General features: G+C 32.4%; 5 protein-coding genes and 1 long non-coding RNA gene across 12 annotated transcripts; 5 read left to right on the top strand and 1 right to left on the bottom strand.

Annotated features, from left to right (window-relative positions):
- The first annotated feature begins 1639 nt into the window (after window positions 1-1639).
- Window positions 1640-6671, top strand: LOC107927031 (uncharacterized). 4 transcript variants are annotated; one of them, XR_005911513.1, is made up of 12 exons: window positions 1640-2938; window positions 3050-3162; window positions 3265-3384; window positions 3466-3553; window positions 4050-4141; window positions 4226-4330; window positions 4760-4869; window positions 5712-5799; window positions 5891-5926; window positions 6016-6109; window positions 6247-6317; window positions 6401-6671. XR_005911513.1 is itself a non-coding variant. In XM_016857998.2 (11 exons), exons 1-10 carry the CDS (start codon window positions 2371-2373, stop codon window positions 6097-6099), a joined length of 1404 nt encoding a protein of 467 aa, XP_016713487.2. In that variant the 5' UTR covers window positions 1640-2370; the 3' UTR covers window positions 6100-6109; window positions 6401-6671. The 4 variants fall into 4 exon arrangements, 2 of the variants coding, with proteins under 2 accessions (XP_016713487.2, XP_016713486.2); XR_005911514.1 differs by having other exon boundaries at window positions 6390-6671; XM_016857998.2 differs by lacking the exon at window positions 6247-6317.
- Window positions 6672-20202: 13531 nt separating this feature from the next.
- Window positions 20203-22873, top strand: LOC107927110 (uncharacterized). 3 transcript variants are annotated; one of them, XM_041090447.1, is made up of 3 exons: window positions 20203-20473; window positions 20556-20684; window positions 22066-22873. In XM_041090447.1, the coding sequence occupies exons 1-2, from the start codon at window positions 20327-20329 to the stop codon at window positions 20658-20660; spliced, it is 252 nt and encodes an 83-aa protein (XP_040946381.1). In that variant the 5' UTR covers window positions 20203-20326; the 3' UTR covers window positions 20661-20684; window positions 22066-22873. The 3 variants fall into 3 exon arrangements, with proteins under 3 accessions (XP_040946381.1, XP_016713576.1, XP_040946380.1); XM_016858087.2 differs by having other exon boundaries at window positions 22057-22873; XM_041090446.1 differs by lacking the exon at window positions 22066-22873 and adding an exon at window positions 21569-21961 and having other exon boundaries at window positions 20204-20473.
- A 584-nt stretch (window positions 22874-23457) lies between these two features.
- LOC107927109 (CBL-interacting serine/threonine-protein kinase 10) lies at window positions 23458-26039 on the bottom strand. The gene is made up of 2 exons (XM_016858086.2): window positions 25892-26039; window positions 23458-25552 (listed from the first exon to the last, which is right to left on the bottom strand). The coding sequence occupies exon 2, from the start codon at window positions 25119-25121 to the stop codon at window positions 23691-23693; it is 1431 nt and encodes a 476-aa protein (XP_016713575.1). The 5' UTR covers window positions 25122-25552; window positions 25892-26039; the 3' UTR covers window positions 23458-23690.
- A 17459-nt stretch (window positions 26040-43498) lies between these two features.
- Window positions 43499-44599, top strand: LOC107927080 (uncharacterized). Its single transcript, XM_016858049.2, has one exon. The coding sequence runs from the start codon at window positions 43702-43704 to the stop codon at window positions 44281-44283; it is 582 nt and encodes a 193-aa protein (XP_016713538.1). The 5' UTR covers window positions 43499-43701; the 3' UTR covers window positions 44284-44599.
- Window positions 44600-46404: 1805 nt separating this feature from the next.
- LOC121215585 (uncharacterized) lies at window positions 46405-53189 on the top strand. Of its 2 annotated transcripts, XR_005911511.1 has the most exons (3): window positions 46460-47367; window positions 47450-49031; window positions 52285-53189. It is a non-coding gene; the product is annotated as an uncharacterized lncRNA (long non-coding RNA). The 2 variants fall into 2 exon arrangements; XR_005911512.1 differs by lacking the exon at window positions 52285-53189 and having other exon boundaries at window positions 46405-47367; window positions 47450-50336.
- A 4412-nt stretch (window positions 53190-57601) lies between these two features.
- Window positions 57602-59585, top strand: LOC107927059 (LOB domain-containing protein 15). Its single transcript, XM_016858026.2, has 3 exons — window positions 57602-57778; window positions 57956-58199; window positions 58279-59585. The coding sequence occupies exons 1-3, from the start codon at window positions 57765-57767 to the stop codon at window positions 58690-58692; spliced, it is 672 nt and encodes a 223-aa protein (XP_016713515.2). The 5' UTR covers window positions 57602-57764; the 3' UTR covers window positions 58693-59585.
- The last annotated feature ends 12504 nt before the right edge of the window (window positions 59586-72089 follow it).

Genomic DNA, 72089 nt, shown 5'->3' with positions numbered 1-72089 from the left:
AACCTAAATAAAAGTAAGCCTATTCCAAAATAAAAATTAACATAAAAATAATAATGTTAATAAGACTTTAATATTAATAAAAAATAAACAATAATCAATAGAAAAGATAAAAGTAAAACCTAAATTCCCAAATTATATAAAAAAAAACTACAACTAAAACCTAAATTTTCAAATCATTAAAATTAAATTTATTAATAATATTATTAATATTGCACAATAAACCATGTTTAATCATTTATGTCAAGTATAACACTAGCTATTGTATTATTATATTAATATATTGCGTCATTATATATTTTATATTATTATTAAATTTTAATATTAATATTATAATAATTATTAATTTTAATAAATATTATATACATACAGAATTATAGAATTAAAATATTTTATACTTAATTAATATTTTTAAACATTTATTTCATTTTGTAGTTTAACGTAAAAAATTATTATCAATTACTTACGCTATTAATGAAAATTTAATGTAAATATATATGCTTATGAACACATTTTTATAAAATAAATTTTTATTTTTATTTTAATATAAAATTATATTAATTATTAGGATAAATTATATAATTAGTCACCCAACTATTAGCGTATTTCTATTTTGGTCACTCAATTAAGAAAATTTTCAATTTAGTTATTAACGTTTTAGATTATTTCTATTTTGGTAACTTACGTTTTAGATTGTTTCTATTTTAGTCATTCTTCATTAAATGGTTAACGGAAATGATGATGTGACATTTTTCTACCTAGTATAATAACACATTTAGTCCTCAATACTTACACATTCTATCAATTCAATCCTAATTCTAAATAATTCAATAAATTTAACCCTCCACATTTATAAATTCTATCAATTTGTTCTTCAACCACATAACATTAAATATAAATTATATATTATGAAAAGTACAAAATATAATATTATTTATATGTGTTTGTATTTAATTATAATTATGAGGCTCAAATATGCATTTAGCCTCCCAAACTTGACACATTCTTTCAAATTGGTACCTGAATTTTCATTCCGTTAAGGGTTCTGGTACTTTTTTTATAACAATGTTAAATATAGGACACATGACACTTTTTAAGTTGGGACACCTGACATGGCATTGATGATGCCTTGGTCTATTTTTCATAAAATTATTTAAAATTTTTAAAGAAAAATGTATAAAAAAATATATTTTAAAATATGAAAGGCATTATAAATTATAGAAATATTGTATCTAAAAAATTAAAAATATTACAAAAATTTTAAATTCAAGATAAAAATTTATATATTTTTCAAAAATTTTCATAATTGGAAGATCAAAACAAAAATATGCTAATAGTTGGGTGATTAATTATATACTTTATACTAGTTATTAATGTCTATTATGGTTGTTCAATTATAAATTCGGACATTTTAGGACTTTAAATTAAATTTATTTCGAGCTCGAATTAGATTGATATTGGATTTAGATTCTTACAGACTCGAACTTTTTTGGGCTTAAATTTTTTCAAACTTGAACTTTCTCGAACTTAGATTGTTACGAGTTTTTATCGAAACGGACCGGCTTGGGCCTGCTTCGCAAGCTCTATCTCTACTTGCAGACCAGATATATCATAGCAATCCAAGCACCACGAATAATGGTTTTCTAGAGTCTTCCCTTAGGAGTTGTTTTGTGATCCGTTGCAGCTCCCTAGCTCAACTTCCTGCTTGTCTTTGAATCTGTGTGCCATATCAGTTTTTTGGAACTACAATCTGCAAATAGATGGTCTTCAGTCTCCCCTTCTTGCTTGCATAGAGGGCATGCATGTGGCATGAGTGTTTAGGGATAAAAACCTTGGACCATGCCACTGGCGAGGTCGTAAGTATATTCCAAACTGCTGCAGCCTGATACTTATTGCTAGCAAAAGGCCATATAAACCCCGGAATCCCTTGAGTTACTACTTGCAAAGCACCAGGCCTTAGTTGCGTAAGCTTCCTCCACTTCCAGTTTCACCTTATTCTTTAGAGTTAAGAAATCTATTTCCTTTCCTGCGGAGACTGGAGAAGCCAGAAGATAAAAGAGAGTTTATATGTCTGGCCCAAAAGAAAAGCTCACTGGTAAAATTTATTTATGGGTCAATCAATCCATTTATTCAGTAACAATGTCTGGCCCAAGTACTTTCAACTCTTCCAACTTCAAATTAGGGTGAACCACCACCATTAACTAAAAACAAAACCAATAAAAACATACATAGAGCGGCAAAGGTGAGCCTAGCCGTTCGTTCATGGAGGCTTAAGAAAATTTGTTCACAAGGTACGATATCGTTGTCCGTGTCTTCCAGCTTTTCCAGTTTTGTTCCTAAATTTGTGTGTTCCACTGAAGTGGGAAGTTGAGAATGTCTAAAGAGGCAGGCTTAAATCTTAAGCTCAACAAAAAACTAAAGGTTTCTTTGGGGAAACCTAAGAATTACATTAACAGGGATGCAACTAAACCTAGTGTTGAAAAGGACGGTGTTATTGGTGGGAAGACCAACTCTGAAAGTAGAAGACTTAAGGATGATGGGAGAAGAATGAGAGTTGATTCTCATAAGAATTTAGAGGCAACCCATAAGAAGGTTTCATCTGGAAAACACTCAAAGACGGTCAAGGGTGCCTTAAACAAAGAGAGAAAAAGCTATGGCAAAGCTTCTCCTCCCTTAGAGAGAGCTACTTCTCGTAACCCTAAGAATGGCGGCAATAGAGCAAAAGAAATAGAAATAGAAATAGATAGTACTCCAAATGATTCATCAAAGAAACAAGCCAATGCCAGAGCCAACTCAACTAAAAAAGTAGTTCGGGTTAGAAAAAGCTTAAAAACTGATTCAGAAGTTGTAGATGATAAGCCGAAGAAAAAAAAGCGGGTAATCCGTTTAGATCCTTATGATATCTCAAACAAGCGGCTTGATGATGGCATTGCAACTGATGGTCAGAATTTTTTCCAATTTGTCTGCTGTTCTTATATTTGCACCTTGTTTGGAGTGGATTTTTTCTTAAAACTTTTTTTTTTCTTGTTGCTGTTTGTTTGTTCCTGTCTAGAAAGTAAAAAGGACAAGAAAAAGGATTTGGAGGAAAATGCTGCCATGTCAAAGAATGCGCAATTCCGTGGAATACAGCCCAGTCCCTCCATCCTTTCCTTTGTGGAAGATAATGTAATTTGTATGCGCAGTGCCTTGAGATGTTTGAACTGTACATTCGCATCATTTCTTGCTACCATTTTCCTGCATTATGACTTTTGGTAATACCATTTACAGTTGTTAGGGCGTAGACGCTCTATTGAGATCCAGAGAGCAGGCTATAACACTGAGCTTTCTGCCCCATTAGATAATATCCCTTTTTCTACCAATCCGGAAAGGGAACGCATTGAGGAAAATGTATGTTTTTGATTAATGCGATAATTAGCTAAAAGTTCTTCATTTTGCTGCTGTGTTCATTTATAGGCCATGTCTTTGCAGATATTTAGGAACAAGTTGCAGTTTTTCGCTGCTGCAAAGGTTTCATCTTCATTTCCTGCTCCTGATAGTCCTGAGATCGCATTTGCAGGTAGACACTTGATATTTTTCATTTTTTCCTTCCAGATTTGTTCGTTTTATTTTATGTTTTGCTGTTTTCTGGTTACCATACGCTCTTTATCTTGATGGCTTCAAAAGTTTTCTTTTCCTTGGTATTACATGTTAAGGTCTCATTTACCAATTGCAAGAGTCTATAATTTTCACAGTGTCTATTATACGTCTCAAATGGGAAAGGTGTGCACAGGAGCTATGACAACCATGCTCTCTGTATCTGTACTCTTTTCAAGATTGCCTGTAGGGCCTTATGATAAAGCTGCTGGAATGACTATTTTTCTTCAGTGTGTGCTTTCTTTCATAATTCAATGTAATGAGTTTTCTGAGAGATGGGATTATAATGTTAAGCTGGTTTCACACTCTGCTGATTATCAGGGTGTTTTTTTTATGACCCATATGACTACTTGTAGTCTCAGAAAGCTTATACATGTTTATTCATGTTAAGAATGATACATCTTTATTGCCCTTGTCAGGGAGGTCAAATGTTGGGAAGTCATCTCTGCTTAACGCACTTACCAGACAATGGGGTGTTGTACGGACATCAGACAAACCAGGCCTCACTCAAGTGCTCTCAATTTTCTTAAACTGTGTTTTAGTTTCCTGGGAATTTATCTTTTTTGTTGAAGTTACAAAAGCTATTTTGTTGCAGAGTATTAATTTCTTCCAGTTGGGATCGAAGCTCTGCCTGGTTGATTTGCCTGGCTATGGCTTTGCTTATGCAAAGGAAGAAGTTAAGGAGGCGTGGGAAGAGCTTGTGAGTACATGATATCTGGATCCAGCCTTTTCCTGCAACTGCTTCAGATATATACGCATTAGTCTTTGCATTTTTAACACCTTATTGGTGGTGAACACCATAATTAAATCTGTGAGAGTTATTAGTTATTAGGTTGCTAATGAGTAGTGAGCATGATTCATTTTGTCAGTTGTTGGACGAGGTAGACATTTGTTTTTGCTGAACCAATCAAGTGTTAGGCAAGTTTTGTGTGTACTGATAGTCGACTGTGGGAGGCTGAAATTATTGGCTTGGGATGTTTCCTGAGTTGAAAATTTGAGAACTGACTTAGTTAAAGAATCTGAGTCTAGGCTTTAACTTTTTCCATCTTGCTAATTTCTTGTCAAAACCAATTAGTTAGGACTTAACCTCTTGCAATTAAGATACTTTGTTAACTGTTACAACTTGCAGGTGAAGGAGTATGTTTCAACAAGAGTTGGTCTAAAACGAGTGTGCCTGCTCATTGATACAAAGTGGGGTATGAAGCCTAGAGATAATGAACTCATTGATCTCATGGAAAGGTAATATTTTTTCCATATCAAATTGGTAACTTTTAAGCCTGCAATGCTATTTTCTTTGCTTAAAAAGTAAAAGGTATGGAATGTAGTGGAAACTTAATTTGGTATAATAGTTTCATCAGGATTTTGTGTGATAAGATTTAGTGTGCTTTTTGGGTGCCTTTGTTGCAAAGCCAGGTGCAAAAAAAGTGCGCCTCACTAAAGAGCTGTTCCATTCCCCTGTTTATCTTCTTTTTTTTTTTTTTTCATTTTGACTTTTAAAAGAAAAATATAATAAGTTACTCTTTTAATTAATTGTTGACCTAATTTTATTATATAAAAACCTAGTTAACTCTTAAAAGTTAAAAAACTTTTCAAGAGAAGATGAAGGAAATTTAGAGCTAGTTTGTGATAATATATTTAATTTCGTTCTTATGGTGTTCTATTTTACAATACATTAAGTAAATTATTAAAACTTAAACTATTGAACAATGTTTTGAATCTATAAATTGAACTATATTAAAATTTATCTTTCTTTTACTAATTAATTAATACTTATTAATTATATGTATTAGTTACATATGTTTATATACATTTTACATATATATTTATATTTATACGTATATGCTTGTGCCTCAGGCTATATAGGGGTCTTAGTGCCTTGAGTGCGCCTGGCACCCTTGACAACATTGCTACCTGGGGGGGGGGGGTTAAGATCATTATTTGCCAGTCTGGTGGCAGTATGGTATGACCATGCAGCAGTCTTGCATGTTTGTTCATGTTTATGCATAGAAGGAACATTAACCACACTAGTAGTATTACATGTATTTGTTTGTTTTGTTGATTTTTCGATTATTAATATACAGATCTCAAACAAAGTACCAGATTGTCTTAACCAAGACTGATACAGTGTTCCCAATTGATGTGGCACGTCGTGCAATGCAAATTGAAGAGGTGCTTTGATGCATTGATGTTTACGTTTTGATTGAAATTAGCAACTTGCATTTGAGACTGACCAGTTTCTAAAATCCTTTTGTTTTTGCAGGGCCTCAAGGCAAATAGATCTGTAGTTCAACCTGTGGTATGAAGAAACAAATTTGTTTACATATTTGATGTACAGTGAATTATTGAGTAGGAGGCCTATGTACATGAATTTTGGTTTTATTTCAGATGATGGTGAGCTCAAAATCCGGAGCTGGAATCCGAAGTTTAAGAACTGTCCTCTCTAAGATCGCTAGGTTTGCCAAGATCTAATTGTGGCCAGGTGGTTATTTTGCATCTTTTCCATTAATTGTCTCCTGTAGTTCTTGAACTGTTAACTTGATGAAATTAAAAGCATTTTGGATTCTTTAGATGAGAACTGATGAAATTTCCCCCAAACCTGTAAACTGTGATTGCCAGGTATCATCTACTAATCAATGGCATCAGGAATGACTTCCAACTTGATAGATTTACCTTTTGACTAGTTTTATGTATGTCTTAAAATTTAACCTCAAACTCATTGTTTCTGGTAGTACTTTGGTGCTGCTTTAATTGGAATAAAGTTTCCTTGCAGGATGTGTCCTAGTGCAGATGCAACTACTTCACTGTTGGCAGGTGACCTGCCCTTGTCGTTGTTGTCAGCTTGAAGTTATTTAATCAAACAGGAATTGATATTATTATGTAGAGGTGTTGGTGGGTTGTCTCTCTTTCTGTAGCATCAGATGAAACTGTTTGAGGGATTTTTATGATTGTTTTTCTTTTTTTGTAAGATTTCCCAAAAGAAAAGCAAAATGAAGAAGTGTTGAAAACTTGTTACGTGATAAATTAGAACTGGTATTTGACAAGTGAAAGGTGATAGGACTAGGAGGGGGCCATTTTTGTGGAGGTGAATAATTTGTGTGCAGGCACCATGACCAAAAATGTCAGAGAAAAAAGAAATGGGTGCGTTTGTAAAGTATATTTTGCCAGCAAACTTATCCAAATTTTTCTACAAGTGTTTTGGGCCTTTTTCTTATAATATAGATGAGAAATTCACCAAAATAGTTCAAGTCAGAACTTGGAGATCCGACTTTCATAAAATTTTTCCCAGTCAAAGTCGTTTCCGTTGGACTTCCATTGCTCAAATAAAAAATGGAATAATATTACAAATGATACTCATAGTTTATCAAAGTTTCAAGATAATTTCTTAAAAGAGAAATTAATAAAATCAAAGCAATAATTATTTGTAGCTCTCATCATGTGTTTTTTTAAAAAAATATTTTACTGTATCTTTATAAGATATCTATCAACCCTTTGACCTTAATTAGTCTATTATTTCTTTCTAGACTTAATACATAATTTGATATTTGAGTTTGACACTTTTTATTAATGTAGTATTTGTATTTTTTTCTCATGTGGTACCTATATCTGACAAAAGTTACACATTTTGATATTTGAAGCTACTAGTGTTAATGTTTTAGTATTTAATTCGAGTTCTAGAGTTGATTTGTTGAAAAATCATAATTAGTTAATAATATTAGCAATTAACTTTTATCAAATTAACCTTAAAACTCAAATTAAATCACATCCTTTTGGTTGTATTCAACAAATTAAACAATTTTGCAATTAACGCTAAGCTTATTCTATTAACAAAATTATGAAATATTTAAACCTAATAATATTAACAATTAACTTTCATCAAATTAAGCACTAAAAAGTTAACATCGTTATCTTTGGATACCAAAATATAATTTTTTGTCAAATACAATTGCTAAATTAGACCAAAAAATAACATAAGTATCACATTAGAAAAAAGAGTGTTAAACTCAAGTACCAATTATATATTAAGCCATTTTTGTATGATAACCTAACTGATTAAAATGAAGGCTTAATTATACAATTGGCCCTTGAACTTGTCACCTTCTCCCACATTGGCCCTTAAACTTTTTTTAATCCCATATTGACCTCTAAACTTGTTAGATTTTTTTGTAATGACGTGACTTGCTTAGCCTATCAATGGTCGTCATATGTCATTGTTTTTTTTTTCTTATTTTTCATAAAGTAATATAAATTAACATCATTATTATTTGTTTATCATTCTATTAAATTCATTAAAAGTGATTAATAATTTCACTCACCTCTCTTAAATCATCAACTTCCTTTCCTAAAAACCATATGAAGGATTAAATGATTGTAATGACATTCCTTCAAAAAAGAACTTTTTGGCTCATCCCAAACAGAGCTATGGCAATATCCAATCGGTCCATTGCTAAAGTTCCACTTTTAGATGACACAATTAAAGGCTGCCTTGATCTCAAAGGCCGCCTTGCGCGCCGTTCAAACTCCGGTGGTAAGGGATCAACTTCTTTCACCATTGCCCTTGAAGTTTTTGAAAGGTTTGCTTATTAAGAATTACTTCAAACCTCACAACATACTTGATGGTGCTTCTGGGCTTGTCCACTGTTGTCACTGTCACACAAGTTAACTGTAACATTCTTCATCCATTCTAGACAACCGGTACAGATGAAAGATACCACCGAAACATGTATGAGTAAAAAAATTTAGATTTATTTAAGAATTTAAAATTTAAAATATTTTTAAAAAGTAATTAAAATATGTTTTAGACTAATTGAAAGTTTTAAAAATAATTTAAAATCATTTAGAGTTTATTTGGAGTTGATCGGAATCCAAAACTGGCTTTGGAAGGTCAAAATAACTTAAAATAATGCAATGCTAAAACAAGCGCGATGTTACGACGAGGAATATTTTGACATCGCGATATGACTCACTGAGTTAATGAGGTTGCGACAAGGTGAAGCACGAAGTCGCACTGTTACTTGCGACAAGGTGAAGCACGAAGTCGCACTGTTACAACTTCATGATTGCGACGTGCCTCATTGAGTTCACCCAAAAACATTTCAAATGTTTTTGCAAAGCCCCTTTTATTCATGGTATGCAGATAACCTATTTAAAGAACTCTTAATTTTATATAAAAATTATTACAAAACACTTTAAAATCACAACTAATGATCTCAAAAGTAGAGTATTCATGCATATCTTCGATTAACCAAAAGAAAAATAATATAATGAAATACCAATTAGAGCTTTCAAGTTCACATTCAAATAACATTTTCAACACAAAAAAAAAAAGAAATATGAAATTAACATATTTAAATGTAGACACCCTAGTACATGTCACAACTAAAAATGCCATTTTCATACTCTTGAATATCTCAATGAGAGTGTGATGTCCCACCTATGTCTCTATCTTTTGGTAGTCATCCATCGGATGCTCAAGATATAGCATCTCCCCAATTGGACTTGATAGACGTCATATTAGTCTTTCAATCAGTTTTCTCATTTCTGATTAGACTAAGGACATGTTTAGGCTCATCTACTAATACAAGCTGTCTTTTTGTATTATAATTTGACCACGTAGTACTGCTTAGTATTAATTAAACATTAGATAACCAGTGGGTCAATATTTGCTTCCATTTTGCTTTGTATGCAAAAACATCGAGGGTAATATACAAAGAGTATTAATGTAATTAATGAATATTATTATTAAACCAATTTGTTCAAAAAATAAAAGTAAACATAGACAAAAATACTACACTTAGGACATCAGATCCAACAGTGCAACCTAGTGGTTATATAATTAAAGGATAAAAACATAAAGTTTCCAAGTTGCTAAGATCTATTTATGGACTTAAGTAAGCATCCCACTCATGGAATCAAAAGTTTGATCAAGTGGTAAAGACTTGCCAATTTGAGCGAAACGTTGACAAACCTTGTGTTTCTAAATGTATGAAGGATGAGAATGTAGCAGTCTGTTTTCAGTAAAATCGAAATAGTAATTTCAGGACCATAAATTCGAGTTTAGAAGGAAATCATTTTAATATTATTTCATGATCTGCATTATGATAGGAATATCGTATGAAAAATTCGTAAAGAAATTTTACCGATTACATGTTTAATTGATAAAAGGACCAAATTGCATGAAATGCAAAAGTTGAGTTCTAGTAGCTATAAGTATCAAATAGTTATGGAATTCAAAATTTGAGGTCCTTATATGACAAATTGAACATTAAGAAGTGTTAGTAGATAAGTATGATGATTCATCCATGGAAAATTAAATAAAAAAGGACTAAATTGGAAAGATGAAATAATAAAAGATGATATTATAATTAAATAAGAAATATCATATTTTTATATCATCTTTCCCAAATTAAATACATGGAAACCCTAGTTATGGGTTTTGAACTCAAGAAAGCTATTTTGGCTTAATTAGGTATGTTTTCTTGTCCTATTTTTAGTAATTTTTATATTTCTAAGATCGTAATAGCTTAATCTAGCTATCTCGGGGATTAATTTGCAAAGTTATTAAAATATTAAAGTTTTTCTATGGATGAGTATGTATGAATTATGGAGTTTTATGGTAGAAAATGAAAGGTTATTGATAGATAAACAACTTTTGTAAAGAGAATTTAGATGAAATTATGATTTAGGGACTAAATTGAAAAGTTGTAAAATTCATGGAAAAATTCTAAATTTTATGTAATACATGGGCTGCTATTGTGACGTGTAAAAATCGGCTAGGCTTGGAATAAGGATTAAATTGCATGAATTTCATTTTCCGATCCTAGGGACGAAATTTGAATTAATTAAAAGTATAGAGGCGAAATGGTAATTTTACCTAAGACGTGAATTGGATTGAATTGAGTATGAATTGTATTAAAGTGATGTTAAATTCATTCATATAGATATGGATAGACCAGATACAGAGTTAGATCGAGGAAAATAAAAAGTGTCGGATTAGTAGATTTTGCATACACGAACAATTATCGAGGTAAGTTCGTGTAACTAAATTTTGTATATTTATATGTTTGAATTGAATGTTGTATATGTGAATGGTGTGAATGCCATATATATGAAATTGATCACATATCTGATAATGTCCAACAAATATAAAGTCATGTTTGAATAAATAAAATTCGATGGATACTGGGTTCCTGTATTGGCTGTGGTCCTGCATATGTTGCAGACACACCACAGCTTGAAAGAGCGTCCGGTTACTAGCCCTCTCGAGCTTCCCATTAATAGCTCTTCGGAGCATCCTGATCAGTTGTGATCCTGCATGTGTTGTGGACACACCGCAACTCTTATGAGCGTCCCGATATATGGCTCTTCGTGAGTTTCCTGATTAATGGCTCTCCGGAGCTTCCCAATATGGCTCACTTAAACTTCCCGATATATGACTATCCAGAGCTTTCTGATTAATGGCTCTTCGGAGCTACCCGTTATTAGCTCGCATGAGCTTCCTAATTATGACTTTTATGGGCTTTCCGTTATACAGCCTGGATAAGCTTCCCGTTACATGGCTCATATGAGCTTCCCGTTATATGGCTCGAGAAAGAGCTTACCGCTTATGTGCTCACATGAGCATTCCCGAATATGAAATTGACAGATTACAGATTTGTACACTTCGAGTGTACTACTTGGGTATCCATCGATATTATAAATGATTCAACGGACAAAATCTTGATATGAAAAATTAAATGAATTCAAAGTGAATCATTATCCATATATACATGAAGTATATAGAATTGATATATGAATGCAAGATATGGAAAGTTATGAACATGGAAACTTGATATTGTTGAACTCATACATGTTCTGTAACACCCCTTACCCGTATTCAATACCGAAATAGGGTACGAGGCATTACCAAAACACATGCACTTGTAAACGTATTTAACCGAGTTATAAAATTTCATTTAAATTAAAACTTTCAAAATAATTAACATGCTTCTATAACTTTTCACAGTATATCCTCAAAATGTTATAATCATAATAATTAGGGCTTACGAGACCCGATACATACTCATGCAATTCAATGCTTCATTTCCATTTCCCTCAATTCGTAATTTCTCATGCTCACGATTTAGATCATATCACTAGCAATTTCCATTTAATTCACGTACTATTCAATGACATCAAGTTCAACACTAATACGTATTTACCATTTAACTCAATGTTTATTGATTATACCATTCAATAACACATTTATGAAATTCTCAATTTTGCAACGAAAATATCATTTTAGCTTGAATAACAATATCGTCCTGATATAAATACACTACCACTTATCCATTTACTTTAATTCTTTTGGGCCCATTTGTCACTTACCATCCTTAATCAAATTAGGGAACGGTTACGGAAAATTGAGTACTTCACTTTCACTTTGCCATAGTATAACTATGGTCTTACATATGATCACTTATCACTTGTCCCTGATCAGATAAGTGTAGCTAGGCTACCACTTATCACTTTGTCACTTGATCAGATAAGAGTAGCTAAGGCTACCACTTATCACTTTCTCACTGGATCAGATAAGTGTAGCTAAGGCTAACACTTATCACTTTGTCACTTGATCAGATAAGTATAGCACTTATCACTTTTTCACTTGATCAGATAAGTGTAGCTAAAGCTACCACTTATCACTTCATCACTTGATCAGAAGTACTCAAATCCGGCGTTTCGCTCAATTTGATCATTTATTCATATATCAGGCTTACCAACATGTGTTAATTCATAAACCATTCATGACATTATTTCATGCCACATCATATATTGAATATACCATGCACACATACTATGAAACTTTATTTTCACACATGAGTTTAAACCATGACCAATAATGCACAAATATAAGTATAATTCATTTTTCATCGTTTATCAATTAAAATCAAGCATATGACCAATTATACACAAATCATTCATATATTTCCCAATTTTCCTCCTCCTCCTCTCCATTCCACATCCTTAATGTGTATAACACACTTAAACAACATTAGCTATAATTTCACTATTCACTCACATGTATATTCAAAACTGTTTATCCGAGTCAGAGTCACTAAATTATTTTTATTCGGAGCTACAGAGCTCCAAATTAAGATCCGTTAATTTTTACTGAAACTAGACTCACATATCTTCATATCATAAAATTTTCAGAATTTTTGGTTCAGCCAAATAGTACAGTTTATTCCTTAAAGTTTCCCCTGTTTCGCTGTCTGACAGTTCCGACCACTCTTCACTAAAAATTAATTATCTCATTGTAAAGAATTTGGATGATGTTTTCGTTTGTTTCTTATAAAAATAGACTCATTAAGGATTCTAACCATATAAATTATAACTCATAATAATTTTTTTACGATTTTTAATGATTTTACAAAGTCAGAACAGGGGAACCCAAATTCATTCTGACCTTGTCTCACAAAATCTATTATATCTCATGATTTACAATTCCATTGCTCACACCATTTCTTTTATAAGAAACTAGACTCAATAAGCTTTAGTTTCATATTATTCATCCTCTAATTCAATCTCTACAATTTTAGGTGATTTTTCAAAGTTACACTACTGCTGCTGTCCAAAACTGCTTTAGTGCAAAATGTTGATTTCCATTTTGCCCCAAATTTCATAGTTTATACAATTCGGTCCTTTCTCAATTAACCCCTCAATTAATCTAATTTTCTCAATTAATACTTTACCTAGACATTATAAGTTGTTACTCAACTATTGAAATCCAGAATTTCCACATATAACTCTATCTTCAAACTCTTTTACTATTAGGTCCCAAACATTCATTTTCTATCCAATTCTTTCAATAAAATCAGCATATGAACAATTTAAAGCTCTAATTTCATGATAAATCATCATATAATTCCAGCACATATTCATATCAACTTTCAACTTCTTTCATAAAATCAAAAACTAATGAATTTAACAAGTGGGCCTAGTTGTAAAAGTCATACAAATACAAAAATTTCAAGAAATAGTCAAGAATTGAACTTACTTGTAATAAAAATATGAAGAACCAACTTGAAGAAGCCCTTCCATGGTGTTTTAGCTGATGAGAATTCAGAAAAATGAAGAGAAATCTAGATAATTCCTCTTTGGTCCTAACTTTATTAAGCAAAATTTGCAATATTCCAATTTTGCCCTTAATTCTTCTCACTTTCTTGCTGATTTCATGCCTTTGCCGTCCAGCCCAAATAGACCTTGGGTCTATTTGCCTTTTAAGCCCTCTTCCTTTTATCATTTAAGCTATTTAATCATTTCCCAAAATTTTGCATTTGTTACAATTTAGTCCTTTTTGCTCAATTAATTATCGGAACTTTAAAATTTCTTAACGAAAATTTAATACTAACTTTTTAACACTCCATAAATATTTATAAAAATATTTATGGCTTGGTTTAAAATCCCCGAGGTCTTGATACCTCATTTCGATTCTAATTATTTTAATATTTATTTCTAGTGCACTATTCACTATTTCAAAAATTTTCCTAACTTCACATTTAACTTATACTTACTAAATTAATAATATTTTCTACCCATTTTCGAATTTAGTGATCTCGAATCACCGTTCCGACACCTCTGAAAATTCAGGCCATTACATTTTTTTTTCTCGTCGGATTTGTGGTCACGAAACCACTGTTCCGACTAGGCCTAAAATCGGGCTATTACATGTTCCTTGACATTTATATGAAATATGTGTCTAACATGGTTGATGAGGATATGTGCTAGGGCCTTTAGCCATCTTGCTTAAGTATGCTTTATATGCTTACCTTAATTGTGATTAAATGGTAAGTTAAATTTCATGTTATACGAATTTACTAAGCATTAAATGCTTACTTTGTTTTATTTCCTCTGTTTTATAGTAATTTGGAAGCTCAGGTTGGAAGCTGGTCAGAGCAACATCACTCTATCCCTCGGCTCATTTCGATATAATTATTAAATTACGTTTGGTTATAATGGCATGTATAGGTTGAATTAGGCCATTAATGGCATGTATGTGATTTTGGTTGTAACTAGCCATTGGAATGGCTTATGATAGATATGATTTGAAGAGTATATAAGAGTTTATACATGGTTAATATGTGTTTGAAATGGATGAGTGATAGAAATCATATGGATAAATTGATGAATAGATGAAATGGCATATTTAGTACAAAGATGTTTTTATATGTATTAGATTAAATTGATAAAATTGAAGACTTGGTCATATGTATTAATATGTCATATATGATACTTGGTATTGGCTTGATTTGGATGTATTATATTGGCTTGAAAATATGTTTAAGTGTTTATATAGGTGGATGTCAAAATTTGGGTGAGAAATATGACTTGGAAATGACATTATTTCGTCCACACAGGCAGAGACACGGGCATGTGTCTCAGCCGTGTGTGACACGCGGCCTAGCACATGGGCGTGTGTTTTGGCCGTGTGTCCCTTGTATCTTAAAAATTTCAAAATAGAATGCTTAAATTTGATCACATGGCCTGGCACACGGGCGTGTGGTTTGGTCATGTGACCCCTGCACTTATTTAATGAAAATTATTATGTTCACACGGCCTAGCACATGGGCGTGTGACTTGGCCATGTGATCTAAGTCAGAAAGTTACACGGGCACGGACACGGACTAGGACACGGCCGTGTGCCCTATTTCGAATGCCCACACGGCTTGTGACACGGGCGTGTGTTCCCTACACCTTAAAAAAATTTGAGATTTTGCGAAAAATTCTCTGAGTATTCGGTTTAGTCCTGACTTGTTTCTAATGCATATTTAAGGGCTCGAGCGCTAATTTAAGGGACAATATGATTGAATATGAACCATTTCTGGTATGAATGCTAAATGTTATGAATTAGTTGTATTTGATTTGTAAGTTTTGATAATGCTCTGTAACCTTGTTTCGGCGACGGATATGGGTTAAGAGTGTTACAGGAAAGGTGATAGTTCTCATTCTATATGTCGATGATATTCTACTAATAGCAAATGATGTAAGGGCATTATCATTGATAAAATTATGTTTAACTCGACAATTTAACATGAAAGACTTGGACGAGGCTAATTATGTTTTAGGAATTCAAATCTATACGAATCGAAAGAACAAAATGATATGTGCACAACCTTTTGCATCAGGTTTTCATATTTCTTTAGACGATTGTCCTAAGACGGGGAAGAAAGAGAGCATATGAGAAATGTTCTATATCCATCAGTAATAGCAAACCTTATGTATGTCATGTCATGCACATGCCTAGATATATGTTTTGCAGTAGGATTAGTGAGTCGATATCAGACGAATCCTGGACCTAGACATTGGCAAACAGTTAAACATATACTCAAGTATTTACGAACAACAAGGGATTATATGCTTGTATATCTTAGAGGGGACCTAACACCACTTAGATATATGAGTTCTGACTTCCAAATGTGTAGGCATTCAAGGAAATCGACATCAGACTGTGTTTTTGTCCTAGTTGGCGAAGCCATAATGTGGAGAAGTGTCAAGTAGACTTGTACTATGACTCTACTAAGAGGGCCAAATATCATTACTTTAGAAGCTACAAAAGAAGCAACCTGGTTTCAAAAGTTCTTAATAAATCTTAAGGTCATTCCTAATATGGCAAAAATTATCACACTAAATTGCGATAAAAGTGTGACAATAACTAATACTAAGGAAATAAGAAATCATAAAAAGATGGAACAAAATTTTCACAAATATCATGTTATTGAAGAGGTGATAATTGTTGGAATAGTAGATATAGTTAAAATTGCATCTAAGGACAACATTGTGGATCCATTTATCAAGACTCTGGTGGCTAGGGGTTTTTAGAAACATGTAGAAGGTATGTGTATGTGAAGTATGACTAGACTAATACACTTTACTAAGACAAGTGAGAGATTGTTAGGATATTTTGCCTTTAATGTAGTGATTTCGTCATTCTACTTATAATTTTGAACTGATTGAATCAATAAAATTCCATAATTAGTTTATTATATCTTTGTATAATTTTCCTCAATGGTTCTTTTACATAAAAAACAAAATGAATAAAAAAATATTAGGTCATTGATTACCTAATGGTTTAATTAATATTAAGTGTCTCATATGAAGGAATTATGATGTGAGAATACAACTTATATTAGTAGTTAATTTAAGTTTTCCTTAGTCCATAGAATCAAAATGAGCAATTGATTCATGGGGACTATTATGTTGTTTATAAGTCTAATTGGAGAGACACCTTGTCATAGACATCGGAGCATGTGACTCCTAGAAATAGAGACATATGTGCGATTGTTTGGATTGACAATGCATCGGACTGGAGCTAAGTAAAATTTATCATGATCCATTTATGTGTTTAGTCACTTGTGATTTTTATGGTGTGACTTACTTCAGTCTTGAGTAAGTGACTTATGTATGACATGACTTCACTTATATCCTGGGGCTTATCCAAGGGGGTAGGTAAGGGTCATAGCCTCCTTAAAATTGGAAAACTACAATTATAGCTCATTATAGATGATCAAATCATAAATTAATATAGGAAAAATTATAATTTAGCCCCCAAAAAAGAAAAAAGAAACTATTTAGTTCTTTCAAAAATAATTGGGTTGAACAAATAATTTAATTAGATTAATTATTTTTATTTAATTAATATTTTAGGAATAGTAAATTGATCATTGGATTGGATAACTATATGAGTTTATTTTAATTTATTTTTGAAACTTGATTGCTCGTATACTTGTACCTAATACATAAAAGGCTCAGAGAGCTCAACAACTGAACAAGTGGGCTGCTTACCCTTCTTGGAGTTCTAGTAGAACTCCAGTTTTTCTATTAACATAGTATTTTTCTCTTCTTCCTATTATAGTAAAATTCTTGTGATATTTTCCCTATATATAGGGAGTAGAGGCCACCAAAATACATAAGGAAAATATATGAGGATACTCGGCCGGATTTTATTGAAATTTTTATTTAGGTTATTTCCTTGAAATCAAATAAATTCTATTTTTCCTAAGTATTTGTAGTTCAAATTTGTAAAATTATAAACGTATAATCCTTGGCAATTATAATTCATATTTGTGAAATTGAATTTTCCAATTTTGAATTTCCCTATAGAAAGTATCGGAAAGTCTCGGCTTTTATCATGTGTTCGATTGTTAAACAGAGCCAACTCTTTAAGTATTTGAGGGTTTCAAAATAATAGAGATCATTTTGCTGAAAGTCAGAAAGATTTAAAAGTTAGACCTAGGATTCAACAATCTCTTTAGCTCGATAACATAAGTACTAAATTTGGTAAAATTTATTATTATAGATATCACAAACAAGGTTCTGTTTTATAAAAAAAATTTAAAATTTCGCTGTACAACTAAAACTATTTTTTATATCCTATTTTCCAACATCGTTAACTTTCAATTCTGGTCTTTTAATTTTTAGATTATGCTCAATTTTGATATTTAATATTTATAATTTAAAAGTTGGCATAATTTGATACCTCAGCATTTATAATGTACTTAGATGGTATACTTTATTCTAATTAAAATTCTAAAGTGAATTTTAAGAATTGTTAACCTTGTTAAAATTCTTTATTAAATTTTGGTCCATAATTGAAAAAACTTTCATTCAAAACAATTTCGTTCTAACTTTTGTTAAATTCTCTTTTAAATTTTAGTTTGCACTTGTTCAAAATAATTTTGTTCTATCTTCTGTTGGAATAAGGAACGGGATATTAAACTTTGTAACAAGGTAAAACAAGAAGCAACATAAGGAGAGAAATGAACATAATATATTTGTTAACGCAGTTCGAATTCACCAATCCTACATTTTTTGAGTCTCGTTCAGAGAATGATATTTATTTAAATTCGCCTGGTATAATTATTGGCTAAAACCCATATTACCCTTACACCGACGAATATTTGTTGCCTCAATATTGAACTAAAATTGTTACAAATCACTTTCTCAAAAATACCTTACAATACAATTAATAAAACTCTTTAAAAAAATATATATAAAAAAAGAGTTTCACAAAATAACTCAATAAAATAGCAAAATATAACAGCTAAAGGCGCTCACAAAAGTGACCCCAATATTGCTATTAAGCTGTCCATAGGCCATGAATAGCAAGGTCTCTAGCCATAAAATAAGACTTTATCTCTTAATTTAAAGGCTAAAATTATGTGCACAAATTCTCTAATAGAGAATCTCATTATCTCATCATTATCAGATTTTACAGTTGTCTCAAATCACTTAAGAGATATGGATAATGATAGCCTCTTTAAGTATTTCAAACTTTTCTACTTCTTCTCCAACGTAGTTGAATGGATGAGGATAATTAATTCATATTCTAGCATGAAATTCTCTTCATAATTCTGTATTATTGATAATGTCAACTTGAATGAACTTTGATTGAAACAAGCATCCAATCTAAAATATATCTAAACAACTCATGAGTCAACAAGAGGTAGCTGCATGTTCCAAGACTTGTTTGAGCAAAACACGGAGCATTCAAATGTTCCAACAATAACAAAGTTATTTTTTGATCATGTGGTCATTAATGATTTTTTTTTAAATTCTAGTCTGTTAAATGTTAGATCAATAAATTTAGTAGATAAATTTTAATGATGTTAACGATTAACTTTAAAAATATAAATTTAAAAAATAAAAGAAATAAAATCTTAAAAAAAAAGTATGAAAAATAATTGAATGACTAAAAAAACTTAAAAACACATTTGTGGTGCAAGTGTTTTTACCTAATGATGTTGATATGATGTTGAATTGGAGAATTTAGACATAATGTTGTTAGCATGGGTTCAAAATCTTAGAGATAGATTTTATGGGTAGGGTCGGGTCCATATAAAGTATTTAGATTAAATTTTTAAGTTTAAGTTTGGTTCAGTCCTGCTCGAAAAATAGGTTTACTTTTTTACCTAAGCTCGACCTAATTTAAGAAAGGTAAATCCGAGCTCGATTCTACTCACCCATATTTGATTTTTTTAGATTAATTTTTTATTTAAAATTTTTAAATATATATAATTCATTAAATGCAATAAAAACTACTAAAATAATTTTTTCTAATACATTAAAAAAACATCTAAAAAGTATTTATATTAAAAAACACTACCATAAATATAATAAATGTTTTATTATATTAAATATAACTTTTAAATTTTATATTTTGAGTTGGATTATTTAGTTTGGTAAGTTTTTTTTAAGTTTTGAGTAATAAGTTTAATTATTATTGGGTCACTGATTTAATATAAACATATATAATTAATATGATAAATTTTTATAATATAATATATTTAGGCTGAGTCGAGTTTAGGTAAAAAAATTTTACCCAAGACGTGACTCATATAAAAAACGAGCCTTAAATTTTATCCATATCTAAATCTCGGGCCTCGTATTTTTTTCAAATCCACCCAATTTTTAAGCGGGCCGATCTAAATGGGTGATGTAGCTTATGAGATCTAGAGTTAGATGAGACATAATAATCTCTCTTACGTTAATCAATATTCGATCCTCACTTTATGTATAATAACTTCAAAACTTGTTATCAACATCCAACTCTTGATTGAAGCTAAAGAACACGGGGAGTAATCATTAAGTTAATATTCACCGTCAAAGTAGTTTAGAAATTAAAGCTAGAGAGACAAAAGAGGAGGGAGACTTGGAAAAAAAAATGTGCCCGCTGAGGCTGATCCTCATATTCCTGTCGGCAACACTCGCCGGATTTTTCCTCCTTAGAAACATCAAATCCCAGCCCCAAACCAACGATGACGATCATACCCGCTCCAACAACAATAACTCCCACTCTGCTTTCTCCAAGGTTTCTACTTCTTCTTCTTCTTCTTCTTCTTCTTCTTCCCCCGCTTGTAATTAACAGTCAATGCTTCAATTTGTTGGACTAGGTTTGGGCAGCTATAGAATCAGGATTCTGGGCATCTCTTGACATGGCAAGTGGTCGTTACTTGTGGAGGCATCTGGTTTCCTCTAACTCCAAGCCTTCCTCTTGATTCTGCAAAAAAAACCATTCTTTGGTGTGTCCCTGCTGTTTCCCATTCGTCTACTACTGTTGTACATATCTCCTGGATCTTTTGGATGCATTGTGGGAATTGAACTTCTTCTCTACTTATACTGTTTGTTAAGAGATTTCTTTGTCTGCTTTGCTTTGGAACTTGTCCTTTTTCTTCTCATTATACCCTACTCTGTCAGTTGTAAGTTGTCAAATTTCTTCATTTCCTTGAATATTTGCTCCTCCTACACAGATTTCGTGTCAACCTCTAGGTATCTAATGTCTAAGGATGGGTTTGGATGGGCAATTGAGTGCGGTGCGTGCATTTAACTTACTTTTTATCTTAGTTTGGATGGGTAATTGAGTGCGGTGCGTGCATTTAACTTACTTTTTATCTTAGTTTGGATGGGTAATTGAGTGCGGTGCGTGCATTTAGCTTACTTTTTGTCTTACGCTACAATATCGCTACAGTATCTAATCTTACCGCCGCCGCCACCGCTGATTTTATATTAGACGCAAATAAACGCACCGCCCATCCAAACTATCCTAAATAAACTATGAACAAAGACCTTATTATGACTTTGTTCTTGGACTTAGTTTCTCAAAACACCATCCAATTGGTTCATAAATGAGTCAATCTTAATGCTTTTATCAAAGGGGTCGGAACTCAGAACTTCCTAGGTTTAACTGCTCTTTTCAAACTTATAACCTGTATCTTGGTTAACCGTAAATTACTGGGGTTGTAGGATTGACGAGTTTTATATATAATTGAAAGCTATTGGAAACATGTATTTCACTTTTCTATGCATCTTGTTGTTTGTGGAAATATAGTCAAAGCCCAAGAAATCTTGAATTGTTGCTCTGAATAAGCACCTTGTTGTTTCTGAACTATATATGTGCATATATCAGGTTTAGGTGGTTGCCGACTTGCAGTTTGTTACTGACACCATGTATGTAACTACGCATTGCGGTATCTTGTAACTTCCCCTTTACAATGTTCCTATATGGTTGGTGTTGATGTTACAAAGTACTCTTCCTCTTGATCAAGGATCTCGCTAAGGAGATTGCATTACTGTCTGTCTGTACCTTTTTTCTTTGAATGGTTGCCATTTTTTCTTTCATAATATTCATGACCGTTTCTATACATTTTATAAAACTGCCCCTCCCATCCCTTCCTTTCTTTTCTTTCTTCAACCTTTGGTTTCACTAAATTAGATTGGTTTAACTAATAATGATCCTCAATAATTTCAATGACTTGTATTTATTCACTTCTAGATACTAATAAGAGAAACTTTCTGTGAATTCTGTGCCGCAATGCATGAAAATGATGGATGCCAAGAATAAATAATATATTGTCTTTGTTATGAGCATACTAACTTGTGGAGCATATATGAAAGTAATGGCAGATGATGCAGTGAAATAAGGCATGATAAGAACTGCGGGTTTCAATTATCTTGTGCCATACTTATGGTTGTGGATATTGGATGCTACCTTTGAAAATTACATAAACAAAGTAGATAGTTGTAGCTGTGAAAATTCTACTTTGCTTCTGTGGATTCATGCTTATGCATGTTCAACTCATTGGTTGCTGTTGGAACGAGGATTGAAGTAGAGACGTTTGGAAGTGGCATTGTGAATTGTGATTCAACTTATATGTATTAGCTATGGGCATTGTGACAATGAGGATCTGACTTTGGGCAGGACTCTTGACACATCTAAGCATTGTCCCTTATGTGAGTTGCCTTCCGGTTCTGCCAAGAGCCCAAGCAGGTTCATAGAGTGACTCTACTAAGAACCTGAGTGCTTGAAGAGGTTGACTGAAGAGGCGACGAGTTCACAAAGCGGGAGCAACTCAACAGGCGAATCATGTGCGTTGTGTGTGGTTGGACTCGAACATGTGCCTTATAGCATATAGGGCACTTATGGGTGAGAATCCTAGGCACTCGTGCTCTAAGAATTCATCGTCTTTTCAAACCACCTCTTCAAGCACTTAGGCTTTCGATAGAGTTATTCTGTGAACTTGTTTGGACTCTTAATAGAGTCGAGAAACAAAATCCCCATGGAGAGCAATACCTGATGTATTTGAGGGGCTGACCCAGGGTTCAGTCCTTAACAAAAGGGGACTGTAGAGTGATCTAAAAGGAGGCAAGAACATTCGTAACTTTAAATCCTTACAAATCTTAGTTTATTCAGGAAATAAATTAGTTGTTAACATCTTCTCAGTGCTACTATTACTAGTATTGACAATGAAGGTGACATTTTAAAATTAAAAAAGTACTCACTTAAATCCACATATATATATGGTTGTGAATGTCCTAAAACAGCAAAGCAAAGCAAAAGGCTGAAAGGCAAAAGGCAAAAGACATGTGAGTGGTGATTGGATTAGCCACATTTATATGGGGATTGGGGACAACACTATCAATCACTTACCATATTTGCCTTTTTGAACTTGAAAACGTGAAGCCGAACACATCCTAATGATCAGATTTCATCAAGCCCTCTTACGATCTTTGAATTAAAAGCAATTACTTTTGTGGTCTGCTTGGCCACCTATTGGTACTACTTGAACCACACATCCTACCTAAATATCTCAAATCATGAATAAAGCAGTATTATGATCTACCTTCAACAACGTTAGCTCAGACATTCTCTTTATTACAAATGGAACTAAAACAGGCGCCGCCTGTGATTCAAAGGTGGTTGATCTGCTGGTTACACTTATGTTTCAGATAAGTTATCTTTTTTGGCTTGACTACGATTCTCAGTTTCAAACAAGAATATGAACGACACACTCAAAATCTCAAATGCTGGCAACATTAATGCCAATTCATTCATCTAATAACGCAATTTTTAAATATGCTAAGCAGAGATTAAGGGAGGTGGGACTTGTACAAGTAGGGTGATGGGGAATGGTTTGCCAGACGACAGTAATTTTTACTGAAACAAGATTAATACAATCATAGGAAGAACAAAACAAATGTTCGAATACATAGTATGGCAATGTACAAACATAAGGTATCTTAAGAAATGATCAGTTTGAATACTTGTCAAAGCTGCTGCTGGAAGTAGAGCTAGACTCATTCTGTTGCTGATGCAGCTGCTGCTGTTCCTCATATTGCAGCTGCTGCTGTTCCTCATATTGCAGCTCCTGCTGTTGTTGATCACCTTGCCAAACCCAAACAATATCTTGGAGAGCAGGTCTCATTTCCTCTTTTAGTATCTGCTGATATTCCAAAGTGTCTCCATTAGATTTCTTAATCTCCACCAGATGAAAAGTCTGAGTCACTTCAAAAATCTCCGCATCAATCGACAGGATCCCCTTTCTACCCTCCTTTAGCCTTTCCATTTTCAGCACACCTGCATCCTTCTTTTTCACCTTAAGTCTCAAATGTCTAGCAGCTTCTTCCAGCTTAGAGATGATGACTGAGGCAGGTTGTCTGGACGAAAACCTCGTTTCTCTCTTTTCAGAAACTCCGTCAAACAATCCTGACAGATCAAATCCACAGATTAGATCAAAAGCATTTAGACTTGGAAGTTGAACTGATTCTTGTTTAGTCTCAGCACTGTCATTGCTATTCCCACAAGGGGCGGAGGGACCCATGTTCGGAGAAGCTTGCTCATTTTCCTTTTCCAATTTTTTCTGTTCGACATTCAATCCTTTTTTAAACCAAGCACTTCCCCTGATCTTAGACATTGAAATCCTAGAAGTGGGGTTTGGATCCAACATCTTACACACTAGCCTGCGTGCTTCTAAAGGGAACCAGCTAGGAAATCTGAACTCCGCTTTGCCAATTTTCCTATACAACTCCATCAAGTTTGAATCATGAAATGGGAGATAACCTGCCAATAACACGTATAACACCACTCCACAAGACCAAACATCAGCTGCTACTCCATCGTAACCTTTTCTGTTGATCACTTCAGGAGCAACATATGCAGGAGTACCGCAAGTAGTATGAAGCAGGCCATCTTGGCGCTTTGATTCTGCTAGCGCACTTAACCCAAAGTCAGAGACCTTTAGATTCTCATTCTCATCCAACAGAATGTTCTCGGGCTTTATATCGCGGTGAAAAACACCCCTACTATGGCAAAAATCCACTGCATTGATCAGCTGAATAAAATACTTTCTTGCAACATCAACCTTTAGTCTTCCATTAGCAACTTTGTTAAAGAGCTCTCCACCTTTGCAGTATTCCATAATAAAGAAAATCTTGCTTTTGGTGGCCATTACCTCATAAAGCTGCACGATATTAGGATGCCTAGCAATTCTCATCACTGAAATCTCTCGCTTGATCTGATTAATCATACCAACCCTCATGACCTTGTCTTTGTCTATCACTTTAATGGCCACACTCATGTTGTTTTGTATACACCTTGCATAATATACTTTTGCAAAGGTACCTTGGCCAAGTAACCGACCAATTTCATACCTTTGTGTTAATACACTTGGTTTATTTTCCATTCCGAACTAAACTAATATATAGAAATATCAACTAACCCTGGCAAGCACAACTTATGTAATTTACACAGCAGGTAGCTCTGGTATTATAATGAGCTCAACCGTCTCCGCAAAGTTCACGCAATACCAGAAAAGGTGCTCTCGCAGCACTTATATGCCAATTCTGCTTCTGTGCATGGAGAGTTAGTGATGGTTCGCCAATAACTCCAAATCCAGAATCATCAAAGATGAAAAAGGATCGAAAAACCGTAAGCTCATCAACTTCAAAAATGGAATTTTGAACGATGAGGCACATCTTCCAGCATTCCCAGGCTTTTTACCCTCTCTTTGGAAACCAACTTGAGAACGCTGAAAGGATTTACCAGAGGAAATCCGAAGGACCCTCAATCAAAATTTTAACAAATACTGGTCAGAATTTGAAGTTGATTCGAAACCTGCAAAGAGAATAATTATACACCTTCAATATCTTAACTTCGAATACATAAACCAAAAAATAAAAACACGGATGGCCGCAGAGAAGTTCATCATTTCCAGCTATTGCCCACAAATTAATTCAGTTCAATTAGAATACAAGATTGCAAGATATTCAATATTCATTGTGCAAAAATTTTAAAAAAAGGGGCAACATTTAACCCAAAAGGTAAATTTTTTCATTCAAGATGAACGAAATAACAAGTCGATCAATATCCCACCATCAAAGCATAAATCAAATGGCAATAAGGAGACTCAAAGAAGGCAGATTCAATAACAAATCCCTCATAATAAAGAAATACCTTCTTTTTTCTGGGTTTTGGAGGACGAATACTGATCCCAATCCTTGAGATTATTATGTTGAAGCTGTTTTTTGACAGGAATAAGAATAATCAGAGCTTTGTTTAATTATAAGGGTTTTGTATTTTTTAAAAAGTTTAAATATGCCTATAGTCCCTGTGCTTTTGAAAATTAGGAATTTAATCTCTATACTTATATTTCTAGTAATTTAGTCTAATTATTTTTTTGGTTTTAAAATTCAAGCCTAATGGTTAATTACAACATTTTTTTAATTACATGGCTACTAAGTGAGTAGTTTTTTTTAGAGGTGAACAAAACTTGATTCGATTCGAAAAACTAAAAATAAAATTGAATTTCAAGTTAATCGAATCGAGTTATTCGAGTCAATTCGAATAAGTAATTCAAGTTTTGAGTTCAAATCGAGTTGAATTTTACAATTTGAATAACTCAAATAATTTGAATAACAGATTGGTGTAAATAACTTTTTGGACCTTGTCAAGTTTGAAAATAAGCAAATTGGTCACTCTCAACAAAAATTATAATATAATTCAAATTAATTTTAAAAAATTCAAAATATTTTTTAAAATTCAAAATATTTATAAAAATTTCAAAAAATATATATATAAAGAAAGTTAAAAAATTAATTTTTTTTCTAGAACAATAATTTTTGAGATTAAATAAGTTAATTAATGATTCAAATTTATCATGCAAAATTTATTATTATTATTTTACTTTGAATTTTTTTCAAATATTTATGGTTTCAAAGTTATGTGCTCTAATATGGAATTAGTTATTTTGTAACAAGGTTTTAATTTGACATGTTTAATTTTTTAATTTAACTCAAACAATTTCACTCGATTCAAAAAAAATTCTAAATTGAGTTAGGATGATAAAATAAAACTCATCAACTCAATTAACTTGAAAATTTTTCACTTGTTTCGATTCGATCGAACGCTCACCCCTAGTTATTTTAGTAACAGCAAAAGATTTAACAAACAAAATAGTCTTAACAGTTGGACTTGAATTTTAAAATCTGAAAAGGAGAGGAGTAAATTTCTAGAAATACAAGTACATGAACTAAATTTCTAATTTACGAAAAGTACAGAGACTATAGGCAAAATTTAACCTTTTTAGATTGGGAAAAATACTAGGGGGAGATCAGATATGGTGTGAGCAGGAACATATTAAAAAAATGGTGAGATCCCAGTGTGTCGAAATCAGATCCAGAAAAAATAAACTCTTTATTATTATTATTAATTTGGAATAAAAATTAAAAAGTGATCCAGAAATTTCTGATTATCCGAAAGGAAATGATAACCGGACAGGCTTTATCTCTAATACGAGGGACCACTGATATTTTGGAATTGCCTCACCATTCATTTTACTTTATTTACTAATTTTGATTTTTATAACTTCAAAGCATTCGAGGGAGGTATTTTTGTATTTTAATTACTATTTTAATCTTTTTTATTTTATTTTTAGGGTAAAAATAGAAAATAAAAAAATAAAAAAGAGTAGAGAAAAAAGATAAAAATATTTTTTTATCAATTTTTTTCTTTTTTTTATTTTCATTGAATTTATTTATAAGAATTTACTCAACTTGTGTTAGTATATGAACCAAATTTGTACATAACTTCCAATGCTTTCGCCTTTCTTTGATAATTCTTATTTATTTAATTTTTAAAAAATAATGATTTAGAGAGTTATAATTAGGTGAATTGAGTTTTAATCTGATTGGTATTGACATTGTTGTCAAATGCAATAGAATACGACTTTAGACGTGCTGAAACGTGTTTATCCTCCTATTTAAAGTTTAAGAGAAGTTATGAATAATCTAAATTATATAAAAAAAAGATAGCTATACTTAGTGGCGGAACCAGGAAATTTTTTTAGGACGAAATTAAATTGTATGTTTTAACGATAGCGAGAATGTAATTTTATCATTTTAATAGTCTATATCTTTATAACTCTTATTTTTACTCAATAGAACATTTAAAAAAAAGATTGAGTTTATTTGAATATAATTGAATTATTCAAATTTTGCTTAATTTCCACTCCCTCGACTATTTCTAAAGCACTAAAAAGGACAAGTTGAATATTTAGATTTAGGGCAGTAGTAGAAATTGCAAAGTTTTAGATTTGAAAATTATGATTTTCACATTTATAATTTTTTATTTTTTAAAAAATTAAAATATTTGAAATTCAAGTTGAATAATTTGAAGTATTTTGGTGCATTTTAATTGTCCAAGTGTGTTTCAACTAATACTGATTTGTAATTATGCATATGGACCCGTATTAGTTGATAACATATTATTTTAAACCTAACTTTTAATTTTTTTTATAGTTACATTTAAAATTAAACTATAATTTTGAAATTATGTTATTGAATCTAATTAATGATTTTAAAACTTATATTTACATATAAATATATTTATATAAATGTAATTGAGAAATATTTGTATGTATATATAACATATAATTTATCAATAAATTACAAATTATATAATAAATATATATGTGAAAAACTTAAAATGGTACACCAAAACCGGACAGCAATGCTGATATGTATCAATATCAAGGTAAAACCAGTACTTTCATCGACATGGTTAATACCTTATTTTGAACATAGAGTGAATAAAGAGAGAGATAATTTTTTTTATGAATATTAGATTTTAAAAATTTCAAGTTTCAAAATGAATTTTAAAATTCAAAATTGATCTTTTATGAAATTGAGCTTGGATTTGCTCAAATCCAAATTCATTTTTTTATTGAACATACAAACAAAGAATTTGGGTTTGAAAACTTAAATCCAAATTTTTTAACCTACATGTTGTTTTCCAAACAAGCCAAATTAAATTCACATGTTTTCATAGTTCAATTCGGACGAGAATCAGATATGATTAATACCAATACATTCAAAATTTTTTACAATGTTTCATTGGGTAACTTACTAGATAAATGTGGAAATTGAACACTATGTAATATGCTAAATGATCAAAGGTAGCAAAGTGGAGGGTTTAGTAACAAATTGAGTATACATAATTGTTTGAGTTGGGATTAAATCATATTTAGATGATATGAAATATTATGCTTTTACTTGATATGTTACATGGTTGAATTTGAATCAAACTTACATTGATGTGATTATGCTTTGATGTATTAGGTAAATTTGATTATATACATTAGTTTAACCTATGTACTTGTTATATGAGGTAAGTTAACTGTTTATATACATATGAGCTTACTAAGCATTTCGTAATGCTTACCTTGATGCTTTTCTTTAATCTGTAGATTTTGACTTGTAGAATGTGTCAATCTGATCCTCAAGGAGCTCACACTATCCATCTCTTGTTTCAGTAGACTTTTGATCACTTGTACCCAGTTATATGTGGCATGTACTTAGGAGTGTCTAGTTGTTGAAATGTTAAACATGTTTTGAGACAGTTGATTTTGAACACTTATGGTAATATTAATTTGCTCATGTTCACTGTTTTGATATATTGCTATGCATATATGGATGGGCAATTATAATGAATTAGGTATGCTTGAATTAACTTGTTGTATGAAATGAATAAGTGATATGAAATGGTATAAATAGGTGGAATGACTTGTATTGATTCATGTATCCTTATTGTGAATTGGTGCCAAATGTGACATATTGGTTTTGTGGTTGATTAGATGATTATATGTTATGTTTTGGCATGGAATTGGTATGTTTTGAACAAGTTTAAATGATGTCAAATGTATTTTTTGACCTATTTGGATGGTTGGTTTGAAGCAAGTACCAAATGGCCAAATTTTACCAAAAACAAGTTTAACACCCCATATTTGGTCTAGTCACCGGACCCAAGCTACATGATGTCACAACAGTAAACAAAAACTTTCATATACAAATTACTCAATAATATTCTACAATTCAATATTAATAAGTTAAGTCTACATTAAACATGCATTATAAACAAAATCGAGTCTCATTTGGGGTTATGCAAGCCCTTAAACAAGCTCGAAACTAAACTGGGACTAATTTGAAACATTTATAAAATATTGGGTAAAAAGGAAAAATAGGGTCATACAGCCGTGTGACAGGGCTAAGGCCATGTGGTGCAGTATAACACAGCCGTGTCCCCAACCTGTAACAAACTAATGCTGTAACACTCAGTTTTGGCGGGTTCTAAGTTTGGCGAGTTAATCGAAAGTAATTTAAGGGGTGTAGTACTATCTGCCCAATTGATACTTTTGGCCTATAGATCAGGCACATAGTAGACGTTAGAATATTGTAAGGATTGTTCCTAACATGTGTTGAGTCGTTAAGAAGAGGAGATGAGTAAGATTATTAAGGATTTTTGGGTATCTTGGGTTGTTGCCAAAGGTATTGTGCGTCAAGTTTGTTTGGTTACAGTGCTAGTTATATTCTAATGAGGTGGTTAGGAATGAAATAAAGGGGTGAACTAAATATATAAAAATGTTGGATTCTCGTGTACGTTTCTCCACAGTTGTAAACCATTTATAAGGCAGCTTGGAAAGATTGTAACACGTGTCAAGTTCCACTATGAGAATATGAGTTTTAAATATACATATATTAATTTGGGTTTGAAGAGAAGAGGGTTTTTCTTCTTTTTTCTATTCAAAGTGCTATCGTTGATTTGCCTTGGAGCTGAGAATAGATCTCTCTTGTTAAACTGAAACTAAAGATCTAGGTTCATGAAGAAGGTTGTTTCATATCTTGGGTATCATAGTCTTGCATGTTAACTTTTGAAAGACTAAGTTTGTTTTATGTGTGAACAGTAAGATGAAGAAGTAAGGCTTTGTATGAAGGTTATTTAGGATTTAGATGAAGGTAAAAGTTAAATGAATGAGCTTTAATGGTGTTCCTATGTCTTATAAGCAGTGGTTGCTGAAGTCCTGACGAGTGTTTGAATTTGGAGATCAAGTCGTTGTCTGTGGTTGTTAGGTGAGTCTCTATGTTGACTCTTGCATGTACACTGTTCATACAAAGAGATTTGTAGGATACTAACTGAAATATGAAATTGGAATCATGAAAGGCATGGTATGTTATGTATATGGCTATATGAGTAATTACCAAAGCATATCTGTGAATGCATGATTGTTTGTCGAGAATAGTATGTATATCTGATATTAAAATTGATAGGTTCGAGTATATGTTGAATGGTGTATAAATAGTGTTATGCTGAAGTATGGTTATGTATGTATGCTTGGAATGTATATAATAAGTGCATGAAGGGTTTACAAAGTAAGTCTAAGACGTTAGTGCATGAAAAGTTTATAAAGTGAATCTGTGTTTGTTTTTCATCGAGCTGTCAAAAGGTGTCTGTCAGGACTTTAAACATGAACTCTAAAATGGAAAGCCTATGGCCATGGATCTTTTTAAAAGTAACTAAAGGATGGTTATTACCCAATAGGGTTCCCCACATATGCCTAGGACGATGATGGGCAAACCTCACGTAATGTGAGTTTAGGAAAATCCATATCGTAAACATGCCATGAAAGAAAAGCCTTTGTGGCGAATCATGAAAGGACCACCTTAGTGGAATGCTTTATCTGATAACTGGTATGATGTATTTTGCTAAGTCTATGTGGCGTGAATTGTCAGGAATATCTGGTAAGCCATGAATCTAAATATCTGTCTCGATGGTAAAATATGAGTAAGTTCTAGTAGTTCTGTAACAAGTATAACTAAGATAAGGTATTGATATACTCTAGAATAAGATTTAAATGAATTCTTAAAGGTTATCCATGAAAAAGAGATGTTTACTTATATGACAAGAAGGGTGTCTGTTATGATGATCTGTAAGTATGAAAAGTAAAGGGGTATCGTATCTTCTTCAAAAGCTATTCTGAATCTGAGTCAATGCTAAAATAAGTTATGAGATTCTGATATAGCATAATATGGAGTCCATCTGGATTTTATTCGCAGTGAATTATCAATATAGGTATGTGAACAAAAATGAATCAGGGTATGTCTGAGTAAGAACCAATAGTATGAAAAACTGTGTAGGTATTTGGCATATGTATGTATCTGCCTAACATAATGTCAATAAGAAATTATTTGAAAGAAGAGTATGAGTTAAGTTATGGATTCTTGGAGGTGGATTCTAAGGGTATATTCTGTTACGAAAGTATTATGGGGCAAGAGAATCATGTAACAATGAAAAGGGTCCTCCAGTTAATTAAGTATGAAAGATTAAATATAACAGGGATATTATAATTGGCGTATACGAGAATGATAAGATAATATGTCATCAGCTATAGTAAAAGATGCAAAGCAGAAGTTGACTAATGGAAAGTCCTAGAATATTACGGGGGATGAAAGGTGTATGCTTTTTGTTGATCCGATCAACACATTTCGGAAGTCCAAAATCTACAGAAAAGTAGTAACATGAGTAAATATATAAAATACTCAGTAAACTCATATAATATAAACAAATAACTTACCTTAATCATTTAACAGTTACATGAATCAATATGAAACAAGTTCACCTATCATGACATTCAAAACAATATCAACCAAATGAGATTTAAGCCAATCTACATATATAATTTAAAATGGTAAAATACCAACTTCAACTCAAAATATATCATGAATCCATTTTCCAATTTATCACTTTGCTCACTTCTATCATTCAAATTGCATCATATATCTTTATCATAATCATTCATATCATATTCATCCTTTTTGCCAACACCAATTTCAAAATTTTATATTTTCATCTTTTATTCTGACCTAATGAATCTTCGTAAAAGAACTCCATAAACAGGTTAAAGTAATAGTGTCTGGTTACCCATTAGGGTTAAACATACATGACAAATAGCCTAGCCAGGGCTTAATATTTCTGTATTCTCGAGTCCACAACATATGTAGGAGCTCGGAACCTAAATATGTATTCTCGAGTCCGCAACATATGCAGGAGTTTGGAACCTATTCTTGCATTCTCGAGTCCACAACATATGCAAAAGCTTGGAAGCTAGGAAGCTAGGAAAAACTCATAACCTCATATATGAGACTTTTAATATTTTCATTGGGATTTAACCTCACATTATACCATTTCGCAACAATCCATTTCAATTTGATTCAATTTTCAATTTAGGTACTAATTTGTAGCCAATTCAAATGGATAATAAAACATTAATGAAAATACATATAAAAATCAACAACAATTTAAACATATTTATACCGTCTGAACTTACCTGATAAAACTGTAGCACTTTGGATACCAGGGACTATTTGATGTGATCCGGCCCGATTGATTGAGTCGGGTTCACTTAAGATGCCCGATCGTCAACGAGAAGCTCGTTCAAATTTGTAGATAGATGGAGTTTGAATGTTTTATAAGCGGAAGGTAGGCAAAATGGGTTCAAAGGATGGGTTTTGATTTGATGAAAGATAGGTTCGGTTTAACAAAGAATTAAGTTACAAAGATGATAAATAGATGGAAATGGATAAAGAACTCAAACTTTAAGAATGATTCAATACTAAAAAGTATTGCCCCGAGTCTTATATTGCTTAAGGTGAATTTTGATGAAGGATAGAAGCGGACCGTGACCCGTTACCTATATGGAGGTAAGAACCAAAGGTATAGGAAGATGGTTGAACGCCACACCGATTCGGTGATAAATTCAATGGAGTTCGGATTGACACCACTAGCAAGCTAGATAAGTCGCTTCGAGACTCGAACGAAAGAAGAGAGGAGGTAACCTCACAAGAACAAAAGTTCTATTAAGTTTAATTGATCAAATTCTGTAACCTTTTTACAAAGAGAAAAGAACTATTTATAGATTACATTAGATAGCCAAATAGACTAAGTAAATTCGGCTTTAATTGAATTAAACTAATCTAGAAATGTATCTTTAAAGGCTATGTCCAAATTCAGCTGAATGGTACTTCAATGGGCAGCTTCATGGCTAAGGAAATGAACTTGAAGGCTTGGTGAATGTATGGGAGAGCAATGGACATGTCTAGGTTCGGCCAAGGTGTGAATGGACACTCCAAGAGATGCCTTTTGGCCGAATAGGTACTTAGAAGATCAATGGATAGCAACCGATGCATGTAAGTGAACATTCATGCATTCTTCCATTCATTGTATTAAATCATTCATGCATCATCCTTACGTTCATTGAACCAGCCCATTCATGAATCATCTTTAATTGTGTTCCCACATCATGCATTGTAACTAGACGTTCATGCACCTAGCTTGAATGAATCTCCACATTCGGCTGTACCTACATGAAACATGAACAAATTAATTAAAATAGATATATTAATTAACACATAAATTTAAAATAGACAAAAATAAAGTCTTAAGCTAAACATATTAAATTCGGCTAAGACAACTTTAAAAACATGAAATAAATCAAAACATAATTATGAGCTGTAATAACTTAAACTAAGTTAATAAAATACTTTAATTATTCAACCAATAAAATAAATGAGCTGAATTGTAGCTAAATTGAGCTCGATTGAGTTGAAATGAGCTCAATTGAGCTGGTCGGAGTTGAAACGAGCTAGAAAAGCTAAAATGGAGCTGAAATTAGCTTGCACTAAGGTGCATGGTTTCTTCAAGGAGTTGGATCGAGCTTCCTCATCTTCAACAAGCTGATTCTCCTTCTAAAACTTGAACAACAAAGCTGAAACAACTTCATGAAATCGCTTGGACCTAGCTCGGGTCATTGGTCCCTTTGGAAGCTCGAGGGAATCAAGACGAGGACTTGATGGGGCTTGGGGCGTGGTCACATCACTATTCGACAGTTTTTCCCTTTTTCGCCTAAGTCAACAACTTGATCTATATATTAGTTAAGATTTGAAATATCAATACAAATCTCATAATAACACTAAAATTCATGCTTATAATCTTTTAATTTTATTTTACATAATTTTTCTAAACTTTTACATTTTATTCAATTTAGTCCGTAAAATCGAAACAAGTATAACTTTCACAAATGAGATTCATTTTTCATTCCAATTTCAATTATTTCCTTCTACAGCCCTCAAAAATCCAAATTTATAGAAATTTAAATTTAATTTTGACATATTCACAATTTAGTCCCTAAATACAGAATTAGCAACATTTACTTTATCAAATAGTCCTTAAACATTTCTTAGCTTCCAAATCTACCATTTTCTATCAATAAAATCTAATATTCATCAATGAAAAGTTTTAAAACCTTTAAAAATTTTGAAAACGGAGATACGAGTTCACTGGACCTAATTGCAACGATATCAAAAATAAAAAAAATACAAAAAATGGACCTCAAAAGTACTTAAATGCATCGTTGAAAGCTTGGCCGAAGCTCTCTAATCTCAAAAATGGTGTTCTTAGGTTGGAAGAGAAGAAAATGAAAGAAGTTGATTTTTTCAATTAACTTTAACATTTTATTATTTTATTATAAGTCAATTTAACATAATATAATTAAGAAAAACGTGAGCACTAACCATACAAACATTTAAAAGATGTGAAATTGCTACATTAGGCCTTAATTAATTTTTAATTAAGTCATTTAACCATTATAAATCAATAGCGATAAGGTTTTACGGTTTTTATGATGAGTTATTTTTCTTTAATTAACTATCAAATCACCAAAATTACCAAATCAAACTTCAATCCACTTATAACACAACTCCGTAACTATTTAATAAAAATATTATTAAATATTTACAAGCTCAATTTATAAAAACTAGGTCCCGATACCTCATTTTTCAAAACCATTAACTTTCATTACACACCACTTGTACTTTACTAACTAACCAATTAATAAAATCTATCCAATAAAAATTCACCATAATATTATATTTAACTCATAGATTAATTAGTTGTGTACAATTTTGGTGGACAAGTTAATTAAATTTATTTACTCATAGATTCTCGTGCACTAAATTGTCATAAATTTAACGGAATTAGAATTGAGTAGAAAAAATAATTTCAGTAGAAAATTAATTAAATTCATTTAAATAAATAACATTTTTGGAAATAAAAAATAATTATTGGGTTGGAAAAATTATATAAGTTGATTTAAAGATAACACGTATAGTTGTACCCAATAAAAAAAAGACATGAGTAGGGGCCCATCTATATTGTAGTGGGCAGCAACCTTGATCCTGAAGACTAGGTGTAGTTGACCCTAGGTATTCCCAAAAGGGAATATTTGTATTTTTTATTAAAATAATATTATTCATTTTACCATTGTTTAACCAGAACTCTTGTATTTTGCTCTATATTAAGGGACATAGTACAAGCCATAAACACACAATATTGAGTGTCAATACTTTGTCAGAAAATTGTTGAAATTTATTCTAAGTTAAATTCTATTTACTTAAGAGCCCAATCTATCAATTTTTGTTACTAGAAGAGATAATTAATTTTCCCACTAAAAAATTAATAAAATTTTCATTCTGTGCAATCGGTTCATGAAATTACTTCATTGGAAGCCATTACCTTCTTGGTATTCTTGATCAACACAAGTTTCGATCATTCACCATATTCTCTAGAATTTGAAGCTTTCACAAAAGCAATAGGACCTTTGATAAACAACCTTTCCCTTGTCTACATAACCAATCCATCTTTTGTCTGGATTTCTCTTCTCTATAGCAATGATTTAATCAAGTTTGTTATTGTTGGAATTGAACTTGTCAAGCATAAGCTTGGTTGCAACAAGTTCCTTCTGGATCTTTACAAGACTGTCCACCTCTTTAGTAAGAAGTAGTTCTTTAGCTTCGATCTGCTTAACTAGTATGGTATTCTCCTTTTTCAAATGATCATTTTCCTTCAAAATTTGACACTCACATCACATACCTGCTCCAGTTTTCGAAGCATGATCATGTAAGTCTTCAAAAAATCGTCATTAGAACCACCATCAGAATCATCATCTGAATCAACCTCTGATCCTTTCACAGTACTGGCTATAAAGGCCACAAAGTTGTTGAGATGGTCTTCATTTGAATTTGAGTTGCTAGATGTCTTTTTGTAATGCCCTAATTTAATTAACTTTGTTCATGTGAATTTTATCACAAATGAGTATTTGCTTCAGTGATTAATTGATTTGAAGGTGTGTTTGAGGTATTGGGTTCAAGTCCCATTTATGGAAAATTCTGTTATTTTTTACCCTAGCCTTATCCCTGTTGTGTGGGCTTATGTTATATTTTTGGTGAACTCATATTAGAATGAGCTTGCTGGTTTAAGTGGTAAGATGTTAACTTGTTTCAAGGTCTTGTGTTCAAACCTTTGTGTGGGTGAAGGATGATATTTTTGCTTCTGAGAGTGTGTGTCGATTCTGTATTAGTAGTGGGTATTGTTGGGATTCTGGTTAGTGGGAGGTGGTTAGTAGTGGGATGCTAAATTGTCTCCTAAAATCCCTCCACTAATATTTTTCTTAATTTTTTTAAAAATTCTTTCTCAATATTCCACTTTATTTTTGACGTTATTTTTTTTCTTTTCTCTTTCACTGTTATTGACTTCTTTCTTACTGTTATTGACTTCTCTCTTTCAAAATTCCTTTCCAACACTTAATTGTGAAATCTTACTTTTTGTTTCGTTAATTCCTTTGGTGGTAGTTCCTGGTGTAAGGTAGGTTAAACTTTATTCTTCTTGTGCTTTTTGTGTGTTTTATTCAATATGGCGTGAAAGAGGAATGGGAATTTGATTCTGTGTGTGTGTCTTGGCTAGGTGTGGATCAAGAATCATTGAATTTTCCTCCGGTGACCTAATTTCGTTGGTAGGCTACTGCTTGGTTTGAAGGTAAGGGGTTAAATTGTGATGTTGGGTTGATTGTATCGATTGGGTGTTGATTTTGGTAATGGTTTAAAGGACTAATTGGTGAATTAATGGTCAATTTTAGGTTCTGGTTATCTTGTGGGAGCATTCGCGACAAAAACGAACCAAGTATGTAACGAAAACACGAGAAAATGAAGTTCAATAGAAGTCGAAAAAGTGGCCTGTCGACGCCAAATGGGCGCGTGCCTAGCCGTGTGGTCAGCCGTGTGACGGGTGAGTGTGTGGCCGCGTGGGTCACACGACCTAGGCCGATTTGGGCGTGTGGACCCATATGGGCATGTGGGCCTAAAATTCAGTATTTTCCCTAGGGTCACACAAGTCGTTCCGATCGACTGTCGGCTTTCCGTAGGGTCAGTAAGGGTAAAACAAACCCTAATGCATGAGATCTGCTATTCTGATAGACTGATTTGAATATTAAGAAAACCGATATGTATGATTTGACTGTTTTGTATAAATATGTATGATATCTGTATATGAGCATGCGGGACATGTAAATTCTGTTATATATCTTTATCTGTTATCTGTATCTGTATATGGGATGTGATTTGTATATGTGGAGGAAGTGTTCTATGAGGCGACATTTTGCCGATATACTGGCAGTATGGCTGCAATCTATTCTAATAAGTGTTGTATAGACACTATATGGTGTGTAATGATGGGTGGGTGTTTTATACCCCACGTGGTGTGATGAGATAGTTGGAGTTGGTGTGTAGAGGACGGGGGTAGGACTTTGCATATCTGCGTGATTATGATATGATCTGATTCTGTTAAGGACTTATGTCCACTTCTGATCTATTATGTTGGAAATCTAAATTATATGCATGTATGTTTCGTTAAGTTATACACTGAGTTTTTGAAAACTCACTTCTGTTGTTTGTTCTGTTTAGGTAATCCTTAGGCATAGGCGGGTCGGTGCGACGGAGGCTCAGTGGTGACCACTAGTCTGCGAACTATTTTTAATTAACAGTTTTATTTAAATTTCTGGCTTTTTTTAGAGTTTTGTAATTTTAGAACTCTCCGAACTTTTGGATTTCTTTGGTTTTGTTGATGGTTTTGGTTTTGGTTATATTTTTTGCAACACACATCAAATCATTTTTTTGGAAATAATGGTTCACACAAATAAACGTTTTGGAAAATACTATATTATTTTTCAAAATATAACGACTTTTAAGATTTCCGCTGTAAATTTCTAGAAGAATAAACTATTAATGGTTTCAATAATGAATATGATAAGAAATATGTTTTATAAAATATGGACTCTTTTTAGCAATGAACTATACGAGGTTTTTAACGTAATAAAATTATATTCGAAACCCTTCTTAGTAACATTCCCAGATTCGACCATAACGTCTAGGTCTGGTTCGAGATGTTACACTCTTCATCACTCCAAGTTATGCATAACGATTTCTTCTTCTTTAGAGTGTTAGCACACTCAGACTAAATGTGATCATATCCATGAAACTCATAGCACTGAACACTTCCCTTCTTATCTTTTACAAATTCTTCCTTGATGATCACATATTGGATTTATTTTTGGGTACATTCGTGATAGACTCAAATTTCTTTTTCCTCATTGATTGCTTTTTAAAAGCCTTGTTGAAGTTTTGTGTGAGTAACACGATTTACTTCCAAATTTCTTCAATCGTAGTATTATGGGAAGTTGGCACTTCCTCTCCCATTTGGAGAGCAAAATTTCTCTTATCCTTTGTCTTGTTGTGTTTGGCTTCATCAAAATCAATTTCGAAAGTTTGTTAAGAACCAAGGAGTTCATCGATTGCCAACCTCTCAAGGTTTTTAGTCTTCTCTATAACAGTGACCTTAATAAAGAATCTTTCATGAAGAGATCTTAGTAGTTTCCTGATAAGCTTGGCATTGAAATATTTTCACCCAAAACAAATGTCTGATTTGACAGATCATAGAGTTTTGCATAGAATTCTCCTGTTGTCTTTGTTCTTGCATCATCAAGGTTTCAAATTTGGAGCCCAACCTCTACATTTTAGATTGCTTGACAGTGTTAGTTCCTTTATGGCCAGCATGTGGAACATCCCAAGCTATTTTAGAAATGACACACTTTGCAATTCTCTTGAACTCTTGTAGATCTACACTACAGAAGATGGCGAACAATGCTTTGGAGTTGTCATTGGCAAGTCATTCTTCTTCAGTTGTCCATTTTACTTTGAGCTTAGCTACTCATCCATCTTTAATGTCAATCATAGGAGTCTCCTATCCTATAAGAATTGAATGCCAAGCCTCATCATCAATGGATTTGATGTAGGTTTTCATATGTGTGTTCCACTAGGCATAATGACCAATCTTCAACATTAGAGGACGAGTGATTGATCCTACCATAACTTGTAGTTAGCAACACCAGGAATCTCCACCAGCTAGGGGTGAGCATTCGATCGAATCGAATCGAATCGAATCGAAATTTTTTGAGTTAATCAAGTTTTCGAATCTCATTTTATCATCCTAACTTTATTTGAAGTTTTCTCGAATCGAGTCGAGTGAGATGGAATTCGAATCGAATTGAATCGAATATATTTGTTCGAGTTAAATTTTAAAAAATAATTTTGGGTCCTTGTAACCATTGTCACCCATCGTAATAAAATTTGTTCACCTTAATCAAATTTTTTATTAACTTTCATCACCTCATAATTTATTTATTAAATTTTTATATACTGGTTAGCTTCTTTTCTTGCTTAGTTGTTTCAATTATCTTCAGATTCTTATCACTATGTATTTTAGAATTAAATAATATATTAAATGTAAAAATATAATTTTTTAATAAAAGTTATTTTAAAAATAAAATGTGAAATTGATACCAATATAAAATTTTAACACGAATATTTTATGGCATAATTAATAATTCAATTTTAATATAAATATTCAATATGACTAAACAATTCAATAATATAAATAATATAAAATGTGAAATTTAATTTAATAATATAAATAGTAGATATAAATAAAATTATTACTATTTATGTTTAGTGATTTTTTTTTGGATAATTTTGATTTTTTATTTGAGAGTAAAGGGTGAGAAGTAAAAGTTTAGGGGGGAAAAATAAAAAGTTTTGGGAAATAAAAATTTGAGGGAAAGTAAATAGGGGGAGTAAAATTTTGGAGGGAAAATATTTAAAAAAAAATTGGAGGGGGGAGGGTTTGGGGTAGATGGGAGGTGGGCTGGGAAGGGAATAAAAGTTTTAGGGGAAAAGTGGGAGGAAGTAAAAATTGTGGGGGAAAATAAAAGGTTTTGAGGGTTTTTGGGAGTAAAATTTTGAGAAAAAGTAAATGAGAGAGTAAAATTTTGGTGGGAAATGAATTTTGGGTAGATTGGGGGGTTGGTAGGGGAGGGGAGTAAAAGTTTTGGGGGAAAAGTGGGAAGGAGTAAAAGTTTTGAGGGAAAAGTAAAAAGGTTTGGGAGTTTAGGGTAAAAATGTAAAATATTATAGTTTGATATTCGAATTATTCGAATTATTCGAGTTATTCCAATTCGAAAACTCAACTCGATTCGAACTCGAAATTCAAAAAAAAATTCGAGTTGATTCGAATAACTCGATTAGCTCGAATAACTCGATTCGTTTAACTCGAAATTTGAATTTTTTTTCGATTTTTTCGAGTCGAATCGAGTTTTGCTCACCCCTACCACTAGCTATGTTATGTAGGAGGCTCTTATATCAATTATTGACCTGAAACAATTGCTAAGTCTACAAGAAACAAATAATAAGTACAAGTGATTGTGGAAGTGGGCACTTCTGTAAAAATTGCGACAAGCACAATGAAAACATGAACAACAAAGTTATTTATGCAGTTTGGTTTCCCTATGTTTGTGGAGCCTAGCTCAGTGAGATGAATTCACTATCTTTGAAACAAATACAACCAGTGATCCTAGTGTTAACACATCTAGTGAAGAATCATCACTCTTGTATTTCAAAGATTAGATCTCTCACTACTAAAATTTCTCCCTTAGAACTTAGCCTGTAAAATCAACCATACTCACAAATGCATTCCCTTAGAACTTAGCCTGTAAAATCAACCATACTCACAAATGCATTCTTACAAGTAACATTCCTATATGAAAAGATAAGTGCTCTAAAAAAGTAAATACATCTATCTATCAATATATCAATCTATACAAGTCTCTCAATTATATAAGATTTTTTTAGACTTGCTAACATAATTAAGATCAATCAGAATCCCTTCTAAGCAACAACTATATTAGCTAAATACAATTTAATATTCAATTACCAAAGTAAAATGAATTGTTAGCGGATAAGTCTTCAATTTTCAATCCGATTCAACTTCCTTGATCTAAGGGATTTGGTATAGTCAATCCGACCCGCTCTTCTAGTTATGTTTCTCTAAGCGAATTGATCTTCATGAATGAGCTTGAATCATTCTACAATATCAATACAGTCCAAAGTTTCGATTCAATAGTTTATCAATCTTCTCAATATGGAAAGCTATTATCTTGTCATAGTGGTGAATGAAATGGTCACTTTCATTAGCACATTTTAGCAACTTCAAATATTTCAACAGCAATCCATTATGTGATTATACCCCTTTAGATTGTATTTAGTTGTTTAGGCTGCACTTTGCCTTGATTTATTTCCGGTGTATGGTGGCCTACTGGCCTTTGATGAATGAAATGATAATCAATGTTTATCAAAAATAATAATAAAATGAAAATAACTATTTCTTTTTTTACACTGTTGGGTACAATATATTTTTCATTCAAGTAATCTGTTTTTGTAATGAGGATTAATTAGCTAAAAGATGAAGTAAAGGCAGTTGACTCTGTTCATTGAAGAGCTTGGAAATCCCTGCTCATACCGCTACGCATAAACACACCATCGTTTTCATAACAATTTCCAACTAACTACTGAATACAATAAAAAGTTGAACCTCATGATGGATTGCCATAGTTAAAGATTATTGTACAAGCTGAGTCCATTAACTGCAGCAATTGATGATATCTATCTCCTTTGATTACAATTTCCAGGCTAGATGAGTACTACTCCCAGTCCCAATTCAGTTTGCCAGATAGTCTTGAAATTTAAGGACAGTGATCGCCCTCACTGTGCTACACCACATTGTTCATTTACAAATGAATAACGAGCTAGTAAAAGCTTCAGATGGATCTTTATGTTGATTAGGTGTATGGTAATCATAACATATTGTTCTTTTGTAGCAATTAATTACCCCTAGAACCCTTGCCTTTCCTAGCTTAGCTTAGCATACATTTTGGATGCCATTCTTAATTTGCTCTTCTTATTGACTTTCCTCCGTTGGTATGGCACATGCTTATTACTGAATACACCATTAATGGGAGAAGTGCTACTTCATTTTTACTTTTTGTTTAAGGACTATCCTAAGTATCCTATGCAATGCCTCCTTGGAATATTATGATGGATAATGGTATTCTGTCCGATGGAATTTAAGGAAATGGAGAACTCTAAAATGTCATTATATACATTAATGGAATATAAATAAGCAGATCATGCTTCGCTTCTTGTCTCAACATATATAACATACATGGCCAAAAATACCAATGAAAGGGGGGAAAGCATATGCAAAATTCATACCTCCGATCTATTCTATTCAAGAGAACATGATGCAATGGTAATTAATGTAGAATGTGCATCCCGCACATGAGATGATTAGTGATCCATAATTCCATATTATTTATTTTTGGGTTTAGTCAACAATAATGAATAATGGCAAGGGTAGGCAGTTTTAATGTCGTCTTTTTATCATCTTAATATGCATTCACTAATCTGTGGCCTCACATCACCTTTTTTCCAATCTGTTGTTTTATTTTTTTTTGGTTGGGTTGAGATGTAATGATCTGAGTCATTTCCTTATTATAAAATTGAAATGTAGAACTTGTCAACTTCACAATTATTAAAATAATAATCCCACGATATTCATCATAAACCATGTAGAATACCAGTTCCTACTCAGCCATATATAGCTCTACTTCACTCGTTTCTCCTTCATTCATCTACACAAATCAAAAGTGGCCAAAAATGCAAACAGGCAGCTCTTATTTCTTCACCAGACGTTCAAGCAGAGGGGTGGTGTCTTGTGAAGATTACCATGAGGGAGCAACGGTGGCAATTCCATTCAATTGGGAGTCAGAACCTGGCACGCCTAAAGTCAAGTCTTGTGAAATCCCCCGCCTCCCTCCTCTAACGCCCCCACCTTCCTACTTTTATGCCACTCCCAAAAGAACATCTGTTAAACAGCACTCGAAGCCTAAACTTCTTAATACCATCTTCCCTAAGCGTCTCAGGAGAAAACCTCGTGTGCAACTTTCTCCTGCTGCTTCTTCTTCATCATCATCCTCGTCGGCTTCTTCATCGCGTTCATCGTCACCGTGGCCAAGAGCGTATTCCTTGCCATCATCTCCAATAAGTGCATCTAACTTATATGCAGGTAATGAGTTACCAAGGGGAGAACTATTCTCCGGTTCAAGGGCGGCTGACAAGGAAGACCATGAATACGAATACTCCGTTTCAACTCCATGTTTTGGTTGTGGTGGTGGAACAGGTCCTATGTCTCGAGGTTTTTGTTCAACAATGCTCAAGGCATTGCTTAGGAACCGATAAGTTATCATGTTCCATGGTACTATCCCAACTATATATATTTCTATGGAGTTTTGGGTTGTTATGTATGGTTAAAAAGTGTAGCCCGCTGTGTTACAGAATCGAAGCCGTTTTCGTTAGTAATTCAAATAGATCCTAATGATGAATTAGTGGTTGGAAAAAAAGCGAAATGTTATCTAAATCTTCTTCTTTCGCCTACTTGCGCTTTGCAATTGCCTTTTCTCCTTGTGTTGTTGTACATAGGATATTTCAATTAGCACACTGGTTCCTTGGTTTTATTTGGATAAAATATAGTATAATGCAATGAATCTATTGACCACTGATTGGAAATAACACAAAGGAAATGTAAATTTAAAAACACAGAAAGGATTTATTCTTTAGTTTAAGGACATAAAAAACCCTAGTCCTTTCTTTCATGTCTAGGTTAGTCCAAGTGAGATCTTGGTGATTGTCAAGCAGCTCTGGATCTCCAAATTTAGAAATTCGTTCAGAGCCATTGGTATAGAGAAAATGGCAGCATTGTTTATTCTACATTATAAACGGCGGAACATGTATTGTATCTCACAAACAAATATTGTCACATTATACTTTCGGAAAATCTAAAAAAAGAAATAGTCCTTAAAAATTATAAAACATACACTGAAAAGAGAAAATAGATGGTTCAAGACAGATTAACTTTTTCCACGAATAACCAACGCATTGGGTAGGTCTGAGTGTGCAATATCCATGGTATACACTATAAACTAAAGTGGTGGCTTTATTGAGCATTAATTGGAATTTCAAATATCTACCATGTGAACGCACATGGCAGGCATCAGATGCCTCCGCCATCTTTGGGCCGTCTTTGAGCTTCACTGATTGTTACTATTTCATATATTATATGGGGCTCATGCTCTTGTTGTAATTTAATTATGGTAGCTCCAGTTTCTTTATTAGTTAGAAGGTTATGACCTAGGAGAATTGATAAACGTATATGGCATTTTCAGCTGGAGAAGAGATTCTTTTTCTAATCCCAAACCCAATTGTAAGTATTTTTTAATCACACGACTTTGTCGGCAGCTTCAAATTTCGAATACGAGGGGAACAACTTTTGACTTTATTTTTTCAGTAACCATAATATGACAATAACATTTTACATAACATCTAATGCATATAATAAGGCAATAACTTATTGGTTATTACTAGTGATAATTAATATATATATCACGTCCTTTTTGCATCCCAAATCCATTAGCCTATCAATATCATAAATAGGCAGTCGAAGTGGACTTAGGGGTTAAAACGAGTAATTGAGAGAAGATGCATCACCCAATTACTTGTTCATCGTATGCAAAGATTTGCTAGGGCCGGGGCAACAAAGCTGTATATAGTGTAATATATGTTAATATATAGGGTCGGGGATTCAAACACTGATGATGATGAAATACTAGGAGTAATTGCTTTTAGCCGATTGGCTCGGAGGCTTATTTATTAATTGTTATGAAATAAGGTAGACATTGAGACGTTACCTACATTTGTATTTGTAGTATCATGGAACGTTAGCATGCACGATTATATTTCTATACGAATTGACATCATAGATTTAATTTCTTAATAAGCTCTTTGGATATCCACCGATGATGGTGTTCCACTGCGAAGGATGCAATTACATTAAGCATTGTCTGGTGGCTCTCATGGCTGGTTCGTCGAGAGTGTAATTTAACCTTTGCTCCTCTACTATTTAAAGATCATATCGATGTTGTAATTATTCCGATGTTTTCTGTGGGATCCGATCATTGGCCTCATTTGGAGGCGCCTTTCTTCGGCCAATTACAATGGCCATTTTACTAAACCTTGGTCCTCTCTCCCCTCTTCCTCCGCGGCGGCAGCGGCGATAGTGTTTAACTCACTAAAGTTTTTAAGTGACTATGCGGGTCAAAGCCTTGGGCTTTGATATATATATTTGTTTGGGCTTTGCCTTACCTTGTAGTACTGGTTATAAAGTATTTTATACCATTCGATTCTAGTAGGGGTAGATCCGAGCGTAGGTAGAGGCTCTGATCACCCCTTGATTCATATGATAAAATTGTACCTTTGTTTTGAAGAAAAGGACTAGGCTTTTATTACTCAGATTAAAACCAAACGTCAAAACAAACCAGAAGTCCAAAACCGGGCCCAAAAGAAAAAACAAAACCCAAAAATCTAAAACAGCAAAAGAAAACTAAGCCAGCCTATCCTCTCGAGAAGTGTGTACCCGTCCCATCCCCTCATCTTTCAATTCAAAACCAACGGTTTCATTTCCCACAGAAAACTTTCCATTTTCCATCCCTGTTACAGACCATCATTTCTCTCAAAAACACATTTCTAAGCTTTCTTTATCCCAGGGATCGAAGAGCTTTTACCATCTTCCTCCTCAATCGGGCTCTAATCCATTCTTCTTCCATTATCCTTACAACGAATCTCGGGACCTTCTCTTCCAGGTAAAACTCTTCACCATTTCTCAAACTTTCAGTAGCTATTACATGAGCAAGTTGATTAGCCGAGCGTCTTGCATGTTTGATTCGTAGAGACCGAAAACTGTTGATATTTCGTTTTATATTCCGGGTATAAGCACTTATTTCTGATTTGTCTTGTGAATCTGAGTTGGATTTCTTTATAACTGATAAAGAGTCTCCTTCTATAATCATATCTGTGAAACCCAAATCTAACCCCGTTTGTACTGCCCATAAACGGGCAAGAGCTTCCGCTGCAAAAGCCGCCCCAACATTTGCATGTATGACCGATCTAGAGGCAACCACCTTCCCCAGGGCGTTTTTGGCCACTATCCCCGACCTCGACCTAGAATGTGCCCAATCAAAATCCGCATCGAAGTTTATTTTAATACAAACCCCCGAAGGAGGTTCCAGTTTCGCGCTAATAACTCCCCTGGTAAGCCCTCGTTCTTCGATACCTTCTAGTTCTTTAATGTAACTTTGAATGAAATTGGCTACCTCTCTGCCCGATTTTGCGGAGTTCTCATGCACACGCTTATTCCTTTCAATCCACAAGGCCCAAAGGGCACAACAAAAAACCCTCCGTTAAAGAACAGAACTTACACTGAATACCCAGGTAAGCCATTCAAACGTTTCCTGAGTTGTATTTGACATTATCCACGAGTACCCTACTAATTTCCAAACATCCTTTGAAGCAGGGCAACTTCGAAAAACATGGTCCGTCATTTCAACCCCTCCCCCGCATATTGGGCATATCGCATTCGCCTCTAGTCGCTTGTAATACATATTAGATAAAGTAGGGATAAAATTTTTCGATATTCGCCATATTGTAATTTTGATTTTAGAAGGAAGATTTAGGTTCCGTAGCTTCCTATAGAATCCTTTAGATGTGGTCTCTAATTAATTGAAAGTAGTATGTAGGGGTGAGCAAAACTCGATTCGATTTGAAAAAATCAAAAAAAAATTCGAATTTTGAGTTAAACGAATCGAATTATTCGAGTTAATCGAGTTATTCGAATCAACTCAATTTTTTTTTTGAATTTCGAGTTCAAATCGATTTGAGTTTTCGAATTCGAATAACTCGAATAATTCGAATATCAAACTATAATATTTTATATTTTTATCCTAAACTCCCAAATTTTTTTATTTTTCCTTCAAAACTTTTACTTCTTCTCACTTTCTCCCTAAGACTTTTACTCCCCTCCCCTCTCAACCCCTCAATCTATCCAAAATCTATTTCCTGCCAAAATTTTATTCTTCCATTTATTTTTTCTCAAAATTTTACTCCCCAAAACCCTCCAAACCTTTTATTTTCTCCCAAAATTTTTACTCACTCTCACTTTTCTCCTAAAACTTTTATTCTCTTCCCATCTCATTTCTCATCTACCTCAAACTCTCCTCCCTTCAATTTTTTTTAAATATTTTCCCTCTAAAATTTTACTTTCCCTATTTACTTTCCCTCAAATTTTTATTCTCCAAAACTTTTTATTTTTCCCCTAAACTTTTACTTCTCACCCTTTACTCTTAAATAAAAAATCAAAATTATTCAAAAAAAATCACTAAACATAAATAGTAATAATGTTATTTATATATACTATTTATATTATTAAATTAAATTTCACATTTTATATTATTTGTATTATTGAATTGTTTAGTTATATTGAATATTTATATTAAAATTGAATTCTTAATTATGCCATAAAATATTCGTTTTAAAATTTTATATTGGTATCAATTTCACATTTTATTTTTAAAATAACTTTTATTAAAAATCATATTTTTATATTTAATATATTTTTAATTTCAAAATACATAGTGACAAGAATCTGAAGATAATTGAAACAACTAAGCAAACAAATAAGCTAACCAGTATATAAAAAATTAATAAATAAATTATGAGGTGATGAAAGTTAATAAAAAATTTGATTAAGGTGGACAAATTTTATTATGATGGGTGACAATGGTTACAATGACTCAAAATTATTTTTTAAAATTTAACTCGAACAAATGTATTCTATTCGATTCGAGAAAACTTCAAATAAAGTTAGGATGATAAAATGAGATTTAAAAACTCGATTAACTCGAAAATTTTTTATTTGATTTGATTCAATCGAAAGCTCACCCCTAGGAGTAGGAATACCATATTGTAATAGTTTGTAGGTGCTCCGAACGGAGAACTCTCATGAGGGTTTGCATCTCCACTCAATCACATCCTCGTGTGGTTCTTTCGCCAACGTGATTCGAAGTATCTTGGCCGCATCAACATCAGAGAAAGTATCGGTAATAACCTCTCGCCGCCATTCTCTATTAGCATTATCAATTAAATCAACAACTCTCAATACGTTATTATCACGAACCATGCTGCTCAATTTATAATCAACCGAACCATGCATGATTAAAAATAGAAAATTTTTCTTCTGTTCCCACTCTCCTACACAATCCATTCTGAAGATATGTCTATGCCGACCAAATACTCTTCCAAGTATATGATGCCCTATGCTTTAAACTTGCATTTAAAAATTCGATTTGAGGATAATACTTTGCTTTTAAAACCTAGGCTAATAAAGAATCAGGATGATTAATAAGTTTCCACCATTGTTCTGGTAAAAGAGCCACATTAAATTTGTCGAAACTCCTAAAGCCCAAGTCCCCATTCTCCTTCAGCTCACAAAGTTTTCCCCATTCACACCAATGCAATCCTTGCCTCCTATGAGCTTTTTGCCACAAAAACCTAGCCACTATGCTCTCATTCCCCACAAAGATTTTGGCAAAAGGAAGCAAGCCATTGTATAAGTTGGTATGGCTTGAAGCATTGATTTTATGAATACCTCTTTACCCCCTTGTAAAAGAAATCTAGAGGTCCAACTATCTATCTTCTTCATTCGATCCTTTAAACTAAGAAAATTATAGTAAAAATAAGAGAGCAAAGCAAACAAAAATGAAAGGATAATTTAGTTTTTTTTTCTTGCAATACAATATGTTTATACATGCCCACTATTATGGTCTCAATCACCATAGGTTACAAAAAATAAATAAGAGAATTAAGGCATCCTATAAATTTTTTAGGGGTTGTAAGAGAATAATTTCTTGGGGATTGGAAGTTGTATGAACATCCATTCATTAAAGGATTTACAACACTTCACAATATGCCTTATTAAAACATTATTATGAAAAACCTTGTGGGATAATTGTCGCTTTAAAAACCTTTTTTAGGAAAACACAATGAAACAAAATCTTGGTTAAATGCAACTAGTACACACTACGTTTTAGATTCCCGTTAATGACAACATCACATTAATCTCCTATTACAAGGAACCTCATTAAGAACTTTTACTAGGAAAACTTAGGGAACAAACTTTGGTTAAAGGAAAATAGTACAATTTGTTTTAAACTCTCACTAATGGCAACATCACATTACATTTTTTAGCTGAAGCATTCTAATCTTGTATACTAGTATTTCAAATGTTGTAGTTGGCAATGCTTTAGTAAAAAGATTTGTCAAATTATCACTTGAACAAGTATGTTAAACTTTTGGTGAAATGTGTTTTTTTTCACCTTTTATTTAACCACCTTTCAATTGAGTTATATACATGTTGCATTATCTCTATGTAAGATAGCTGTCATATGTTCTTGTGGAGACAAATCACAAATCTTCTGGATATGTTGGTCAACTTTAGTCAAACACACTTTCGACTTGCCTAGTGAATTGCAAATATTTTTGCACGGTTTGAAGAGGTAACTAATGTTTATTTTGTCGAACACCATGATAAAACAATGCCTGTTAGAAAACAGTGTTTTTAGGCACAATGGAAGTTTAAATTTTTTTTTAAAACTAATCTATTCTAATATTTATAGTAATAAACTTTAACTGAAATTATACATGTGTTTTGTACAAAGATTGTCTTGGTTGTTTCTTGATTTTCAACTGATTAATTTTTTCGACTATCCTCGAACCCCAAATTACTTTGAGTGTGGGTTCAAATAATCAAATGGGTGCAAAAAATTTACATAACTTTCAGTAAGTAAGTTGATTTTGTCTATAAATTGAAAACTACGAGTATTCTTGCAAAAAATATAATTTATTCTTAAAATAAATTGTCATTATTTTTTGGCAGAATATTGGTGGTCAAAAGATATGTGTTAGTAGGTTAACTCATAGTTATTATTTATAGAGAATTGGTTCTCGAGTTTTGTTTGAATAGTCTTAATTAAATAATAATATTTTAATAGAAAATACAATGTTCCAATAGAACTAGAGCATAAGGAGCGACGACATCCTTAATAAATACTAGGGTTTGTCACCCCTATAAGTAACCAAATCTTATTAAGCCTTTCATGTATTAGATACAATTATATGTGTTATTCGAACTTTTATTCAACACTTATAATTTATCCAATTCCATAACTATTTTCTAGTACTCAAAATATTATTTAATAATTAATTTAATGACCAAAAAATTAGTTAATTAAATTAAATTAATTAAATTATTTTCTCAATCAAATTTTAATTTCGTTTAAGTTATGACAACTTTACCGTATTAGAATCCATGCAGAAATTAATGTAATTGTCCTATTCAACAAATCCATGATGATTAATTAATTTAAATATTACTGCGAACTTTAATTATTTAATTAGAATAAATTAAATTATAATTTAAAGAAATTAAATTATTTTCTAAGTCATCTTTTGTATTTAGTGAAAAAACTTACTCACTACAAATAGTGATACATACAATCTATTTCTTTTACTTATTATTTTCATTCATTCCATAGTCTGTTGGTTCTACATGCAATTCATTTCAGGTTATCTCAATATGGTGGAGGGATCGAGTGCACATATATAATTAGGGCTCAAATAATTTGTAATTAAGTTTCGATTCTTCGCTTATTAATTACAACTTATTTAATCATGAATTCATTTCACTATAATATCATGATTGAACTCTCTTTTATTATATATCATTACGAAAGTTACTTTATTAAGTGTTCGTCTGATGATATTGTTATAAGTGTGTGACCTTTATAAGATATTCTTAATCTCTTTAGGATAAAATTTGTTCTTCTAATATAATCCTATTTTATATTATGATTTTCATTACATATTTTGATATGTAAAAAGTTAATTACTAACACATAGTAATTAAATCATTTACCTTATGATAAATGATCCATGGACACATTTCTTTTTCATTAATTATGTAATGCTAATGAGAGGATATTATTTACCCTTTGTTGGGATATGAATTTCACTATTGTGGAATGATGCTACATCATTAAGAAATTGTATACCCAACGTACCACTTTTGACTCGTTATCTATTTGAACTCAATCTTTCATTTATAATAAAATATACGAATCACGCCAATATAATCCACAAGGTAAATACTAAAAACAAAAATACGGAGACATATGCCTTATCTTACCCTTTTTACTAACATTATATATTATGAGTATCAAATTCTATAATGTTTATGTAGCAAAGAGCCTGAATCTGTCCAACATTTGGTTTTTTGGGTGCGACTTCTCCTGGCAGGTATGGCAACACATGCGAATTGTGGAATGTATCATGCGTCTTTCCGGTGGAACCCTTTTGTTACATGGCAGCAGGCCTCCCCTCTTCTCTCTTGTGATGGCTTATGGAAGATGTCATTCTTCGTCAAGTCTCGGTGGTTATGGCTCCACAGAAACGATATCATTTTCAACGGAAAAGTTGCTAATGTTAGACAACTCATCGGTACTGCAAAATTACGAATGTTGAAAAATGGCCTGAAACCAAGTTCTCCTTCGAGGACATTCATCGTGACCCAAGGTTATTTAGTGTGATTAAAAGGAAGAAATTGAGGCTGATAATTAGCTGGAAGCCTCCTCTATGAGGCCAACTAAAGTTCAGTGTTGATGGTTCTGCGCGTTGGAACCCTGAACCTGTAGGCATTGAGGGCATACTGTGACAACGGTTCTATCCTAATGTCTTTCTCAAAGGCACGCGAGTCCCATACTTCCGGAAATTTTAGCTGTGAAGTAAGCTTGTCTTATGTTTCCTTCTTCCTTTTTGGTACGAGATGGAAGGGTTTTTATGATTTAATCATTGAAAGCGACTGCAACGAAGTCGTTAATTGGTCCAGAAATTCAAGCAAGAGTCCTCAAAATATGAAAAGTATTGTATCTACTGTGCAAGCTATGTTTAACGCAGGGGTTTTCAGGCTTAATCCACTGGCTTTTATATGCTGCTAGCAGTTCGAGTTTGGTGCTTGTGCTTTGGCATCTGTATGTTTGTTTTCCTGTCGTGCTTATCAGCATTGTTAAGTTGTTGTTTGCTCTTGGCTGGCTACTTTGCTTGTTTACTGTTCACTGCTTTGTAGCAGGGGGTTACCTTTGGCCATTTAGATTTTTGAGTCATTTGTGTTGTCAAGCTGAGGTTCATATTAAATAAATTTCACTTTTTATTAAAAAAAAATCCATAAGTAATAATCTTAAGGTAAAAGACACTTATTTGTAGTTTCAAAAATGCTCACTTAGCTTCTCCAGTTTGAAGTAAATTTTATAAATTTCTTGACATCTATTTACTATGCAAATTTTAAAATAAAAATAAAAATTATACTCTTATTATTTATTTATGTATTTTCTATTTTGTTTTTTTTCTAGTTTTAATTATATAATAATAAAATTTAATTACATAATGAAATGTTATAAAATTATATATTGACGTTTTCATAAAAATTAAATTTGACTTTAACTAAAATTAAGTATTTAAATTTCTATTTAATTAAGTTATATATTAACTTTATGATGATTACATTAAATTGTTTTCATGTAAAATTAACTAGTTATCATTATTAGAACGTTCTAATGAAAAAGAAACTGTTTAAAATATAAAACTTAAAAATAAAAAAAAATAAAAAGAATCATCTCAAAGTTAATATATACAATTAAAATAAAATAAAATTGTTAACATGTATTCTCATAAAAATAATTTAAAAAATTAAAAAGTAAAACATAAATCAAATATAATGATCACGAATAATAGTTGTGGTCAATATAGGAGGACGTGAATTCGAGTGCGCTGAAGCGCATTATCCTCCTATTTATGGGTTGAAGAGGGGCTATGGATAATTTTAGGCATTGTGTAAAAAATAGCAGATATGATCAGAACATATAATGAGATTGTTCAAAAAAATAACTTTATAGCAACGATGTCTTTAACTTAATGGCAAAGTTGAGGCCCTAAAAACTTTAACATCCCATGTTCAAGTCTCAGTCTATATAAATCATGTGTGGATTCTTAGTCTATATTCTCATCTAGCTTTGATTATATTATGGTTACTAGTCGTGCTTTATAATGATTGATTTTTGTTATAATTATTTGGATGTATTTTTTGTAATTGTGATGTGATTGTACTTGTAAACTAAAAAAACTTAAAAAATAAATCATGTTTAACATATAATTATATTAGAATATAATGATTTATAATTTAATATAACAATAATTAAAATATTTTATAATTAATTAAATTTTTATTATTTTTAGTTAAAAATCATTGAAGATAAAAGATTGATGATAACAAAAAAAGAAAAGAAAAATATGTAATTAATAAAAGATAATTATGATGAATTTTGAAAAAGGAAATTGAGCTACTAAATTTCCTTTATAAATTACTCAAAAATTTTGTAATTCATCAATATATTTAACTAAATAAGTAAATTCATTCTTAGAATTTTAGAAGTCTTAATACAAATAAAATCTTTTCTAAAAATCCCTCACCCAAACACACTCTAATAGATTAGAAACTTTAACTACAAAAATAAATATAAAAACTAGGTAGCCTAATGTAACATCCCTTACCTGGTCCGGTCGTCAGACCAAGCTACGAGATGTTACTACTATAATCAAAACTAAAAACATTAAAATAATCATGCAATAATCATTTGAATCTCAATCGTGATCATACGATGTCATTCAAATAGAAATCGAGACTAAATCGAGTTTACGAAAGCTTTATCGATGATTCGAGCATGAGTTAGAATTAAATCGTAAAGTTTGGAAAATTTGGACTCCAAGTCGTGACGAGCCAAATAGTGAGTCATGTCACGACACCGGCCCACTTGACGTTGGGACGTCACAAGCTGTTGGCCGACGTTGCAACGAGGACTCTGATTTTGGTAAAATAAGACCATTTGGTACCTACTTTGTGTCAAGCCAAACCATATGCTCAAATAATGCATATATGGCCATTCAAACTTGCACAAAACCAACTAAAATGCATACCAACATATCCATTTAACCAACCACAAGACCAATCAAGCTATCCCATATAAAATGAACACTTTACTAGCTTAACAACTTATGTATTCATTAAATACTCAAACATAGCTTACCATTCACTTATCACATTCCAATTTTAACCAAAAATCAATCAAATATACCATTTATGCTTCAACCACTACTTAGCAAAATGCCAAAGTTCACATCTTATTACACAACACATTTACCATTAAAGTTAAGTACAATTCAAGGAACAAAACTGACACCATTCAAGATAACATCTAAGCATAATAAGGCATATACCCAAGAATCATGTATTCAAGCATTCTCATATCACTTTGTTAAATGAATACTACTTTCATAGCTATAGACATAACCAACCATTACATATATAGATATGACATAAATTCATTCCAAATCCAAGTCACATATTTGATTCAAAATAACATATCTCAAGGTTCACACATATACATGACATTTCCTATACACGTCACATAATCAGGTCCAAAACGAAAAGACTATCGAATCGAGTACTGGATAGTGTGAGCTTTGGGGATGATTTGATAGACGCGGACCACAAAATATCAACTACAGAAGACAGAAAACGAAATAGAGTAAACATTTCATATGCTTAACAAGTTCATAGATAAAATATACAGTAACTTACCTTAGAACACAAAAAATACACAAATACAGTTAATTTACAAGACATTTTAAAACTTGGCATTTTAATTCACAAGAGATAGGTGAGTCCATAAATAGCAAAACGTTTCAATTTAGCATTTCATTCAATTTAGTCCATTCACTCAAGTCTAATACATGCATTCAAATTATTCATCAATTCTACTTAATCAAATTAGCTTGATGACCATTAGCAAAAAGGTTCGGATACTAGGATATCTACACCACACCAAAGAGCATCATAATGCTATACACAGGCACCAAAGTGCAATCCCGTACAAGTGCGCAACTAACCTTATCGACATGCTAATCATATCTTTTTCGTTTACTAAGTTCAAACGGGCATTTATACAGAATTGAAAACATTTACATTGCTGTAGCATTTCCATGAATCAAATCATATGACAAAACTATATCATATCCATTCAGCATTCCACATGAATTATAATTATCACATACGCGAAACTTTACAATTAAGTCCATTTCTCACCTTTTATGCTAACTTGTAAACATTGTAACATACATTCAAACACTATAAATTCACAATTCAACCACAATTAATACATATAAGTACATAATACCCTATGAACTTACTAGATAAAAATAGCAATGATTGACTTGTCAGGGACTAATATGTAATTTTTCCTTGTTCTTAATTATCTACTAGTTGGTTCAAAACTTGATCTATACGATAATTCATTTCAATTTATCAGTTCCAATTACCTTAAGATCTCTAATTCTATGCATATGACAGCTTAATTGCATTTTTCATAATTTCTCTACAATTTTGCATTTTATTCAATTTAATCCCTAAAACCGAAACAACTATAACTTTCACATTTAAGTTTCGTTTTTCAATTTATTTTCAATTGCATCCTTCTATAACCCTCTAGAATCAAAAATTACAAAAATTTCATGTCACTTTTGGCATTATTACATTTTAATCCTTAAACTCAAAACTAATAAATTTTGTTTTACAATTTAGTCCATAATCAAATCTAAGCTAACAACCAAACTATTTAACATAAAAATTCATCAATAGAAACATTTCAAAACTCTAATAGTTTTACAATTTAATACTCGGATTAGCTAATTAAGCTACAATAATCTCAAAAACATAAAATTTACGAAAAACGAGTTTCAAAACCACTCACATGAAATGGAAAAGAGTTTGGCCAAATCCCTAGCTCCTAAACAACGGTGGAAACGGGTAAAAGAAAGAAAAAATGATGAAGATGATATGTTTTCTCATGTTTTAACATATTTTTATTTTCTTTTTAATTAAATCTTAACACATATTTTAACATAAAAACAATTACCAACCGTCCCACTAACTTAAAAGTGGCTAAATTGCCATTTAAAACTTTGAAAAAAAAATCTTAATTAAGCCTTTTACCTAATAAAAATTAGTAACAATTAACTTTGATGTTTTTTTACGATTTAATCATTATGCCTTAATTATTAACCGTTCAATAAAACTACCGGACCGAAATTTACTGACTCGATCATTGAAAAATGAGATTCCAAAACTACCATTTTCAATACGACTGAAAATCAAATTGTTACACATACCGAAGCCTCGAAAATAAACAATGGTTATAGCTTGTGTTGTGTAAAATAACCTCGCTATTCAATTAGTTAGGTGAAAATAATTATTCTTAGATCAAACTCTCTTTCTATTATGGTTATATTTAAATTATATTCATGTTGATTTTTTTTAAGAGTAATCCGAATTTTAAATTATTTTAATAAAAAATATTTTTTTTATTGCCATGGAATTAAGTCTTAACCTAATCTTTCAACCATAGTATAATATAATCAAGTTGAAAAATATAAAACCCACAATCTTCTCCCGTTTCTTTTTTCTCTCTCCGCGGAATTTTTATCTGTTTGTTTCTCTTCTCTTAAGAAAAAAAAAAAGCATTGACCTTGGCTAATTAATTATATCCCTCCTCCCTGGATTACCTTGCCTTTAAAGCACTCTTTTCCCTCATTTTCATGCTTCTTTTACTCTCCTTCACAATCCAACCACTCACCTCCTTTCATCCAGACAACTCCACTAGCATGCTTGAATGTCCAGAGACTGGTAAACTTCTTTCCCAAATTAATTCAATCATGAATGAAAACCCAAATCATCACATCTTTTAGCTTCTTACTCATAGATACTTATGTGTGTGATATTAGTGGTTCCAGAGGCTTGTAACTAAATAGAATACATGTATGGAGTATTCAAAAGTTGTTGTATTTGTTGTTAATCTGTCAGGGAGAGATTGGATGAAATAGGGAAGAAGATCAAGACAGATGCAGTTGGTGAAATGGGGAGGAGACATCTGTTGGGTCCGCCTGGAACCTTGAATACCATCACACCTTGTGCCGCATGTAAGCTCTTGAGAAGAAGGTGTGCTGAAGAGTGTCCTTTCTCTCCTTATTTTTCCCCACATGAACCCCACAAATTTGCTGCTGTTCACAAAGTTTTTGGTGCAAGCAACGTCTCCAAGATGTTAATGGTAACACCCCAACTCTCTCCTTTTCTTTTTTTTTTGCTTTCCCCAAGTTCCCTTTCTTATATACATAGAATATTTGCAGGAGGTGCCAGAGAGCCAAAGAGCCGATGCGGCAAACAGTCTGGTTTATGAGGCAAACTTGAGACTAAGAGATCCGGTATACGGGTGCATGGGTGCCATCGTAACTTTGCAGCAACAAATGCAGAATTTGCAATCGGAATTGAACGCGATAAGAGCTGAGATACTGAAATACAAGATTAGAGAAGTTACTAATAGTAACATCCTCCCTTCTACTCATCCTCACACTCACACTCACGCTACTTTAGTTTCTGGTGGGGCGGTATCAGTTGCTGCTTCATCTTCCCCTCTTCCACCTCCACCTTCTATTGTTGTCTCAACCTCTTCCTCATCTTCCGCATCTTCTCTCTACACGTCGGCAACTAGTGCAACCGGCTATAGCTCCATTTCTAGTGATAATGTTCCATTCTTCAATTAATTCTACAACCCCATTGATAATAATAATAATGTTATTATTAGTTATAGAGTAGAAAGCTAAGGACAATACTGTTTTAGTTTGATTTCCCATTTTTCATATATCGATGGAGAAATACCCCGCAGAAAAAGAAATGAAAACTTGGGATCTTACGGCCTTGATTGATCCCATCCGAATTACACTATCGCTATCAGAATCAGATTTCAAGTTTTCATTTCTTTTTATGTACTTTGAACCAATTGAGTAGTAATTTTGTTCTATCTTCCCTTGTAATTTCCATGGCTATGAGCAATACCTTTGGCTGAGAGACAAATTTCTAGTAATTAATACAGATTAGCAGCTTCGTCTTCCAAGCAGCCATGTGTTGTTTATTTCCTCTCCCGAGATTAAAGTGCACTGAAAATGTCAACCCATTAATTGTTGAAATAAGAAGCATGCTTGCCAGCAAATGGCAACAAAAAAGGTCAACACAATCCACCTAGACCTAGCTTGCTAGAGAAGATCAGTGAGTATAGCTAAGAGGTGCATTTTCCACCAGGAGACGGTGGACGAGATCTATCATTAACCATCACACGTGCAGGTAATTAATATGCTAATTGGAGTTTGACTAAGCTTCTCTTCATAATTGTTAGTGCAAGCGCCATGGAAGAAGGAATGACCTTAAAAGCTTGTATTGCATTGTACTGTATTTGTATAAGAATAGGAAGGTGTGCAAGGGAGACAAATAGCATATGCTGTCTCATGCTGGTCCTTATCCTGATCCTCCCCATGTGAAGTTGAAAACTTGCAATCAATTTGGAATATATATTGTCATTAAATTCCCTCTTTTTTTTTATATATTTTGTGTAACACTTCTTGAGATTTGAGTTTATGAAGACTTGTTAAATTTGCATGCATCGTTTAGATGAATCTCATAATAAATTTCTTCCGAGTCAGAAGATGATAACCTTTTTAACCCTAAAAAACTTGGGGTAGGTCTCCTGGATTTGTGAAAACAGGTTGGAGAAGATATCGACCTACTTCCACACGATATGCTGTCTTTGTCTATGCATATATAATTATATTCATTGTGGGCCAAAATACAGGCATGTTTCTCCAGCTGGTATAGAGTATAAAATAGAGTAAAGAGATGGAGCAACCATAATCCCTTTGTATTTCTCAAAATGTGACTACTTCTTGTTAATTAGTAAATGTACATGGCAGTACTGTTTTAACTACCATATTAAACAGTATAAAATAATTGCTTATCAATTTAATAATAGGGATATTAAAAATGCAAATTAAACCTACATATACAGAGAGGGGGGAGGGGTAATGTTGTGTAGTCATGGTAATTGGTACTGTTCCGGTACTGCTTCTACCGGTCGAAACGCTCCATTCCGATGGTAAACAGGAACAATAAATTTTAGGTTTAGTTCCGGTGCAAATTCTAATCAGTACCGATCGATTGTACTGATGTATACCGGTTGATTTCTCCTGTACCATTCGAAATATATATTAAATTTAGATTTAAAATTTTTAGTATTTATTTTGAATTTGTTGAATTATGAATTGTTATATACATAGTATTTGTTTAATTTATTGAATATTTCTTTTGCTTGTCTATTTTGAGTTTGTTTAATGATGAATTGCATTTACGAAGTTTATTAAAGAATATTTTACATAATTAATAAATATTTTTTTATCTTAAAATTTATATATGATGAGATTTGGACCATACTGCTAGCATTTTTAAAATCTTTTCTTTATTACTTCAACAAAATTTTATTTTTGATGAGTATTTTATGTTTAAGATTTATTTAATCTTATTATTTCGTATTTGTAAATACTTTGTATATACATATATAAAATATTTTTAAACAATAACGATAAACTCGAAGCGATACACTAGAATAGACCGTTACCGTATCGATATAAATATGTATGATGAAGAGGGAAGGAAGGAACAGTAGTTTTTGTTATGAGGGTGAACATGACAATCAAAACAGGATGGGGTTACTTTTGGCTGTATCTATATTATCAAAGGTCAAAACGTCGGCTATGGTTTCCTTGGCGTGTGGAGCTCAACCTGATGGGTGAACCCAACCAAAATATGAATAGCCGCCAACAGAGTTTCACTTCTGTTGATTTCGTTGTGTTGTAATAATAAAATTTTGAAAGAATTTATATATAGATAGTTTGAAATTTTATAAAAATACCAATAGTCATCATTTATAAGATAATATAAAAAGAAAATAGGCAATTATAAAATAAAATAAAAAGCTAGTAAAATACCAAATAAAAGCGTCTTGAAAGTGTTATGGTAATTGGTTTCACGTTATGGTTGCTTGAAACGTTGGCATCTCAGCTTGTTTAATCCTAATTTACCGACAAGGGGCTAAGGAGGTTCTTAATATACGATAATAATTTTTAGTAATTATTTAATAATAGACATTTCCTCTTTTTTTTTAATTATTTAATAATTTTTAGTAATTTTTTATATTATTAATATATAAATTTGGTACCTTTTTTTAATTTAAATTTAGAATTCTCAACTTCAAATCTAAATCCGTGAACTTCGAACTCTGAACTCTAAACCAAAAGGTTTTGTTTAAGGTTTAGGGTTCATGGTTGATGATTTAGGGTTCGAGGTTCATGGTTCAATGTTCAAGGTTTAGGTTTAAAAATTGCTAAAATTATGTATTAATAATATGAAAAAAATTATTGAAATATCATTAAATAATTAAGAAGGGATACAGGATGACGTGACACCCCTATTTCATACAATCCTTTCTTGTAATAATAATAAAATAAGCACAAGTTAGGAAACCAAATTTAATTGAATAATATAGCCTTTGTTGTTTATTATATAATTGATGCAATCAATTTAATTTTTTATTATTTATAAAATTTATCACATTTTATAATAATTTTAATTTTAATAAAATTAAATAAGTTATAAATAAAATATTGATTTTATTAAAAGAACTTTCTTAAAATGAGATTATATATAATTTATAGTTAAATTATTCCTTAAAAAAAGTTATAGTTAAATTATCTCTTCACAAATTGAAAAGTAATATATAATGCTTAGTTGTAAATAGTAAAAGAAAATGAGCTTGTAGAATATTTTTAAATGATTAAAATACATTTGATTGTTTTTTATATTATTGTATTCACATTAGAATTGTCGAAACCACCTTTAATTTTTTAAAAAAGGGAAGTCGATTTTGAAAACGAAAATGGAGTCGCCACCAATCCTTTATCAAGGTGTGATCGGATCACCTAAAAACAAATTTGGTCTACGAATTAAAAAAATGAATTCGGGAGTCGATTACGTATGAGGAAGGGTTAGCACCCTCATAACGCCCAAAATTGGTACCTAATTAATTAACAGATGTCTTATAGTCAAATAATGAGAATCCAAGATTTTTCTTTAAAAAGAAAAATTCCCCTTTGATTAATACCATAAATTTTTTAGAAAAAAAATTGAATAAATTTGATCGAGGGTAAAAGGCTTTTTCACCTCGAGACAACAAAATGTCGTACCCCGTAAGTTAGGATATAACATTCAAATTCTCAAGAATAAGCTAACCTTTAAAACTTTATTGAAATTTAACGACCTTAAAATATTTAGCCGTTTTAGTTCAACGAAAAAATCAAAACCCCGTAAGTTAGAGTACGATTTCTCAAAGTTCCAAATACGGCATGTAGCTTGCCTTTGATTTTATTAAAAACAAATATTTTTGAAAATAAAAAGGACCTTTCGAATTAGAAAGAAAATCGAGACCCCGTAAGTTAGGGTACGATTTCTCGAAACTTCAAAACGTATTTGATTAATTAGCTTGACATAATAATAATAATAATAATAATTCCATACATTGAAAGTTGGCTCAAAAACAATAATGAGAAATAAGTGAGTAATGGCATAATAGTGCATATCCAAGATGAAATAGTACATAAATGCTAAAGAGCCAATCAAGGTATACATATACATAACAATTGCCACACATCATATACTCATTACACCAAAACAGGCTTTTAGCGGCACTTTTAGTGGCGTTTATACAAAAAACGCCGGAACAAATCGTACATTAGCGGCGCTTTACTGAAAACGCCGCAATCGATTGAGTATTAGCGGCGTTTCTATAAAAATGCCGCAAAAACTAAACCCAGACGACGTCGTTTGGAGAAATTTCGGTGACATTAGTGGCGTTTTTCGAATAGCGCCGCTAATAATATGAGTACTAGCGGCGTTTCTGTAAAAATGCCGCAAAAACTAAAACCCAGACGACGTCGTTTGGAGACACTTCGGTGACATTAGTGGCGTTTTTTGAATAGCGCCGCTAATAATATGAGTATTAGCGGCGTTTCTATAAAAATGCCGCAAAAACTAAACCCCAGACGACGTCGTTTGGAGACACTTCGGTGACTTTAGTGGCGTTTTTCTAATAGCGCCGCTAATAATATGAGTATTAGCGGCGTTTCTACAAAAACGTCGAAAAAACTAAAACCCAAACGACTTCGTTTGGAGACACTTCGGTGACATTAGTGGAGTTTTCCGAGTAGCGCCGCTAATAATATGAGTATTAGCGGCGTTTTGTATAAAAACGCCGCAAAAACTAAAACCCAGACGACGTCGTCTGGAGACACTTCGGTGACATTAGTGGCGTTTTTTGAATAGCGCCGCTAATAATATTAGTATTAGCGGTGTTTCTATAAAAATGCCGCAAAAACTAAACCCCAGATGACGTCGTTTGGAGACACTTCGGTGACTTTAGTGGCGTTTTTAGATTAGCGTCGCGAATAATATAGGTTTTAGCGGCGTTTTTGTTAAAGCGCCACAAATGTTCTGGATTTTTGCGGCATTTCTGCTTAAGCGCCGCTAAAAACATTTTACCTTAATTGGTTTATTTATTAATTTTTTAAAATTGAACCTATTCCTAATTGAATATTTAAAATCTTCAGAAAAAAATAACACATAGAAATAATTTGAAATAAAAGACATGGAAAAATTAAAAGACTATTATTTAAAATAATTTTAAAGTTATATGTAAACTTGATTACTATTGTTTTTTAATTTATATATTAAAAATTTCTTATATAATCGTAAAAGAGATATTAATATTTTTAAAATATTGAATTAATTATCACTATATATAGTTTAGGGTTTTCAATTTAGGGTATATGATAAATTTAAGATTTAAGGTCGGTTTAATAGTTCATATTTTAAGGTTTTAATTTAGGTAGGGAATATATATGTGGATTTAGGGATTATGGATTAGGTATATTATGGTTTAATTAAGGGTTGGGATTTAAGGTTTAAGGGTTAGGGGTTAGGGGTGTAGGGGGTAGATGTTAGGGTTAAGAGTTAAGGATTTAGGGTTTAAGGTTTCAGGGGTCAGGTTAGGGTTTTGGGTTTAGATTATTATTTATTTATATTTTAAATACGTTATTATGTAGTTGTAAAAGATAATATATAATAAAATTGTTTAGAGTTTTTAATTAGTTTAGGGTATATGATAAATTTAAAATTTAAGGCCGGTTTAGGGGTTTAGGGAGTACTAAATATATATGGATTTAGGGATTATGGATTAGGGATTAAGGGTTGGTCGGGATTTATGGTTTAGGTGTTAGGGGTTTAATAAGGGGTTGCACGTTAGTGGTTAAGAGTTAGGGATTTAAGAGGTTTATGGTTTTAAGAGGGTCGGGTTAGAGTTTTGGGTTTAGATTATTATTATTTATTTATATTTTAAATATATGTTCTTATGCATTAATTGTAAAAGATGTATAATTTAGGGTTTAAATTATGCCTTGAGAGAGATATATAGACTTAAATATTTATATCATTTCAATGGTTAAGGTTAAGGTTCACTTGAGATTTGAAATTTTATACAATTAATTAATTAATGCTTTTATATTTAAAAAAAATTGAATCTAAACCATTTGATATATTTAAATATAACCTTAAATAGAAATAATAAATAAGTTAAAAAAAGTAATATATAGCTTGCTATGGATAATTTAGATATTACTTAAGAAATAAAATTAAAATTAAAATTAAAATACAAAAATCAAAATGAAATATAAAAACTCTAAAATTTTTAATTTTATCTATTTTTTATAGATATTACTTAAAAAACAAAATTTTTTAATTTTATAAATATAACTTAAAAAAACTATGTATTCAAATATCCCATAACGGCGCCGTTTGAATAAAGAATTTTATTTAACATTAGCGGCGTTTAGGATAAAAACGCCGCAAAAATTGCTAATAATATAGACGAAATTACAGTGAAGTATTTGGCTGTGAATTTAATGGATTTAGCGGCGCTAGGAAAAACGCCACTAAATGTGCATTAGCCACGATATTATGGAAACGCCGCAAAATTTTATCATTTTTGTAAACAAAACAGTGTTGTTTTGCCTGGCATATTAACGGCATTAGTGGCATTACGCCGAAAACGCCGCAAATTGTCGGGGTTTTTTTAATGAAACGGTGTCGTTTACATTAAGGGCATTAGTGGTGCTATGGTAAAAGCGCTGCAAAGTTTTCAGGTTTTTTAAACCAAACGGTGTCGTTTTCCCTGGCACATTAACGACATTAGTGGCGCTATGGTGAAAACGCCGCAAAGTTTCGGGTTTTTTAAACAAATCGGTGCCGTTTTGCCTTTACGGTATTAGTGGCGCTGTTTTTCATTCTGGTTCAAAAAAGACGCTGTCGTTTTATTCCCCTCCCATTTTATTCCCCAGTTCATTTTTCCCATACCCGAAATCTTCATTCCCTCTAAATTTTCCCCAAAATTTCCCCAAGGCAAGAACCCTAAACCTTCCCCAAATCTGCTGCGCTCCAGGACCCGGACCTTCCCCAAATCTGCTGCTTTGAAAATAACCGTCCCTTCTGCCGTCGATCATCTACCGTCGCATTCGTCGACCGTCGCAGTCCTCTACCATCGCACTCCTCTGTCGTCGAAGAAATCGGTAAGGTTTTCCTCTTTTTCTCAAAAATCATTCGGGGTTTCCGGCTTCAGCAATGTACAGGTTATACTTCTAAAGGCATTTATTGTTAAATTATTTTCTGTAGTTATCACCATAATGAGTGTTGGTATAAATTATGAAAATTATGGCATCCCTGCAACTTGGTCTATGGTTGTTTAGGTGTTGGGTCGTATCTGGAGTTTATGGTTTTATCGAGTTTTACTGCAATAGAACCATGTTGGTATAAATGCTTTTCCTTGACAAATTGAGCTTTAGTTGAACCATTTTTGCACGTTGGAATACGATGGTTCTGTTTCCAATTTAATCTTGTATGTGGTGTTAGAAGATTTTGAGAGGAGAAAGCAAAATTTCGGGACTTGTTAAATTCTTCTGTTAATATGATGTTTGTGGATTCATATGTGGTTGAAGGTTAATTTATAATTTTAGACTTGTTAAATGATACAATTTAACAAGAAATTTGGTTTAGTTTAGGAGAGTCCAGAAATTTTAAAATTCTCATAAGCATTTTAATTAAAATAAGATATTTCATTTAACTAATAGCATTATAAACATTGAGATACCAAATTATGTCAAAAATTAAAATATAAATATAAAATCTCAAATTTAAGAATAGTATAAGGACCAAAATTAAAATTTGACTAATTTTATATATCAAGACATTATAAAACTAAAAGAACTATAGTAAGAATAAGAGAGAAGAGGAGACACAAAAGTGAAAGGATAATTCTACTTTTTCTTAGCTTCCATAAGCTTGTACATATCATTTAATTAATTAATATACATAAATTACATAAGTTACATTAATATTATACATAAATTACATAACTTAATTAATTAATATTATACATAACTTGCATTAATATTATACATAAATTACATAACTTAATTAATTAATATTATACATAACTTACATTAGTATTATACATAAATTACATAACTTAATTAATTATTACACATAAATTACATTGCTTACATTAATATTATACATAAATTACATAACTTAATTTATTAATATTATACATAACTTACATAACTTACAACTTACATAACTTACATTTTTATAATTATTCATAAATTACATAACTTACATTAATATTATACATAAATTACATAACTTAATTAATTAATATACATAAATTACATAACTAATTACCGACGAAGTTAAATGGCTTTCCCAAGGTCCAAATCGGGTGGTTAAAAGATGTAGTGCGTTCCTCATAAACGGATTCAGATTTCATACAAAATATCGCGAGAGATTGAGGAGAACGCAAAATTATGGAATAGTTGTTAATTCCTCAATTACAAGTTATACTAGTGCTAGGGACAATAATCCTGTGGAGGGAAATGTGGAATATTTTGGACTTCTTACTGACATAATTGAGTTGGATTACTACGGCAAATGGAAAGTTGTCTTATTTCGAGGTGATTGGACCGATGTTAATACTGCACGTGGAATCAAGCAAGATCAATTTGGTTTCACAATGGTAAACTTCGCTCGATTGATTCACACAGGACAACAATTGATTGACGAGCCGTATGTATTTTCTTCTCAAGTCAAACAAGTTTTTTACTCAAAAGATCCAACTGATGAGGGTTGGTACATTGTACTCCATAACATCCCTAGAGACTTGTTTGACATGGGCAGTGGAAGTAGAGATGACATTGACGACAGAACACAAACTTTGTCATTTCCAGAACAGAACTTAAACGAAAACATCCCTAGTACTAGTACACAATTTCAATGGGTCCGCCAGGATACGGATGAAGATATTTACGAATTATAATGTAGTAAGCTTTTACGATTATCTAATTATATTTACGAATGATGATATTTCAACTATTTTATATGTGACATTACTGTTGTAATTGTATACTATGTTTTCAACTAATTTATTTGTATTGCAGATAAAATGCCTAGAAAAAAAGTGCGATCGCACCGCATTGTTCAAGGTACTCCAAACTTGGCGGAAACAAACAGCACTGAACAACAGACTGCTATTGGATCTTCGAATGTTCCGGTTACACCTGAGGAACCTATAGAAGTTCAAAGTAATTTAACATTTAATTTACATGTGTGTTGACTTCTTGCTTATTTTTTTTTTAAATTTCGTATATTACAATACTTTTCTTTTTCAGATGAAACTGGTGGGACGCGGAGAGTTCGCGGACGTACGGTACTGAGCGATTTATACGAGCTAGATCCAGTCGAGCATGTCCAAGTATCCAGTAATAGCTTTGGTCAGCCTGTTGGATCAGAAGCTCGCCTTTTAGCAGGATACATGGGCATTCTAGCACGGAATGCAAATATGTTGCCAATTAACTTCAAGTCATGGCATAAAGTGCCCGAGAGTAACAAGAACCAAGCTCTCGATAACATTAAGGTAACAAAACGTGTATGTCATTTATAATACTTGGGTTTAAGTTTCGTTTACATTTACTTTCTTAAGTTGTGTTTTTTGTAGGCGAGATTTGCTCTAGAGGTCTTCGATGCTTATGTAAAGAAGGCATTGGGAAAAAGATGGAGAGACCATAAGAGCATTTTAAAGAAAGACTATTTTAAGACAAAAACAACACTCGACGAGAGATTACAAAATGTCCCACCGGGAATGCTAAGGTACCAGTGGGAAGAGGTCGTTAGATTTTGGACTTCGAAGAAAGGAGAGGTATGTGTAACTTATAAAATTTTGTAATTATTTTAGTGTATAGTATTTCCTAATTAACGTACTAATAATTTCATAATGTAGGATCGTGAACGAGTTGGAAAAAATAGTAGGCAGCAACAAAAATTCACTCACACAGCTGGGTCGAAAAGTTTTGCGTGTGTAGCTCACGCAGAGGTATTTTGAATTTTTTAATATTGGCAGATATTTATTACTTTCTATCAATTAATATTTTTACTATTGTATTGTAGGAACTGTCGTCCGGTCAAAAAGTTGGACGTGTTCAACTTTTTGACATTACACATAGGAAGAAAGATGGAAACTTTATGACTCTTGAAGCTGCAGAAATTATGGTACGTTTGCTTAATACAATTAACTAATAATTATTTATAGTGTTTATTTTCTAATGATTTATTTCATTTATTGGAATGCAAATATTTTTAAGTTATGTTGCATTGGGTTTTTTAATATATATTGCGTTCCTAACTATGTGATTTATTCTTTAGGAAAAATTAAAGGATAAAAAGGCGGAGTACGAAGCGATAGCTTCCAGTGATAGTTCTGTTCGTATTGACGACATTGATAACCGGATTATCACTGAAGTTTTGGGTCCTGAAAGGTATGGTCGGGTTCGATTTCAAGGATCTTTTGTTAACACATCCCAATATTTTGGATCTAGCTCGCAACAATATATGCCTTCGGGGAGTCGAGCTGAAGCTGAAGTTCAGAGGTTAAGAGACCAGATGGCTCAGATGCAAGTGACAACAACAGAGCAAATTACACAACTTAAAGCGGAGGCAACATCGAGAGAAGCTGAGGTTCAAAAAAGATATGAAGAACTCCAGCTACAACTTAAAGCAAATGCAGCAGCGAGAGAAGCTGAGGTTCAACGAAAGTATGAAGAACTCCAGCAGCAGCTTAAAGCAGATGCGGCAGCGAGGGAAGCAGAGGCGGCAGCGAGGGAAGTAGAGGCTGCAACGAGGGAAGCAGAGCAGCGTCAAAAGTTCGATGAACTCCAGCAGCAGCTTCAGAGTATGATGAAGATGTTTCAGCAGTCGCAATAGCCGCCGTCTTAGACTATCGTGTAAATATACTTCAATTTTGACTTTTAATTATCATTTTAACTTTTAACATTTTTGTAAGAATAATATGAATTTTATTTTATTTATTGATATTTATTATATTATTTGTTTAATATATAGATTTATTACTTTTGGCTGGTTTAGAATATGATTTCTTCTGATTTGTTTTTACAGGAGGGCTGAAAATATAAAAAAAATTATTTTACAAATCTGCCAAATTTAGTGGCGTTTTTTGGTAAAAGCGCCGCTAAAGATAAGGGTCTTTAGCGGCGTTTGTGGAAAAAAGCGCCACTAAAGATCATGATCTTTAGCGGCGTTTGTGGGGAAAGCGCTGCTAAAGATTAGGATCTTTAATGGCGTTTGTGGTCGAGGCGCCGCTATAGATCAAGGTCTTTTGCGGCGTTTGTGGGAAAAGTGCCGCTAAAGATTAATCTTTAGCGGCGCTTGCCGCAAAAACGCCGCTAAAGACCCTGATCTTTAGCGGCGCTTCCACTAAAGCGCCGCTAAAGGTCTTAGTCTTCAGCGGCGTTTGTGCTAGAAGCGCCGCTATAGACAAACACCTTTAGCGGTGTTTATTTCTAAAAATGCCGCTAAAGTTAGCGGCGCTGTCATTAGAGGCTTTTGTTGCGGCGCTTTTCAAAGCGCCGTTAAAAGTATTTGCGGCGCTAAAAAGCGCCGCTAAAAGCCTGTTTTGGTGTAGTGACTATGCAAACATTCAAAGGGTAATGTAGTAGAAGTGAATCCAAGCACTAAACAAATTAACAGTTAAGAAAAGACAGATTCAAAATCATATACATATAATAATACTTGAAAACCTTTTTTAAAAGAAAAAATGCATAGACAAAGCTATAAAAGTTTAGATAATAAAATGGGGGCTTAAAGTTCGTATTATATAAAATGGATTTTTATTAAAAATAAAAACGCATTTAAAAGAAAATGTATAGTTACTATAAAAAAACCCCATGTGTATATAAAATTAATATTATACAAAAATTGCTATCATATAAATCCTTTACAGCATAAAAAACAAGTGTATTTATTAAAAGTATTATATTAGATTTTAAAAAAAAAGGATAAAATAAAATAAAATAAAAATATATTATAAAATTAAATAATAATACTTGATAAAAAAACTAAAATAATAATACATGGTAGAATAAAATTACATATAAAAAAATTTAAATAAACTGTTATAAAAAAATAGTACTTACGTTAATAATAATAGATAATAATAATATTAAATTATTTTTTAAAAAAACAAATTGCAAAAAGGAAAAAAAACCTAAATAAACAATAAATGAAATTAAAACAAAACAGAGGACTAATTTGCAACGCGCGAATTATATGAGGGGGCCAAATTGGAAATAATCTGTCTCCCCAAAACGCTGCGCAGCAACAGGGATTAAAACGTCACACGGGTAAAATATTTGGGCCAAATTAAAAAAAGGCAACGGGTTTGATTAAAATGTGTCGCAAAAGGGAGGGTCCAACTGCACAAATTAACCATTTAGGCCAGCACGCGCGGACCTTGCTTGCGGGTCTGGTCGACTCGCGGATCTGGCCTTTCAAACAGCGTTGTTTTGCTTTTCAACTAAGTAAAAAAAAATTTAAGAACACATTTTATTTCATTTTTTCCCTAAAAAACTTCCCTGCTCAGTTTAGGGTTTTTTCTTTTAACCCTTGAGCCGCCGTTCCATCTTGTGCCAACGCTCCGATTGCGACGGAGACGGCATCAATTCGACGACTTCGGTGAAAAAGGTAAGTTTCCTTCCATACTTTCTTTATATTTTGAGCAAAAAAAAAACGAATAATCTAAAAGAATGACGAACACCAAATAAAGCAAAACGGAAAAAAATCACCTTTATATTCAAAGAAAATTTTTGTATCTCTCTTAATCTTTTTCTATATATTTAGTATCTGTCTCTGTATTTTTTTTGTCTCCCCTTTTTACAAAATAAAACGGCCTTTATATAGCCCAAAAGAAAACATATTTCCCCCTTTTTGTTATTTTTCATTGTTTTCTCTCCATTGGACTCATTGAGTCCGTTTTGCAGGCGAACGTGGGGGATACGGCGCCCGTGGAGGAGGCCAGTCTCGAGACATGCAGCGGTTGGAGTCTGGGGAGACTGTTTAGGGTTTCTTAATTTTAGTTTTGTTGGGCTAGGGTTTGTAGTTGGGTGTTGGGCCTGCTATTTGGCTTGTAAAAACTAGACTATGACCACCAGTTTATTTTTTGGTTTGTACGGGCCTGGGTTAATTGGGCCTGTAACAGCTGCCCCTCTTTGCTCATTGTTGTGTAACAGGAATGGAGCAAAGACTAAAAAAAGCCCAATTATTCCCGGTCTTGCTGAGCCTCGACTTTTTCAGTACTTCTCTTCTTCAAGAAGCCTCGTTCTAACCCACTACATCCTCAGAGGTATAGAACTGGTGCTTCAATCCACTCCACTGCAATGTTAGGGAAATAGAATTCGTACGTTGTAGCTTCTCAAAAGAACAAAATTTGCTATCTTTAATATGCTCCACTTCCACTTCAGGGAGATAAGACTTATATCTTCAACTTGTTCTGCTGCAACTTAAAGATAAATCTGATGCGATCGGCTCTACTGCAACTTCAAAGAGATAAGATCTGTGGTTTTAATCCACTCAATTGCAACTTCAAGGAGATAGGACTGGTTACTTC

The sequence above is a fragment of the Gossypium hirsutum genome, chromosome D03, assembly GCF_007990345.1.
Source record: "Gossypium hirsutum isolate 1008001.06 chromosome D03, Gossypium_hirsutum_v2.1, whole genome shotgun sequence".
Lineage (NCBI taxonomy): Eukaryota > Viridiplantae > Streptophyta > Magnoliopsida > Malvales > Malvaceae > Gossypium > Gossypium hirsutum.
The sequence above is the reverse complement of the archived record's forward strand: the minus strand, read 5'-3'. Positions and strand labels throughout refer to the sequence as shown.

Bases quoted from the DNA above. Each gene is read 5' to 3' on its own strand.
- LOC107927110 (XM_041090447.1), top strand. From the start codon at position 20,327: ATGTGCCCGCTGAGGCTGATCCTCATATTCCTGTCGGCAACACTCGCC. The intron at 20,474-20,555 runs GTTTCTACTTCT...TTGTTGGACTAG, and splicing joins CCCACTCTGCTTTCTCCAAG to GTTTGGGCAGCTATAGAATC.
- LOC107927031 (XM_016857998.2), top strand. From the start codon at position 2,371: ATGTCTAAAGAGGCAGGCTTAAATCTTAAGCTCAACAAAAAACTAAAG. The intron at 2,939-3,049 runs GTCAGAATTTTT...GTTCCTGTCTAG, and splicing joins TGATGGCATTGCAACTGATG to AAAGTAAAAAGGACAAGAAA. The intron at 4,142-4,225 runs GTGCTCTCAATT...ATTTTGTTGCAG, and splicing joins ACAAACCAGGCCTCACTCAA to AGTATTAATTTCTTCCAGTT.
- LOC107927109 (XM_016858086.2), bottom strand. From the start codon at position 25,121: ATGGAAAATAAACCAAGTGTATTAACACAAAGGTATGAAATTGGTCGG.
- LOC107927080 (XM_016858049.2), top strand. From the start codon at position 43,702: ATGCAAACAGGCAGCTCTTATTTCTTCACCAGACGTTCAAGCAGAGGG.
- LOC107927059 (XM_016858026.2), top strand. The intron at 58,200-58,278 runs GTAACACCCCAA...GAATATTTGCAG, and splicing joins ACGTCTCCAAGATGTTAATG to GAGGTGCCAGAGAGCCAAAG.